We start from the raw sequence: 51691 nt of genomic DNA, 5'->3' as shown, positions 1-51691 counted from the left end.
AATACATAAATAAAAATATTTTTTAAAACCCCCAAAACCCCCACATGACCTGTCTAGTGGGAGGCAACCCATTCACAAAGAACCCAGAGGTGGAGAACCCATGGTGCTTTGGGATTTTCAAGTGGTTCATTGTGGCTGATGCTGAAAGTGTGTGAAGCAGAGGCGTGATGGATAAGGCCAGAAGGTAGCCCGGGCCTTGGATGCTGTCCTAGGGAGTCAGGGCCTTGCTAGGCAGTGGGAAGCACTGATCTGTTTCAAGCAGGAGAGTGACACGATTTCGCAATTCAAGGCAGAAAGAAAATTTACAAATAATCTATTTCCACCTCCTCTTTTTACAAATGAAGAAGCTGAGGCCCAGGCTTGTCCAAAGCCGTGAAAGTTAAGTGAGCCAGAATTTTAAGAATTTATCAGGGGAGAGGAAAAGGGGAGGAGAAGTGTGTCTACTCCAAGCCTGAGAAGCGGGCCAGACATCTGCGAGGTGGGTCGGCCGGGTCGACGGGATGGGCCCCTCCACAGACTCTGGTGGGAAATCCAGGCTCCAGACAGGGCAGTGACAGGACAGAGCCTTGGTGGGGAAAGATGGCCGTCTGTCAGCACCAGAGCCCGGCAGCTGTTTTCCCAGAGAAGGCTGACCCTTCCCGTCCCTGAGGGAAGCCTGGAGCGCTCCCCCTCCCCCGACGTTGGCTGCGACTGAGGCAGTGAGGGCTGGCCCCGCTAGGCTAGCCGTCCTAGCCGTCTTCGGGCCCCACCTCAGAGGCCGTGGGGCTCCAGGCCAAAAAGATGGCGTGTTTGTAGTTCCTGAGGTAACTTTGTTAGCACAGAGACCACCAGGCAGGCGGGTGGGGGCCGGGCGGGGAGGGGGTCGAGGGCTTCCCCACAGAGTGGGGCCTCCTCCCGTCCTGGTCCTCCCGCAGAGAGGGTGTTACGGGGGCTGGGGACAGGGGGGACAGGGGCCTGCCCCCCCCCCCCCGCCGGCCTCTCACGGGGGCACTCTGGAGAGTCAGCCCCATGGCGGCGGGACTGCCCAGCCCGCGGGTTGCAAGTCTTCCCCTTCTGGGTCTCCTCTGCGCCCCCGCCCCACCCGCCCGCCTGGGCCAGGCAGCCGGCGGGGCCACCCATGCGGGCAGCACCGGGACGAGCCTCCTGGCTCCTCGCTCACACGGCGCTGCTTGTTTACAGACATGTGACCGCGGGCCGCCCAGCCGGGCCCTGAGGCTGAGACTGTAATGGTGATCGCCTCTCCTCCCTGAGCTCCTTATCCCTCTCAGAGCCGGCTCTGCCACAGTCCTCTCCTGAAGCCTGTGGAGTCTTCTCACTCGCCGGACGAGCTGGAAGGAAGTCCTGAGAGGGTGAGAAAGCTGCCCAGGAATCCCAGGGCCGGGAGGGGGGCTGACAGCTGGCCACGGCTGCCCCGCGGCGCGGGAAAGGCAGAAGCTGAGGCCTCCGGGCTCTGGGCCGCTGGAGGAGCCAGGGCGAGGCCCGGCCGGCCTGCTGGGGCCTCGGGAGCGTCACCCAGGAGGAAGGGCCCAGGCTGAAGCAGGGGCGCATCCTGGAGCTGGCTCCCAGGTCTGCTCAGCAGCCGGGGGCCGTCGGGCCGTGGGGCCGGGGGACTCTCCTCTCACAGCCAGGTCCCAAGCCCAGATCCAGGGGACTCTGGGTGCCTTTGGGATCCTCCAGAAACCAGTCCTAGCCCATCAAGATGAGCCCCAGCAACGAAGGCTCTACTCGACCGTTTCGTGGAGACCCTGTATCTTTCCGTGTGTGTAGACGCCCCCCCACCCCTCCACCCGTCCCTGTCCTGTCCCCTGACAATAAAACGTTCCCCTCCTCTCAGGAAAAGACTAATTGTTCTGTGGCTGTAACAAGCAACTCTTAGAACCAGTTATAAACCCGGTTTATTCGACCACTTGTTTCAGTAACCGTGTTCCTAAAGCCGCGTGCTTAGCCCCTAAGGGCACATGGTGAAAATAAGCAGTCGGCAACACCTCACTCCATCGGTCCATGCTTCTAGGGCCAAAGGTCAACCAATGCCTGTACACTCTGAAAGCTGACCCACCCCTGAACTCCATGCTTCTGGAAACCTGCTTGAAGTTAACCCTCTGCCTCCCTCGGACACTGTGCCTTGCAAGTACAGCTCTCCCTTGCTTCCTGCGTGCAGCAGCTCAGCCTCCTGTTTCAGATACTGAGTGGTTACATCTCCCTTCCACCATGACCCCCCACCCAACCCCGCCAAAGTCTTTCTTGTGATCTCTCACAGATGGAAATGAAAAAGTTCAATGAAATGAAATTCTTCCAAAAAAAAAAAAAAAAAAAAAAGAAATGAAATTCTTCCAATATCCAGAGAATGAGCAATACATGTTTCTTTCAGCATTGATATAAAGTTAGTCTAAACTGGGGCCAGAAGCCCCTTCCTTCTTATCCCTCTGCCCTCCCCGCCAATATCCCAGCTCCATTCTGGGCCCACATGGAGCAGCCACAAGACAAAGAAAACCTCTCTTTTGATGAAGGGGATCACTTCCCTCGGCATAATTTGCATTATGTTGCATGATGTCAGAAGACCCGTTTTTTCTACTAATCAGACATGAAGGCAGAGAGAAAGGAAGTGATAAAGGAATGATCCTGCTACATATACTTACTTTGTGATATATCAAAATGAGATCGTGGGGAGTGTGAGGGGCTCAGTCAGTTAAGCGCCCTCCTTTGCCTCAGGCCATGATCCCAGGGTCCTGGGATAGAGCCTCTTATTGGGCTCCCTGCTCAGTGGGAAGCCTACTTCTCCCTCACCCTCTCCTCCTGCTCCTTCTTTCTCTCTCTCATTCGCTTTCTCTTTCACTCACTCTTTCAAATAAATACATTTTTAAAATGAGATTGTAACATACTCATTATTTTATAACTTTCTTTTTAAACTTAATATATCATAGACATTTCCCCTATAACGTTAGATATTCTTCAAAATATGCTTTTTATTAAGACTTTATTTATTCGTGAGAGACATAGAGAGAGAGGCAGAGACACAGGCAGAGAGAGAAGCAGACTCCTTGTGAGGAGCCTGATGTGGGACTCAATCCCAGGACCCCAGGATCAAGCCCTGAGTCAAAGGCAGATGCTCAACAACTAAGCCACCCAGGTGTCCCAACAATATGATTTTTTAAGGGCTGCATTGTATTGCATCATTTGGATATCCCATAGTTTGATTGATCTATTGCTGAATATTTAGGTCCTCTTTTGAGTTGCTGTCATAATAAACAGTGCTATGGTGAACGTGCTTGGGGGCTTGTCTTTGTGTGTAGAAGTCATTCTCATCATAAAAATAAAAACACAGCAAATAAATCAACCCCATCTTGCAATTGCACATTTTCTCCCAGGTGCCTCCCTGTGCTGGTCTCATGCTTCCGATCCCCATGTTTTGATAGTGGTCTACACTTTCCGTCTCTATCTTGGCATGTCCGCTCACTCTCACAGCTCAGCCTGAGAAAGTGACTCCAGGGATTTCCAAGGTGCCAGTCAGCATTTCCGGTTTGTATCTTACTCAACAGCACACCCTGTTCTTAAACTCCCAGTCCCTTCCCTCAGCCTGGAATCCTCCATGAGATCGGAGCTCTGCCCACCGCTACCTTCGTCCCATTTGAGACCTGTCTCTAAGATCCAATATACTTGTCTTTTTTTAGTTCCTGGAATTTGCGATCCCCCCCTCAGGGCCTTTGCTCATGCTGTTTCCTCTGCCAGGAAATCCCTTCCTCTCCTTCCCACACCCAGCTTGCTGACTAATAAACATGCATCAGCCAGAGCTCAGCTCAAAGGCACTTCCTCAGGAAAGTCTCCCAAACACACCTACCCATCAAACCAGGTCTATACCACCATCAGAGGTTTGTGGAGCATGATCTACTTCCTTGGAGAACTAATCACTATATTCTGAAAAGAAATTCTATAATTTCATGTCCATATTTAATATATCATTTTAGAATATTAATCTTCACCTCACAAATAATATACCAAATGCCTTTGTTTCTTAAAAACCGAACATCACAGGTATGCTAACGCCCACCTGCTCCCTGCCTGCATCAGTCCCTTGCTTCCATGCCCTGGGTAACATAACAGCACTGGTGGGAGCTCAGTGTGATCAGCACAGGGGACCAGGGCTCAGGCTCTGGAGCCAAACTGCCAAGATTCGCTTTCTAGTGCTCCTACTTCCGAACTGTGTGAGCATAAGCAAATTACTTAACTGCTTATTGAATTACTTAACTAAAACTGCCTCAGTTTTATCATCTGTAAAGTAAGGATTAATAATAGTAACTAATAGGGTTTTGGGGTTTTTTTTTTTGTTGTTTTTTAAAGATTTTATTTATTTGTTTGTTTATTTATTTATGACAGAGAGATGGAATGGCAGAGACATAGGCAGAGGGAGAAGCAGGCTCCACACAAAGAGCCCGATGTGGGACTTGATCCTGGGACTCTGGGATCACACCCTGAGCCGAAGGCAGACGCTAGACCACTGAGCCACCCAGGCATCCCTGGGTTTTGGTTTTGTTTCAGTTTTTTAATAGTGTTGTTTTAAGATTCATGTAAGATGTGCTATGTTAGGTTAAGATTAGGATGAGCTCATAGTAAGCACCGAATAGAGGTCAGCTATTACTATTTGGGATCGTTAATTGTATCTGTCGACTTCAATGTGTCATGGGGGTGCCCAGATATTTGGTTAAACATTATTTCTGGAGAAATAACATCGGGGCATCTGGGTGACACAGTTGGTTGGGCATCCAACTCTTGGTTTCTGTGCAGGTCGTGATCCCAGGATTGTGGGATTGAGCCCCACATGGGGCTCTGCTCTCAGTGAGGAGCCTGCTTGAGACTCTCTCTCCCTCTCCCCCTGCCCCTCCTTTCTGCTGTCTCTCTGAAGTAAATAAATAGATAAATATTTTTAAAAGGAAGGAAGAACGTCAGTGAAAGTCTTTGTAGATGAGATTAGCATTTGAATAAAGCAGATGACCTTCCCCCCAGGTGGGTGAGCAAATGGATGGAGGAAAGGAGAATTCATTCTCTGCCTTGACTGAGCTGAGACCTTGACCTTCTGCCCTTGGCCTTGGACTTATACCGTCAGTTCTCAAGCTTTAGACTTGGAGTGGAACTTATACTATCAGATCTCTTGGTTCTCTGGCCTTTAGTTCAGACTTTTCTAGGTTGCTAGTTTGCAGATGGCAGATTGTGGGTCTTCTCAGCCTCCATAATTGCATAAATCAATTTCTTATAGTAATAAATCTACCTACCTACCTACCTACCTACCTACCTACCTACGTGTCTATCCTACTGGTTCTGTTTCTCTGAAGAATCCTAATACAGTATAATATGTCAATAATATATAGTATTGTTTTGTGTGTGTATTTAATGAATAAAAATATAAAAGCTATCACACTGTAGGTAACATTTGGGAACTGTTTTTACTCAACAATATGTTTTGAGAACTTGCATGTTCATACACACAGATTTAGTTCTGATTCATTCTTCTAAAATGCTGAATAATAGGAATATCTTGGGTGGCTCAATCAGTTAAGCATCCAACTCTTGATTTCAGTTCAGGTCATAGTATCAGGGTTGTGAGATTGAGCCCGGTATTGGACTCCATATTCAGTGAGGAGTCTGCTTGAGATTCTCTTCCTCTCCCTCTACTCCTGCCCCCACTCATACACACTCCCTCTCTCTAAAATGAATAAATAAATCTTTAGGAAATGCTGAATAATAATAATTTGGTACATGAAATGCCACATTTTATTAATTTATTTTTATATTGATATTCTATAATATACTGAATTTGAAATGTTTTCCCAATTTTTTGATATGGCTGGCAATGCTGCCATGAAAATCCATATACATCCTTATGTATGTGGGCAAGTGTTTTCCTGGATTAAATATCTAGAAGTGGAACTGATAGGTCATAGATTACGTGTATTTCTACTTCAAATGGTTCTGAGAAACCAACATTCAAAATGTATAATTACATATCCCTCCCACTAGGAATATTTAAAAGGCACTTTCTACCCAAAGATTGTACTGACATTCTTTGATATTTTCTTTTAATAATTTGAGATTGTTCTGGTTCTTTTTCATCTAGAATTTTAACTTGGATTTATTTTTATTTATGATTAGGGATTAATTTTTTTTCCACAAGTTGATTTAATTGTGCCAATACTTCTTATGAAGAATTCATCCTGTCTCACTGGTTTGAAATCGCTTTTTTATCCTAAGTCAAATCTTTCAAGATGCATGAGTTTGATTTTGGGCTCTATTCTATTCTTATCCTCTATTAATGTATACCCATCACCTGTTTTTAAAATTGCAGCTTTAAACAAAACAAAACAAAACAAACAAACAAACAAATAAATAAATAAAATTGCAGCTTTATGATACATCTTTTGATCTGGTAAGGCGAGCTCCTAACCCATTTGTTCTTTTTCAAGGGGCTATTGTTGCACATTTATGTATACTGTCTATAATCACCATGAGATCTATGTGTTTATGATTTTTTAAAAAGATTTTTTAATTTATTTATGAGAGACACAGAGAAAGAGGTAGAGACATAGGCAGAGGGAGAAGCAGGTTCCTCGGAGGGAGCTCGATATAAGACTCGATCCCCAGGCCCTGGAATCAGGCCCTGAGTCAAAGGGAGATGCTCAACCACTGAGCCACCCCAGGGTCCCTATTATTGGTTTTCTCCGTTAAGAATGAGAGCTCCAAGAAGGGTTTTTTTATTTGTTTCATTCACTACTATATCTTCAGTACCTAGAACAGAGTCACACCCATAGCAGGCCCTCCGTAAGTTTTTGTGAAGTGAATGAATAGACATAGGAATTTTAGAAGCATCCTCTCAAGTTCTATGAAGAGTCCTTTTGAAATTTTGAGTGGAATTGCATTGGATTTTTTTTTTTTTTGCATTGGATTTTTAAATTAATGGTGGGGGGAGAATCAACATCTTTACAATGGTAGTCATCCTATTACAAAACACAGCACTTTTATTTGGGTCCTTTTGTGTCTTTCAATACAATTTTATTGTTTTCTCCATGAAGGTCTTATATTTCTAATTAGTTTATTTGTAAGTATTTCACAGTTTTTGTTTCGATGATGAAAAGGATTTAAAAATTATTATATTCTCAAATTGTTATTGCTGACAAATGGGAAAGATCTTGATTTGTAAATATTCATCTGGCATCCAGCCACTTTGCTGAACTCATCAATTGTTGCTCTAGGTTTTCCAGGTAGATAATCACATTATCAAAAGTAATGGAGATTTGGCCTCTTCCCTCCCAATCTTTAAGCTTCTTGTTTGTTTTTTTATTTCTTATCCCATAAGTTGTAACATCCAATATATTTTTTTAAGAGTAGAGGCATTGGTTCATTTCTGACTGCATTGGGTGTATCATTCCAGATGGGTCAGGGTATGCTGCAATAACAAACAGTTCCAGATCTTGTGGCTCTACACAATAATTTGGTTTCTCGTTCAAATTCATTTCTCACACCTCTTGTCCAATGCAAGTCACGGGGCAGGAGGAGTTCCTTGTTGTTTCTCAGAGAGGGAGAGGCTGAGGGAGGCCATGTGCCTCCATGAACGCACTTTTATGTTCCCCGCGCTTTTATGTTCCCCGTGGTAGGAGGGAAGGGGCGGAGTGAATTATACACTGGCTTTTGAAGCTTCCACCCTGAAGTAACTCTTGTTCTGTCCATTAACATTTCAAAGCAAGTCTCATGGCCAAGCCCCTTCCAAAGGGGCAGAGAAGTGTGATCCTGCCATATGCCTGAAGGACAGCTGGACCCTGGGAAAGCTTCTAATGCCCTACCATTACACATGGTGTTTGCTCTAAGTTTCTGGTAGATAAGCCTTTATCAAGTTAAGGAGGTTCATAAGTTTGTTTAGAGTTTGTTAAGTAAAGAGTTTGTTCTTATCATGAATGAGAATTAAATTTTTTCAAATGATTTTATGCCATGCCATCTGTTTGATGTACAAATGTTATTTTTCTCTGTGAATTTGTTAAGACATTTATGCATGCCGTTTCTCTGCCCAGAAATTCTCCTCCATTGACCTCTTCAAACGCTTTTCCTGGTTAATTCTTTCTCATCCTTTGGGGCTCATTCATTCATTCAGCAAATATTTACTGAGCAATACTGGGTACCAGATGCAGTTGTAGCCACTTGGGATAAGTCAGTGAACAAAGCAGATAAAGGCCCTTGCCCATGTGGATCTTGCCTGGAGGCAAGGAAAGAAAAGAAACATATAAAAATAAGTAAGTAAGTGATATTGCATGCTAATGGGTTGAGAATAATGGAAAAGAAGTAGAGTAGGGTAAGGGAGAGGGGGTGTTGGGAGGGTGTAGTCAGTAGGTCTCTCAAGAAAGTGACAGCAGGGCAATGAGTTGAAGCAAGGCTAGGGTTTACCAGGCAGAAGTCCAAAGGCAGACTATTCCAGGCAGAGGGTAACTGCAAGGCAAAAGCTCTGGCATGGGAGCGCTGGGTGCATTCCAGAAGCAATGAGGAAGCTAGAGTGACTGGTGTTGAGTGAGTGAGGCTAGGAGATGAAGCTGGAGAAATAATGGAGAAGGGTGACCATGGGAGCCTTGGGGGTCATAGGAGAGACTGAGTTTTTCTCAGAAGGATGGAAGCTCTTGCCGACTTTGGAGTAGAAGAGGGACGGGATCTGACGTGGGCTTTGAAAGGATCCACTGACAGTGTTGAGAAGTGCCTGGAGGGTGGCAAAGGTAGAAACAGAAAGCCAGGAGGAATCCTCAACAGTAAATCAGGTATGAGAGTATGAGATGAAGATGGCCCTATAAAAATTATACCACTGGAGGTGGAGGTGAGAAGTGGCGGGGGTGAGAAGTGCTCAGAGTCTGGATATATTTTGCAGGAAAAACCAGTATGATATTCTCATGGATTGGATGTAGAGTGTGAGAAAATAGAAGCCAAGGTGGCTCCAAAAATTTTGGCCTGAGCAATTGGAAGGATGGAGCTGGAAGAGGGTTTAGATAGACGTCTCAGGTTGGGGAGGATAAGGAGGTCCAGTTTTTTTTTCTTTTTCATTATGATCATTTTTAAATTGAGATGTAATTCACATACTGTTCACCTCTTCAAAATGTGAATTTGGTGGTTCTTAATATATTTACAAGTGGTACGACCATCACACTAATTCCAGAACATTTGTTGATCCCCAAAAGAAATCTATTCTTTAGCCACTCCCCATTACCCCCTCCCTGAAATCTATTTTCCATCCCTATGGATTTGCCTGGTCTGGAAATTTTATATAAATGGACTCATACAATCTGTGGTCTTTTGTGTCTGCTTTTTTTTACTTAGGATAATGTTTTCAAGGTTCAACCACAAGTCAGTACTTCATTACTTTTTTTAAAAGATTTTATTTATTTATTCATAGAGAGAGAGAGAGGCAGAGACACAGGCAGAGGAAGAAGCAGGCATCATACAGAGAGCCCGACGTGGAACTCGATCCAGGATCTCCAGGATCATGCCCTGGGCTGCATTTGGCACTAAACCGCTGCACCACGGGGGCCGCCCCTACTTTATTATTTTTTATGGCTGAATAATATTCCATTCCGTGGATATGCCATATTTTATTTATCTATTCATCAGTTGATGGATGTTTGGATTATTTCCACTTTTTGAGTATTATGAATAAGCCACTATAAATATTCATGTGTAAGTTTTTGTGTGGACACGTGTTTAATTTTCTTGAGTATAGATAGACCTATGAGTGGATTGTCCCATCATACACTAAGTCTTTTGGAAGAACTTTCAAATTGCTTTCCAAAGCAGCAGCACCATTTTACACTCTGACCAGTGATGTATGATAGTTCCAACTTCCCCAGATTCTTGTCGACACTTGTTATCATCCATCTTTTTTTTTTTTAATCAGAGCCATCCTAGTGGGTGTGAAATGATATCTCATTGTGTTTTCAAGTCGTATTCCCCTAATGACTAATGATATTGAATATCTTTTCAAGCGCTTATTGGCCATTTGTATATATTCTCTGAAGAAGTATTTACTCAAATTCTTTGCCCATTTTATATTGGATTATTTGTCATTTTATTGTTGCATAGTAAGAGGTCTTGATATATCCTAGAGCTAGACACTTATCAGATAAATGATTTGCAAATGTTTTCTCCAACTCTGTAGGCTATATTTTTTTTAAAGATTCCATTTATTTATTCATGAGAGACATACACACACACACACACAGAGGCAGAGACACAGGCAGAGGGAGAAGCAGGCTCCATGCAGGGAGCCTGACATGGGACTCAATCCTTGTCTCCAGGATTGTGCTCTGGGCTGAAGGCGGCGATAAACAGCTGAGCCACCGGGCTGCCCTGTAGGCTGTATTTTAAGACTGCAGTTCTGGATTTGTTGAATTTGAGATGTTTTATTAGACTATTAAACTTGAATGGTATGTGAATTATATTCAATTTAAGAAGAGCAATTTCATTTTTATTTTTTTTAAGATTTTATTTATTTATTCATGAGAGGCACAGAGAGAGAGGCAGAGGGAGAAGCAGGCTCCATGCAGGGAGCCCGATGTGGGACTTGATCCTGTGTCTCCAGGATCACGCCCTGGGCTGAAGGCTGCGCTAAACCACTGGGACACCGGGGCTGCCTGCTATTTCATTTTTAAAAAGATTTTATTTGAGAGAGAGACAATGAGCAGCATGTGAGTGGGGAGGGGCAGAAGGAGAGAGACAATCTCAAGCAGACTCCCTGCTGAGAGTAGAGCCAAATGTGGGACTGGATCCCACCACCCTGAGATCATGACCTGAGCTGAAACCAAGTTGGATGCACTGACTGAGCCACCCAGTCACCGCTCCTCCACTTTTTTGAGAGAGAGCAAGTAAGTGGCCAGGGTTTGGCAGGGGAAGGGCAGAGGGAGAGACTTAAGCAGACTCCATACCCAGTGCAGAGCTACATTCAGAGACCCACACCAAGCTCCATTTCACCACCCTGAGATCATGGCCTGAGCCGAAATCAAGAGTTGACCACTTAACCAACTGAGCCACCCCACCACCCCAGCCAAGAGCAATTTCAGAGCAATGTTGAAGTGTCATCACAGCAGGTTCAAGAAAGAGTAGGAGAAGAGAAGCTGGAAACCGTGAGTATAGACCTCTCTTTCAAGGAGCTTTGCTGCAAACCTAGATAGAGGGAGGAGTGAGGAGTGAGGCCAAGAGTGGTTTTATTTTGTTTAGTTTTCTTGTTTTGCTTTTAAAATGGGAGAATCAGTGTTATGCTTGTATCAGATGAGAATGATCCAGTGGAAGCCAAAAATTAATGATGCTTTCTCCTTAATGATTAATTAAGGAGAGAGAGGGGAAGCTTGCTGGTGCCGTGTCCTGGAGTAGGTGATGGGTAGGGCTGATCCCAAGTGGAAGCTGGCCTTCAATGGGGCACAGACAAGTCATCTGTGGGAAGAGGTGGGGAGGCAGTATGTGGGTGCAGATCTGGCTGGTGGGCAGATAGCAAATAGAAGAGAGCTCCAGTGTTTTTTTTTTTTAACTTAAAAAAATTTTTTTTATTTATTTATGATAGTCACACACAGAGAGAGAGAGGGGCAGAGACACAGGCAGAGGGAGAAGCAGGCTCCATGCACCGGAAGCCCGACGTGGGACTCGATCCCAGGTCCCCAGGATCGGGCCCTGGCCCAAAGGCAGGCGCTAAACCGCGCCACCCAGGGATCCCCAGCTCCAGTGTTTTCAAGGAAAAGAGGAAGCACCTGTCTGACTGGGAGTGAGGACAGAGGAGGAGACATTGGGATTCAGGAAAGGGGAACCGTGTGATAAGGTATCTTAGGGGAGAGCAAGTGCGCTAAAGTCAGTATGAGTGCAGCACTGGGGTGCAGGTGAGGTCTGCATGTCCAGTTCAGATATCACTTCCTCCAGAAAACCTTCTGACCCCCGGCCCAGGTCATTCCCCTCCTTATAAGTCTCATAGGCCCTGTGGTGCTCCTTTCACACAGCTCTGACCACACCTGGAACGAAATATCAACTGTGTTCTTTAGTTCTTTAATCCCTATAGCCCTCCCTAGACGGTAAACCCCCTGAAAGACGTGAGCAGAGACTGTTCCGGCGCTGGGCCTTAGCATGTCACTCCTGCGTAGCACCGTCTCAATACAGAAGTATTACATAGTTGAATGAATGAATGAATGAATGAATGAAATAACAAATGAGAAAAGTCCCAACGGTAGCATGCACGTTTTCTAGTCAGCCTAGGTTTCCTTTTTTAAAAATAATTAATTTATTTATTTGGAGAGAGAGCCCCAGGGCGGGCAGGGGGAGGGGCAGGGGGCGGGGGAGAGAGAGTCCCAAGGAAACTCCTCGCTGAGCGCGGGGGCCCTCCCAGAACTCGATCTCAGGACCCCGAGATCATGACCTGAGCTGAAACCAAGAGGCCCAGCTCGACGGACTGAGCATCCCTGCGACCGCGGCTGGCTTATTTCCGGGGCGGGCTCTCGCGCACCCCTGGGTGATGCTGGGCACCCCCACCCCTTCCCGGGGAGCTGGGGCTTTAAGGGCCGGCAGAAACGGAGCCGGGAGCTGATTGGCGGTTTATTCTAACGCTAGAGGATGAGCTCATCCGCAGCCAATGGCCGGGGCGCGGCGGCGGAGCCCTGCACCTGGCTGGAGGCGCGGCCGCGCGGCGGGGCGCGGGGTCCGGCGGCGCCGAGGGCTGCGGCAGGTGTGGCCGCGCGGACCGGGCTCCCGGCTCGGGCAGGTACGCGCTGGGCCCGGCTCCTCCTCCGCGCCTCGGTCCTGCAGGCGCGGGCGGCCCCTCCTCCCCCCCAGCACGCTCCTCCCCGCCCCGCCCCACCGCGCGGGTGGCGCACCTCGTGCCGGGGCTCGGGGGCTGGGCGCCCCGCTTCCCTGCCCCGCGGGACCCAGCACGGGGGGTGGCCCGGGGCCCCGACTCGAGCGGCCCAGCCCCGGGCCTCGGCACCCTCCCCCCCATCACAGGCCTCCGAGCTGCTTGTCCCGGGTGGGGGGAGCAGGGAGGGTGCGGCTTCCCTCCACCCAGCATCCCGGCGGGGTTGAGCTCCCCGCCGGCTGGGGGACGTGGGTTTCCCTCCCCGCCCCACTCCCCATCCTGTCCTATCCGGTCTGTCTCTCCGCAGAGGCAGAGGTGGCCTCCTCTTGGAAGTTCAGGCCCTGCCCTTCTCCCTGGGGCCTGAGAGCACAGGTGCCACTGAGGCTGCGGCTTGGGGGGGGACGGGGGGGGGGGGCAGAGGCGGCTCTTCTTATCTTATCCTTCTTATCCTTTTGGCCACTTGTGTCACCCACTGCTCAGGGAGGAGCTGCTGTCAGGTCCTTGGACCATGTGGCCTCCTTGGGGCCCTGGCCCTGCCCTCCTTCCTCAGCCTCCATCCAGAATCTGTCACTTGGACATTTCATTTGCCCACAGGTTTAAGGCCAGGCCTTGTGCCTAATTCTCTGCTAGGCTTCTGTTGGGGCTGGGGGGCTGGGGGGGAGGGTCCTCACTTGACCTCGGCACCAATGAAGATAAAGCCGGGACAATCTCTCCTGTTCAGGGAGGTGCCATTGAGCTGAACCCTGAAGGATAAAGGAGATTTCTGTGTGAGGATTATGACCAGGAACACAGGCAGGATGGAGGGAACAGTGTGAGGAACAGCCTCGGCGTGTGGCCAACAGATGTTTACCATGTGCTAGGTACCAGTTTGTCTGTGAGATGCTGTGAAGGCAGTTCTGGGTCACAGATATCCTCCACTGTCTCCAGTGCTCAAGAAATACCTGTTGATCTGAATTTGAAATGAAAGAGCCCCAAGTATGTTGTTATTCTATTATCACCCTTTAGAAAAGGTCTGGCCCGATAGAGGGATGTTACCCACATTAGCTCTGATCCCTCCAGGCCTTGGAGGAGAGTGTTAGTCTCCCACTTTTCAGGAAATCAGGGTGTGGACGGGGTGTTGTTCCCAGCCGGGACCTCCCTAAGGTGTCTGTTTGTTTCAGGTCCCCACTGCAGCGCAGCAGCCATGAGCCTGGTGGCCTGCGAGTGCCCTCCTGGCCCTGGCCTGGAGCCTGAGCCTTGCTCCCGAGCCCGGTCCCAGGCCCGTGTGTACCTGGAGCAGATTCGCAATCTGGTGGCTCCCGGGGCCTCTGACATGACCAAGCGTGACTACCTGGTGGATGCAGCCACACAGATCCGGCTGGCCCTGGAGCGTGATGTCAGTGAGGACTACGAGGCAGCCTTCAACCACTACCAGAACGGCGTGGACGTCCTGCTGCGAGGCGTGCACGGTGAGGGTCTGGCTGGGCAGAGAGGGGAGCCGGTGGGGAAGGGGGACTTGGGGCTCCCCCCACCACATTCTCTGTCCATCTGCGCTGAGTGAACAGGGCTCTGGGCTGGCCCCGCAGTGCCTCTGTGAAGGGCGGTGATAATTGCTGGCGTTTATTGAGCAGCTCCTATATGCCAGACACTGGTCTAAGGGCTTTACCTGTATTAACTCATGGGAGCCTCACAGTAATGGGAATTACTATATATGTTGATGATGTAACATGTAGGAACTATTTTTATTCCTATTTGCCAGATGCAAAAACTGAGGTACCAGGCAGCTAAATCACTTGCTTAAGGGTCCATAGCTATCAGGGCAGATGTGAGGTTTCAACGGTTAGGGCTCTAGAGGCTGGCCCCTGACTCAGCACACTTGCCTGTCCCTAGACACTGGGCTCCTGCCCACTTGGGGCCTGCCTTACAGTGGGGGAGACTGATGAGTTGACTGATGGGTAATTACCTTAATTACCGTCTCGGGTGGGAAGAGCACTGAGGAGGAAATGAGGGGAGAAAAGAGAGAAGTTGAGGCCAGGTTGGGCCAGTATAGGGTATTTTCTAGAAGTTAGAACTTTAATCTGAGCCCTGAAGAACAATAGTAGGCGTGTTGTCCAGCCGAAGGGCTCTCTGGTGTTCCAGAGCTTGCCAGCAGCGTGTTCAGGGCAAAGGGAGGCATTTCCTCTCCAGGGGAAGGATCCCTGAGGGTGGTCAGGCTGGGGGTCGGAATTGGGCCCTGCCTCAAGCTTCCCACCCCCCTGCCAAAGAGACCCCCGACACCTGGACTTCTGACCACTTGGTGAATCCGTTCCTCTTCCAGTCTGGGTCCCCACTCTGGTCTTTTCACACAGGGTATCAGAGATGGTTAGGGGGGTGTTCTCTGGGAGCTTCTGTCTCCTTCTCTGAAAACAGACATGGAAATCTCTACACTGCTCCTTCTCAGGGTGCGATGGCAGCCAGTGGGGTGGCGGGTGCCAACCATGAAGTGCAGGAGGCTGAGGGCTGACTGCGGTTCCCAGCCTCTCCCTCCATCTCCTTTCTCCGCCCCCACCTGCCAGTCTCCCACCCAGAGGAGGGCCGGGGAACGGGTGTGGGGGCACAGCCTGCAGACCAGCCTGAGAAGTAGGCACTGCTCTCCTGTGCGGGGCAGAGGGAGCCAGAACCCCAGCCCTCCGGGGCCAGGGTGGGTCCTGGTGACGCCCTCGCCCCACAGTTGACCCCAACAAGGAGCGATGTGAGGCCGTGAAGCTGAAAATCACCAAGTACCTGCGGCGGGCGGAGGAGATCTTCACTTGCCACCTGCAGAGGACCCTGGGCGATGGAGCCAGCCCTGGCACGGTGAGGAGGCCCTGTCTGAAGGCCTGAGGGCTCTGGGGGAGATAGCTGGGGGCCCCCTCCTGCGGGCCAGAGGACTGTCACCTCCTGTCCCAGGCTGCAGGGCAGGCACTGGTACACGGTGCATGCCAGGGGCAGGGCTACCCCCCTGCCGTTCCCCTGCTGGCGTCCTCTGTCTCCCACACCATCCTCGTCCTTTCATCTTCAAACACTTAGTGAATCATCTCCAGGCCTGTCTCACACCGCTGCACAGGGTAAACACACACACACACACACACACACACACACACACACACCACCTCCAGACTCCCATGCGCAGCTCATGCACAGGCCTGATGTGCACACACTCAAAGTTTCCCACATCTGTGGAAGTTTGAATGGGTCCCAGTGAGCACAGCTGACCCGTGAAGAAGTCGGGTTTGAACTGTGTGGATCCACTTCTCGGATTTTCTTCGATAAACGCACAGCAGTGTTGTCAATGTATTTACTCTTCTGCATCTTATTAGGCTGCCTTTCCCCAAAGCAGGTGCCTGGGCCACGTGCCTCGGTCTTTGAGGTGTGTTCCCTGAAACCCACAAGTTCCTGGGTTATCTCCCCAGCCCCAGGAGCGCCTGCCTCCCATGGGTGGGGCTTTCAAGACAGGGCTTCTGAGGCTTGAGGACTCCCTGGGCCTTGGAGGAGGGTTGGCTCGGGGGGGGGGGGGGGGGGGCGCAGAGGTGGAGAGGGCTGTGTGGGCCCCTGCCAGTCAGGGCCAACTTCTATATTCCCTGGGGGCAGGAGGGAGCTCTGTGTACCCCAGTTCTGCCCATTGTGCCCCTGCTGTCCTGGCAGCTGGAGGAGGGCTGCATCCTGAGTCTGCGTGACCTGTCTCCCACCTCTGCAGGGTTTCAGCAGCCTGAGGCTCCGGCCCATTCGCACACTGAGCTCTGCTCTGGAGCAGCTGAGGGGCTGCAGGGTGGTTGGGGTCATCGAGAAGGTGAGTGATGTTTTGGTGCCGAAGGACATGGTGCATGCAAATGGTGGTGGTGGGTGGGGAGAGAGAGCAGCTCCCCCGGCTTCTGCAGAAGGGGCTGGAAAGGGGTCAGTGGGTCCAAGGCAGGGAGACCAGCTGTGTCCAGTGGTTCCCCACTCCCCCCCTCCCCCTTCCCCCCGCCAGCACACATCGGTCAGGTCCTAGAGAGGAAAGAGGGGAACTGAAGAGGCAGATGGTCCCTTGTCCACAGCCTGCAGCCCAGACAGAAAGGCCCTTCCTCAGAGATTCAAGACAGAAGCCATAGGAGAAGCAGTGCCCGGGGCACTCTGCCAGGCACACAGCACCCTGCACTCCCCCCTTTTGCCCACACACTCCCTGTGCACCCCAGGGCTGCGGCCACCCTCTCCCCACCAAGCATTGCTGAGGAGTTCCTGTGGTGGAAATGTACACCCCTCTCCAGAAGCCTGTCCTGCTCTCACAGGGGCCTCAGCAGCTCTGCCCCTTTCCTCCTGCCCCCCTCCACATCCTGACCCCATCTGAGGCCCTTTCCCTTAATTTGGGGCAGGCAGGAAGATGGGAGCCGACATCGCAGCCTGTACGTGGCACACTCATTAGGGGGAGTCAGATGGATAGACACTTGGGTCAAATGAGACCTGAACCTGTAGCCTTCGATCACCCTCTGCCCCAACCCAGGCAGCACCTGGGTAATTGCTAAAGTGGTTCTTTCTCAGGCCTGCTGTTCATCAGAATCACCTGGGGGGCTTCCTAAAAAGAGACGCCTGGGCCCCACCCCAGGCCTGTTGAGTCAGAATTTCCAGGGTCAAGCCCAGGCATCTGTAATTTAAACACTCATCGGGGGATTTTGCAGAGCCTGGGAGCCCACAGAGGATGGCTGCTCGGTGCACGGTGCGGCCACAGCAACCCCATCACCTCCCCGTTGGTTTTCCTCGGCTGTAAGTGGGATAAGAATCCACCCTCCCGCCCCTGAAGGGGGCATGTGGGAACTAAAGTGAAATAATTTTTGGGAAAGGCCTGGCACACGCTGAAACATTTGATACGTGTTTGATGGCTCTAAATGCTAGTGACAAGAGCGAGCCGGAGGGAGGCGTGCGGGCTTCCCGTCCCCCAGCCGCGCTCCAGCTGCTTCCCCGGGTCCCTGGAACAGGCCCCAGTCTGTCAGCCAAGGCCCGGCCAGCTTCCATCTGCCTTCCCTCCAACTACACTAGTCTGCGTGGCCGCAGCCCAGCACAACGGCTCCGACTGCCAGGCCGGGAGGTGACCGCCACCGCCTTCTCGTCACCGGGGACCCCCGCTGCACTGTAGGTGTTGTGGAGAGAAGGGCTCCAGGTCAAACAAGCGTGGGTTAAAGTGACACGACGCTGCCTTTTTAATTATTCCAGTTTGCAGAGCTCTCAGGATGCAAACGTATACCATGAGTTTCCGAGAAGGAGGTCTCTAGTACAATTTCCCGAATTTGTTTGACCCCAGGACACGCATATGCAAAGGATTTTCAGAATCTAGTATTCTGAGGCCTGTGCACGTGGAAATGCCTTAATGCCTTAATGTATAAGGCCAAGCCCAACCGTTCTGTCTTGAAATTGTCTTTCTTTGCATTTTTACCCTTTCTTGGGCACTGAGCTTACCTCCCCCATCGCCCGCCCCCCCCCCTGAGATCTAGCTTCCTTTTCTTGTGTCATTTCCAAGTCGGGACACCATCTTCCACAAATAAGGAGAGGTGGTAGGGCCACTGGGCCAGGTCCCCGCAGCCAGGCCTGGATGTGCTGTGGGTGTGGTCAGTCCTACAGCCGTGGCCGGGCACATCCTGGCAGGAGGGCCAGCTGCCCAGGGCCCATGGAGGGGCAGAGGGCCTGCTCAGGAAGCCAGGAGCGCCCTCCAGAGATGCCCAGTTGTCAGGTTAGCTGGTCTGGGACGGGGATTCCTAGGGGCTAAAGAGGTACTGGCAAGGGATAGGGGGCTGCGGGGAACTGTGGGTCGGGTCAGGGACTAGATAGGCCTCTGGCTACAATACCCAGGGGTTTGTTCTCGGGGAGCATGGGAGGGCCTGAGAGATAACACCACGTGTTTGCTGAGCCTCATGTAGGAGCCAGGGATGGGGAAGAAAATGAAGGCCATCCAAGTTACTTCTTGTTTTTTGGCTCACCCCAGGGGTGTTTTTTAAAATGATCATTACTTACCAACATTTAAAAATTGGCAGGTTTCGTATAGAAATCCAGATTTCCTGCTTCTCCTGTAAGATTGGAAGATCTGGAAATGCTGGCTCACATTCTCCAGTAGCAGCCAGGAGTAGGGGAGTGGGGGTGCTGTCCGTTTCCATGGGACACCAGTCCTCTGGTTTGCTCCTGCCCCTGCCCTGCCCCCTTGGTTCACATCCCAGGCCCCTGTGGGGCGTGGGGTTTGGGAATCTGTTTGGAACTTTTGGATTTGTTTGCTCCATGAGAGTCCTCCTGGGATTTTGATACTTTGGGCATTACTTAAAGGAAGGGTTAATGTGTCTCACCAAAGCTTTCATTGTTCCATGTCTCAAGAACTCAGTGGGTATCTTAAAAAAAAAAAAAAAAAAAAAAGTTCCCTTTATAAAAAGATGCAAAGGGGGCGCCCAGAACTACCTTCCACCCTCCAAATGGCAACACTCACCTGACATTAGTAAGGCACATTCTCATTTGCAAAACTGTTGCATTAAACCCTCTAGGTGGCCCTGGGGGAAAAAGCACTATCCTGCACAGCCCCATCCAGGAAGGTGCCACAGAAGACTATATAGAAGTTCAAATTAGTTAAAATGAAATATTCTGCTTCTCATTCATACCAACCACATTTCAAAGGCTTGATAACTTTTCATATGGTTAATGGCTTCTGTATTGGAGAGTGTAGCTATCTTTTTTTCATATTCTATTGGACAGTACTGCATTTTATTTTTTAAAATATTTATTTGAGAGAGAGCTTGCTTGCAGGGGTGGGGGCAAGGGACAAAGGGAGAGAGGAGAGAGAAAGAGAGAGAAACCCAAGTGGACTCCGCACTGAGCACAAAGCCCAATTCTGGGGGCTCTGTCTCATGACCCCGAGATTGTGACTTGAGCCAAAACCAAGAGTCGGACACTCAACTGACTGTGCCCCCCAGGGGCCCTGGACAGTGCTGCGTATTAATAATTATCTTAGGGATCCATGGGTGGCTCAGCGGTTTAGCGTGTGCCTTCAGCCCAGGGCGTGATCCTGGAGACCTGAGATCGAGTCCCACGTTGGGCTCTCTGCATGGAGCCTGCTTCTCCCTCTGCCTGTGTCTCTGCTTCTCTCTATCTCTCAGGAATAAATAAAATCTTAAAAAAAAATTGTCTTACAGAGAATGGAACGGAGGTTCATAAGGTCAAGTGACTAGCTAGTGCTCTGTCCCCAGTTAAACTGAGCAAAAGAGGAAGGGGATTTTTTTTTATTTGCTTGCTTTAAGGGGAAAAATGCTCCCTCTGCTTTTGAAATCGGAAAGAGAAAGGAGTTGAAACAACATCTATATATTCCCCACCATCCTACCTAGCTCCAAGATAATGGCTATTAATGTACTGGTTTAATTCTTTCTAGTTAGGGATGTGTGTGCATGCGTGTATTAAATATACGTATATATTTAAACACACTCATTCCAGAATACTGATCAAGTTTTATATCTGGCTCTCCCCAGCCATCACTGCTGGCTTTTTGGACTCTGTATGAGCGGACCTTTGCCAGGACAAGGTGGTAGGGAATCCCACTTGGCAAGCGACAGTCGGGACTTATCCAGGGTGTCAGTACTTGTGGGAAACTTGATTCTCTTAAATGACCCCAGAGTTTTCTTCCTTGGTTTTTCAGACATTGCACAAATTTGGTCAAGGAGCTGGGGCCAGGCTGGGATCCATCTCTGGCTGTTGGAGGAGAGACCTCTGGCGGTCGGAAGGCATGCATCTCTGCTGCCTCAGGAAGGGCACTGGTGATGGGGGCACTGAGGTCCACGGTGGAGGGCAGCGCCCCCGGTCACCGGGCTGTGCCCCCCTTGCAGTTAGGTCTCCAGGGCTTGGGGATCAGCCCTGCCTGGATTCCAATCCTGGTCCCACCACCATTTAGCAGCGGGACTATTGGTAACATCACATCTCTGAATCTCAACTTCCTCATCACTAAAATGGGTCACTAATAATGCTCACGTGGTAGGGCTGTGGGGGCTACAGTGAGACAATCCCTCTAAAGCACCTAGCACAGAAGAAGAGCTCTGTAGCCAGCATGGGGTCCCCCGATGACAGTGTCAGGGACAGTCAGAACAGGTTACTGAGGGTGTCTTATGTGGCTGCTGTGATGGGGTCCTCCTCCTGACCCACAGGAGCTATGATGTGACCCCATTTTGCAGTTGAACAAGAGAGGCGGTGTGATGTGGCAGGTGGGAAAACTAGCATTCTCCTGGCCTTTATAGAAGCAAAGAGCTTTTCTGGTTTTTATTTTGTTTTGTTTTAAAGAGTTTATTCATGAGAGACACAGAGAGAGGCAGAGTCATAGGCAGAGGGAGAAGCAGGCTCCCTGTGCAGAGCCCGATATGGAACTTGATCCCGGGACCCCTGGATCACACCCTGAGCCAAAGGCAGACACTCAACTGCCGAGCCACCCAGGTCTCCCTAGGGCCTTTCTATTTATGGCCTCAACAAATCAGTAATGTAATTTGTAATTCCTGTTTCATAGATGAGAACATTCACTTGCCCAGGATTTAAACTCATTGCCCCTTTGCCACCCCAATCCTCGGATGCAGCCTTTGTGATGGCCTGGTGGCCTGACCTCACCTCAGGGTGAGGCAGTGTCTGCAGGGCAGGCGGGCAGCCGAGGAGTCACAACAGCAGGGTGGTGGGCTTGCCCCCATCTGCCCCTCACCTGGCCAAACCTCCTGCGTTCCTGCCCCAGCTGCCCCTGCACTCTCCTGTGGCTGGGGCCCACCCCTGCCCGTCACAGAGATGAGTCAGGGACTCAACTTCAAACAAGGCCCTGACCCAGGGGTTGGCAGGGTGCTGCCTCAAACCAGAAGCCACAGGAGAAGAGGGCTGCTCTCCCAAGACAGCCTCCAGAGAGGGGGGTGGGCAGGCAGGGGAAGGGACCCGAAGGAGCATGCCAAGCCCGTGTGTTCCCGGGTACGGCTCGGCCTGTGGGTGACCTTGGGCCGCACTCTCAGAGCCTCAGCTGCTTCATCTGTAAAATATGTGATCAGAAGAGGTGACTGGCTCCAAGGTCCCGCCCAGCCGTGACACCCGCAAGCCTGCAAGATGGGCCACTCGCCGTGCATGTATGAGGCACCTACAACATCCCTCACTGTGTGGGACTCTGGGAACACGGGGCTCCCTGCCCTCATGTTGCTTATAGCCAAGTGGGCAGACAGGAAACGGGACGCTGTGCCAGCGCTCCCTAAGGGAGAGCCCAGAGAGCACTGGGGACAGATTCAGGCTCCCAGGCTGACCTGAGGGTTGGCACCTGCGCTAATCCTGCCGGTCTGACAAAGGTGGATGAGCAGGACAGGATCGATGCCGGCTTGGTGGGGGCCAGGGGCGCGGTCTGTACCACTACAGCCTGCCCTGGAGTGAGTTGGCCTCAGTGGGGGGGCCTGGGGGGCTGGGGCTTGGGTCATGGGGCCCCAGAAACTAGCACCTGCCTTGACCGGTGCCTCCTGGATCTTGGCAGGTGCAGCTGGTCCAGGACCCAGCAACCGGAGGGACCTTCGTGGTGAAGGCAGGTGCCACCTAGTCCCCTGCCACTCTGCATTCCCCCTGGGAAACCTCCCCTGTGGGGAACCTCCTACCCCACGCTCCCTCCAAATCTAGAAGCTGCTTGGTCTGCCCCTGAGCATGTCCCCTGCCTCCCAGACAAACGCCTGTCCTGTCTCACCCTTATTTTGGAGGGTGGGGGGCCTAGATTCCATGGTGGAATTGAGGGTGGGGGCCAGGTCGGGAATTGGGGGAGGCGGTTGCTACTCAGGGGTGGCATCTACCCCTTGTCATCTCTTTGTGCTGAGAGCCAGGCTAGGACACCCCCTGGCAGGGCACCCTCTCTCTGGTCTGGCCCCAGCTGACCTGCCTGCCCTGCCCCCAGAGCCTTTCCAGGTGTCATGTGGCGAACCGGGAGCGGCTGACCATCATCCCGCATGGCGTCCCCTACATGACCAAGCTGCTTCGGTACTTCGTGAGTGAGGATTCTATCTTCCTGCAGCTGGAGCACGTGCAAGGTGAGGGGACTTCGGGGCCCTGAGCTCCTCAGGCCTTTGGCGTGTCCTCTTTCATCTCCTTAAAATGCCAAGCACGAGGAGGGGGTAACTTGCATCAGATGTGCAGCCCCGGCCAGGGGACCCAGGCGCGCTGGGAGCGGATGGCAGGATCAGGCTGTGGCCTCTGTGAGGTGCTGGCAGGGGGCAGGGAACACCTTGAGTGGGAGGCTCACGGCCTGGGCAGTGAGGGAGTTGGTGCAGATGTACCCTTTGTCACCATTTCCTCCAGTCTCGGTCTTCACTTTTCTAGTCTGTGCCCATTCTTTGGAGTGGCCAAGTGGGATAGTGGTGCCTGAAGCCATGAGGACAGCAATGGGGTCATGGCACAGATATTTATCGATCACCCTATTATAACGATTTTTTTTTTTTAAAATGAAGGACACATGGATCATGACATATGGTCATTGCAGGTCCCTGCCTGGCCTTCTTTTATTTTTTTTACTTAAGTTTTATTATACTGTTCTCCCTAAAAAAAAAAAAGAAAAGAAAAGAAAGTAGAAAGTGTAATATATTGAGCACTGGGGAACCTACCACCCAAACCAAGGACAGGAGTGATAATTTACAACTACCTTGGGGTTAAGCCCCTATTTTGTGCCAGCTTGTGAGGCAGGGTCCCCTCTGGGTGAGTCAGAGGGACAGCAGAGGGCATTCCAGGCTGAGGAGGGAGGGGGCACAGGTGAGGACATGAGGGGAGGCAGGAGTTGGGGACCTGGTGTCCACACTCTTCCTCTCCCCTGCCCCCCCTGCATGGCCCAGGAGGCACTCTCTGGTCCCACCTGCTCTCCCAGAAGCACCCCCAACAACCTGGGCTCAGGTCTGGCTCCACCCCAGAAAGGACGAAGTCTTCACTCAACTCACCCCTCGGCCTCCAGACCCCAGCGCTGCTCCCCCTGGGCCCCACCCACCTGCAGGACAGGATCCTTCTGGAGCCTCCACGGACTTCTCGGAGTCTTTCCCCAGCCAGGGAGGCCCCATCCATCACTCCATGGAGAGAGACCGAAGGTGACCCCTCGGCCAGGACCCATACCTCCTGCCCCTCGGACCTTCTGAAGGCCCCAGGTGGCCGCCTGCACCTCCAAACTGGGCGAGGACCTGGCCAGAGCTCGGACATGAGGCCCTCTTGGGGGCTCCCTTGGGTTCATCAGGGGGCTGTCCGGGTGCTGGGGGCCTGTGGCCGAGGCCGAAGCCAGAGCCGCCCCTTAGCAGATCGGGCCAGCCCGGGGTGCGGCAGGGGTGCCTGGTGTGTGAAGGAAGAGCAGGTGAAGCGGTGGGCTGCCGAGATGCTGGTGGCCCTGGAAGCACTGCACGAGCAGGGGGTGCTGTGCCGAGACCTCAATCCCCGGAACCTGCTTTTGGACCAGGCAGGTAGGTGCCTAGGCCGGGGCGCAGGGATTAGGCCGCCCTCACCCCACCTCTCACACGGGGCCCCCAAAGCCTCCAACCCAGCATGAGAGGGCCCCAAGGTCAAGGGGACCTCGGAAGCTATCTGCCCCCTCTGCCTCCCCCCGGCCTTTTCATGCAGGACTCCACACAGTCTGGTTGGCCAAGGTCGAGCCTGGAAAACCAGCCCTCCCCTCCTCACCCCGAGTCCAGGGCGGCAGCTCCCAGGAATACCTGGTTGTCTCTGAGCCTCAGGGGACCAGGCCTGAGGGTGGCTGTGCCCAGTGTGGCCGCTGGCTCCTGCTCTGTGACTTGTGGGGGGAGGCTCTGGTCCGTCATCACCTGCTCAGTGATGACGGACCACGATTTTTGTTCACCTTTATTCCTCCCTGCGTGCACTGGATGAGAAGGTCACATCCGGCTCACGTATTTTGGCCAGTGGTCAGAGGTGGAGCCTCACTGCTGCAGGGAGGCTTTGGACAATCTCTACAGCGCCCCAGGCAAGAAGGGAGCGGGGATGGCGGGGGGGCGGTGTCTAGATCTTGGGTGCCTCTGTGGGTTGAGCTGGGGGGCACTGAGGGTGACAGAGGGAAGGGGCCACGTCTGGGTAGGACGAGTAGAGTGGAGACCAGCCCTCCTGGGTGAGGCTGGGACGTGTGTGTTCTTATTCCCACAGAGGTGGGGGGGATCTCTGAGCTGACGGAGGCCTGTGACTGGTGGAGCTTTGGGTCTCTGCTGTATGAAATGCTGACTGGAACTGTGAGTAGCTGGGCCGGGTGTGGAGCTCCGTGGGTGTCACTGAGCGCAGGATGGGCTCGGCTTAGTCCAACCAGCCAGTGTAGGGGCTGAGGCCACCTGGTTCTCTAAGACCTGGCTGTCCCCACCCCCCAACTGCCCCCACAGGCCATGAGAGACCTGGGAGGCCACTCACCCAGGTCACGGATACACGGAGCACCCCTGCCACACTAGTGGCTGTAACAAGTGACTCTGTCGGCTTGGGTAAATGAGAGTTGAGTTGGGATAGTCAGGGAAGGTTTCTGGAAGAGAACACATGGGTGCAGGGCTGGAGGGAGGATGGAATTTGACACAACTCTTCTTCCCAGGAAGGCTCCTGAATCATCATCCCCCAAGCTCTTCCCACTGCTCGTTCCCCCACCCACACACATCTGGGCTGTAACCTCCAGATTTTGGCTGAAGGACGGGAGAGGGCCTCCATCCTGGCCGGCAGCTGCCCTGTCCAGCCGGGCTCAGCCGAGGGCTCAGAGCTGCCCCTGCAGGCAGTCCTGCTGGGGGCGGCGGCCTCCGCCCTCTGTGTCCTCCATGAGCTCAGCACCACACCTGGGGCAGGGAGGGAAAGGCCAGACCACAGTTGGGCAGGAAGTGACTGAAGTGTGGCCTGCCATCTGTCCAGGCGCCCTCTTGTCATTGTCCCATAGCTGGGGCCTCTGATGCTCCTGGCTGTAAACAGCCCCCAAGAGTGGGGTTCTCACTGCCTCCCACCGCTTCTCTAGCCCAGGGCTCCTGGCCTTCCTCCTGGTTGCCTCTTGGGGCTCTGACCCCCAAAAGGCCTCTCTGCGCCCCAGGGCTGCACCGTCCTGGGGCGCAGGGAGGTCTTGCCGTGGCCCTGATGGTGGCATACTGTGGCCTGCTGTGCACATCTTCTTTCTGTAAGGAGACAAGGGCCAGTGCTGTTCCTGGTAGAGTGCCTGCCCCGAATGCAACCCAAGATCGATGCTTCTGGCAAGCTGGGAGCCAGGGGGACCTGGGTTCAAACCCTGAACTCCACATAAATCTCTCTACCTCCCCGAGCCTGCTTCTTACCTTTAAATTAAGGATACTAGGACTTACTCTGATGGCTGTTGTGGAAATTATGGATCAGAGATGTCGGGCATCTCCCACTGCCTGGTGTGCAGTAGCTCCAAAGCAAACGGCAACCATCATCCCCATCGGAGGGGACGTGGGGGGGTAAGCAAATCTTGGCTGCCACTGGAGCGTACACATTCCCGGAGTTGCCCCCTCCATGTCTTCCCAGGCACTGTCGCAGAGCCACCCCTCGGGAATCCAGCCCCATACCCAGCTCCAGCTGCCTGAATGGCTCAGTCACCCAGCGGCCTCTCTGCTGACTGAGGTGAGCTACAGCTGGCCTTGGGGAGGTGGCTTCTTGGCCCAAGGGTGGGTGCTGGGAGGGCACAGCCCTGGTGTGAACGGCAGCCCCACATGCTGGATGTCTGATGCCAGGTGCAGGAGGGTGATGGGGACAACAGATCTGTATATGCTGGTGGCCAAACAACACAAGTCCCCCAGGGTACCACTGGGAGTTCCGAGGGCCAGACGGCTGGGAGTGGTGACTAGGGACACCCCCCCCCCCCCCCCCCCCCCCCCGCCACCATCCCCTAGGCAGCCCATGCCTCTGCGAAGGGGCTGGGAAGGCCTGCTAAGCCCTCCGGGCTTTTTCCACAGCTGCTGCAGTTTGATCCTGCCCGGCGCCTGGGTGTCAACAAGCTCAAGGCCCACCCCTTTTTCAGCACTACCCAGTGGAGCAAACTGGTGGGGTAAGAGAGGGCAGAGTGGGTCGTGGAAGCTGCTGGACTGGTCTGGATCTCTTTCCCCTCTGCCTGCCACCCAGAGCTGGCCCTCTAATCAGTGACCCTCAGACAAAGAAGCCAGGGCAGCTGCCCTTCCTGCTCAGCGCCATTCCTGGGCACCATCGTCCCCCTCGCCACCGCCCAGAAGGGCCTGGGCGTCCCCCAGCCGGCTCTGCAGACCCTCTCTGGTCATTGCTGAGGGGGAGGGACCGGGAGCTCACCCGCCGGGCAGCTCGAACCCTCGGCCCATCCATCCTCCACCCGCCAGTCAGCAGCTCCCTCTACCTTGGCTGCAGACCCGCCGTGCTGCAGGGTGCCTTCCGCAGCACTGGCTCCGAGCTCCTGACCGCCTGCTCAGTGGGCTGCAAGGTTTCCTGACTCACTAGCTGCCACGCGCCCGCTTGGGACAGCTCTCTGGAGACTCATCTCAGGATACTGGTCCACTGGCTCAGTGGGCCCCAACCAGGGCTGCCCCGCCTGCTCATCCTAGCTGGCAACGAGCGGGCCTCTCTGGCTCCCAGGCTACTCCTGTGGGGGGTGGGGAGGCTGGGGAAGCAGGAATGTCACGGGCATGAGGTGAGCTGGGGGACAGGATGAGCCACTCCCCTCCCTCCATGCCCCCTTGTGAGTTCAGACTTTGAAGAACCAAAGGCAGGCAGGAGAGGAAAAGGGGGTGGGGGGGGAAGCATGGCTCTGCCACGGAGTCCTTTTGAAAACTGAATAAAGAGCTCCCTTCCCCAGCTAGCCCACCAGTGTGGAGAGGGGGCCCTGCCCGTGGGCCTGAGTGGGGACCACAGTGCTGCAGCCTCCAGGCTGAAGCCACTACCACACTTCGTGCCCATTAGGACTCCCTTCTCTCTTCTTGGGCGTTTGTCCTGTTTACCATTTTGCATTTTCGTCGTGAGGGTCCACCTCAGCTCACCGTCCACTGTGACTTCACAAAACACATGGAATGATTGCCTAAGCTTTTAGCCAGAAGCAAAATATTTCTGGTCCCTGAAGAGCTGGGGTAAGTAGTTACCCCAAAGACAGTCCCCTCCCCAGGTTGGGGGCCATCTTATTCCTCTCGGTGCTCACCCTGTCACTGGGGTGTGGCCCCTAGGACACATTTCCACCAGACCTCTGCCCCCAACTCCCTGGTTCCAGTGTGTCCCCACCAACACCAGGTGGCGCCTCTGACAGCTCCAGTCGGGCTGCAAAGGCCCAAGGCTAAGTCTAGGGGTAGGGAGCGCTCCTGCAGAGGGCACCTGGGAAGCACAGCCTGTGTGCATTTTCCCTGGGGCTTGTCCATACCGCCCCCCCCACCCCCTTACCCCCCAATAAAGTCTGCTGCTGCCTATGGTGTCCTGGCCTCCTGAATGCAACGAGCAGCCCTGCCAAAAGGGAGAGCGGAGGGCTCCCCCAGAGAAGCTCCAGGACAGTAGAGAGCTTGGAGTCCACCAGAAGGTAGGAGGTGGGGCTGGTGAAGGGCCTGCCAGCCTGTGCCCTGCAGAGAAGCTTTGAACTGAGGAAGCGATGGCATGTAGGGGGCACTGGGATCTGTGGGAAATACAAGTAGCAAAAGAAGTCTTAAAAGACGGTCAGGTACCTGGGAGAAGGGGGTGGGGGAGACAGGACACTAGTCTTAATCCTCAGTGACCCCAGAGATGGGTGGTGGCTCCCATTAAAGACACTACCGATAGGACCTGGTCAGAGCCTAGTGGAACCTGTCTGCAAGTCTGGTCCTTTGGCTACACAGTCACCCTGGACTGCTTCCAACCACTGCCACATGAAGTGTGACTTGCTTCTGGAACTTCTGGGCCTCATCCGTGCAAGATTTGCACACTTGCGGCTTTGCTGGGCTCTGAGTTCTGAAAACTGTTGTCCCCACCCTTATGGGGCTAATACCTCCTTTGTAGGTTTACTAGAGCTTCTAGCACCAAGCCCAGGACAGGTTAATTCTATAATTTGGCCTTCATTGAACCCATTTCCCCCACCTATGAACTCTAGTTCTACCCTCTGGAGCCATCTGTTCCTGTGAGAGACTTTCACCTAGAGGTGACATCACCACAGGACCAGCAGGTGGGGAACTGTGTGCAAACAGGCTGTTTTCAAGCTCAGACACCCTAGGCCAGGGACCTGTGGTCTAGGTTAGCTCCCCACCCGGCCACTTGCTCCCTGGTGGTGTTCCACCCCAGTCTGTGCTTACCGAGCCCCAGCACCCTGGTATACATGTGGCAACCCAGTCCAAAATGGGACACTAGGAGTTGCACCCACCTCCTTAATCCATCCCAGAGATGCTGCAAGCCCCCACAAAAATGCCAGATGGTAACCTTTGTGAAGTCATCGCCAAGTCTCTTCAAGGGTGTGGCCTGTCAGGCTGGAGGGGCCCAGCCGAAGGAAGCCAGGCACATTCCTGGCAGCGCACAGCTAGGGTTCCACCTGCTATCAAGTTAACACAGGGGGAGCCTCAGAAGTCTGGGATCTCACAGGATAGCCACCAGGACACACTGTGGCTTCCAAGGCTTGGGATGGACACAGCAGCAAGGATGGGTACAGTGGGAACTAAAAGGAGCGTGGAAGCAGAAACCTTTTGAGAACATTTGCCCTTTAATTTGCATTTAAAATCAGTTTCTTTAAATATTTTAGTTACAAGTTCTGAATAGTGAAGACAGAGTAGATGCTGCAGGCACTCAGTATCAGCTCCCAACCCCCTCCTCCCCCAAGCCTTGCTTCTCTGCTCAAGATCCAAAGGGGCACTAAGTGGCTCCTGGTGTCAAGTGGCCACCGCCTCAGGCCTGGATGCAGCTGGATACAAAGTGATGAAGCTCAGAAGCTTCCGTGACAAGTATTTAAACTTGCTCCAGGCAATTCCAATGATTGTACCCAGACCCAAGGGACAGTATCACCTCAGAGGTGTGTTAGCATCTTGGGGCTGGTTTCAACCACGGTCCACCCTCCCCGAGACCCTGCGTTCTGCAGATGAAGCACTTAGGCCCCACTTAGGGCCATGATGCAGAGAAACAGCTGCCGCTTCAGTCCAAGTGCTTCCACCCAGGGCCTTTAAAAGCTCAAATCAATCCAAGCCAGTCCACAGGAAGCCTCCTCACCCCAACTTCACCAGGCTCTCCATCTTGGCACCACACCCTGTCCCACTGCCATGTGCTAGAATGGTTCCAAGCAGCCCAGAAAGGTCAGCACGATCACAGCTGTTATTGTGCCAAAATAGAGCTCTGATGGAGGATGGGCTCTCTTCCTGTCCTGTCTACACCATACTACCTCTGGGGGGGGACTCTGTACCACCCCCTTTAACAGGGACCTACTCCCCCCTTCCCTGAGCCCCTGGCCTGTGCTTCCTGGACGAGGTAGAAGAGACATCCTAAAGTCCATGGCAGCAGAAAATGAACGTGTCCTTTAAGCAGCAAGCAGCACCTCTGGGCCTGTGGTCAATACCTCTACCTAGGTGGAACCAAGTGAGAATGTGCACAGCCAGGCCAGAGGCTGCCGTGAGCTTGGGAGACACCACATCCTCCGAGGCGGCTCTGGAGAACAGACTTTCAAAAGATACAAACTTGATCACATGGTCCCCAGTGGTTTCCCTATATATAGTACACTGGCACAGGGGAGAAGCAACATCACTTTTGCAAAAGACTACTGGGAGAAGGGGAGGAATAGTGATGAGCATCCACTATGGCTCTCTTTCCCTCAAGCCTCAAGATATTTGAGTGTAAGAGAAGGATGGAGAGAGGGGGAGGGCAGCAGAATACCACGAAAAGACCTGTGGGTGCTGGTTACACAGTGCCCTGGTTTCCTTGCTTGAGGCCAACAACATGTGCCTGGCACCAGGGTAGCCTGGGACCCATGAGGGGACAGGGAGAAGACTGGTTTTCAGTTCCTGCATGGTTGGTGTGTAGGGGGTGTGGCTTCCTCCTAGATGTCCAGTAGTAGGACTCTGGGATCCTCTACCGCCGCCTTGATTTTGCGGAGAAAAGTTACTGCCTCTCTCCCGTCGATCAGCCGATGATCATAGGTCAATGCCACGTACATCATGGGCCGCACCTCCACCTACAGACAGGACAGGTTGACAGATTTATCTGCAGCAGAGGAAGCCCCATTGGAAATGGGGAGATGAGAAAGCATAGCCTACAGAGAAGTTCCAGAGCTTTTCCTATTGATGTTGCTTCTGGATACTTATATTTTCAAAGACCAAGGCTTACCCTTAGTGCAAAGTTTTCCCATTCAAGAAAGCTTAACCAAGAAAATAGTTTCCTCTTGTGCCTTTTAAAAACATTCTTGGGCCGGCTGGTTGGCTCAGTTGGGTTGAGCACCCAACTCTTGATTTTGGCTCAGATCATGACCTCAGGGTCTATGCTCAGCGGGGAACCTGAGAAGCTCCCCTCCCACCACACACATGTCCTCCTCTCTCAAACTTTGAGGGGGGAAAAAAAAAAAAAAAAGTCTCTGCTCTTTCATTTATCTGTTGTCTAAAGGAAAACTTTTCCCTTCAATTCTGGCAACTGGAAGTTTCTTCTTTAGGGTCAGAATTTTAAAAAGTAACTAAAGATCCTCAAAGTTCTCTGAAATTGTATGTGAAGTTGGGTATGTGAGCATTTTCAAGGGAGAAGACCTAGGATTTTTGGATTCACCAAAGAGTAACACAAAAAGGTTCTAAACAGGAGTCCCGGAAATATTTTCTACCAGCTTATCTTCTAAAGCCAGCTCAGGACCCTTTAAAACTTCATTCCCTCAATTCCCAGGAAACCACTAAACCTTCATACAACCTGGAACTTCGTAAAGTTCTTCATTGCTGTCCTCTGTTTCCCAGGGGCAAGGACGTTTCCAACTGTGTCCCCACTACCAACAGCACCTAGAGAATGGAGCTCGAGGACCACTCCAGATGAAGGAGCAAGCCACCTCAATTCCATGGTCTTCACACTTTACTTTGTATCAATCATCTGCAGTTTCTGCTTCATTAGGTCTGAGAAGGGGTCAAAGAATTCTGCATTTCTAACAAGTTCCCAAATGATGCGGACAAACACCATTTGAGGATCAATGCCTTAGCTATTAAGGAACTAAGAGATGGGACACCTGGATGGCTCAGCAGTTGAACTTTACTTTCACCTCAGGGCGTGATCCTGGGGTTCAGGGATCATGTCCCGCATCAGGCTCCGTGAGGGAAGCCTGCTTTCCTCTGCCTGTGTCTCTGCCTCTGTGTGTGTCTCTCATGAATAAATAAATAAAATCTTAAAAAAAAAAAAAAAAAAAAAAAAAAAGATACTAAGAGATGGAACTCAGGACAGATTCGCTATAAATTCAGGCATGATTAATAGCTTTCTCTTATCTAGCTGCTAGGACATTAGCAGGGATAGTTCCTACCTTGCCTCCCACAGCCACTGGCCTATCAAAGATGCCGTGCATGCCCAGGATGGCCGACTGAGGGGGGTTGATGATGGGTGTTCCAAAGAGTGAGCCAAAAACACCTCCGTTGCTAATGGTGAAAGTACCACCATCCATATCTTCAATAGCAAGTTCATTCTTTCGGGCCTAAGAATGGAGATTTAATAACTGAAACGTAAGTGCAACCCAGCTTTCTCCACCTAAAGAGAGCCCAGAAGACTTCTGAGACTGACAGTTCAACTTCTAGCTACTGTTCAGTTGAGATGCTTGTAGCCAGGGCTCCACAGAGGATAGGCACGATGCCTTAAGGACCTTTGCTTTCCCCAACAGGCCTCCCAATGTCTTCCATGACAGAAACACGCTAAGCTCTGCCAGAGAGCTAGCCTCTGGCTCCTGGGTGTGACTGCCAGTCTCGGGCTCTGCACACCTTAGCCAGCAGAGTGCAGCTCCCATTCCCTGACAACTGCCCACTGGGGAGCCTGGCCTTCCCTGACTCCTCCTCTCTGACCCAGCAGCTGACACACATGCTGCTTTTCCACTTTACCTTCTCTCCCAGTTCACTGATGGTTCGCTCGATATCTGCGTAATTCATAGCTTCCACATTCCTGATGACGGGAACCACCAGACCCTGATTGACGGTGAAAAGCAGTTTTCAGTTCCAAATTAATAGTATCCTTTTTAACTATAACTCCCTTGTTTCAAGTAGAGGTTCTCCCCTCCCCATCGAGTATCTTAATTATTCAATATGATTCAGAGTCTAAAATACTTAGGCTTGACATTAAAAGAATGTGGTAGGGGGATCCCTGGGTGGCTCAGTGGTTTAGCACCTGCCTTTGGGACCAGGGCAAGATCCTGGAGACCCGGGATCGAGTCCCGTATCAGGCTGCCGGCATGGAGCCTGCTTCTCCCTCTGCCGTGTCTCTGCCTCTCTTTCATAAATAAATAAAAATCTTAAAAAAATAAAAAATAAAAGAATGTGGTATGGTCAAGAGGTTACTCTTTTACTGACTCCCTTCTGAAAAGATAGAATTACAGAAATGTTCTCTCCCCCAAGGGTCTGCTTTTTCATACAAAGTCAGTTTAAGATCAGAGCTCCCCACCTCTTTCCCTAACATACCCGTGGGGTGGCCACCGCGACACTGATGTCAATATAATCCCTATACACCACCTCTTTGGTTGCGTCATCAATCACTGTAAGAGAAAATATAGGTTACATACAACTCCCTAAGCCTAGGCTAATGTGGAAATACTTGCATTAACGAGTGAAAATCCACATGCTTGGTACAGTGTGGGCTGACCAACCAGTTGTAACATCTCCTAAGTGCCCTGAGCCCAAGCATAGGAGCACCCATTTTTAAGCAGCCATCAGAAGGGCACAGTACACTGGTTCACACAGAACAGGTATGCAAGAAGTTCTCTTTAACTAACTCTGCCCAAACCCTCCCTTAACAGAGAATGGCTAGGTTTAAAAAGTGCTCCCAAGGGTCCTCTGGGTGGCTCAGTCAGTTGAGTATCCGCCTTCAGCTCAGGTCTCAATCCTAGTGTCCTGGGATTGAGCCCCATCATTGTGCTTCCTGCTTGGCTGGGAGTCTGCCTCTCCCTCTGCCTTTCTCCCAGCTCATGCTCTCTCTCAAATAGATAAATAAAATCTTAAAACAAACAAACAAAAAAAAAAATAGTGCTCTCCAAAAGACAAATTAGCAAAGGGAGGGGTGGGAGTCCCATCCACTCCACTGCCTACTGTCAAGAGGTGAAGGAAGCCCCTTCTAGGAGACTCCAGAGGAAGCAGGGTAGTGTAAGACAGCAAACCAGCAGCTGAAAATGTAGGTCTAGTGCTCATGAGAAAATACAGGCTTGAGAATCTTTTCCACAGAAAGTCTATGTTGTGTTGTTAGGTCAGCCACCAAGGAAAAGCACATAAAGTGAGAAAGAGGCCAAAAGAACTCGGAAATGCCTACATGTACAGGCGGGCAGAAGAAAGGTATAGAGAGCCAATCAGGAAGTATGAAAAGAACAGAAAAACAAGGAGGTACATACTTGAGCAAAACAAAGACAGCCCTCTACCTACCTAGAGCACAACACACATGAAAAGGACTAGGGCTTCTGTTCCTAGATCTTTAGGGACGCTGGCACTGCTGAGGATTGCAAAAGTGTACTGTCCTCTAACCTTCCAGAGAACAGAGAAGTGTCTCAATAGGAAAGAGAACTGCTTGTTAGGTCAACATTTCAATGACGTAGATGAGCAGAAAGGAAGGAAAATGAGCACCAAGTCCATGAAAAAGGGGCCAAGCCCAAGGCCTTCCACTGAGGTCCATCGACCAGAAACCAAAGGTCACCCTGGAGCATATGCCAAGTGGGGGAATCAGGCCCCAAGATCCTGGGGCCCATAGGAAGGCAGGAGCAAGATAGAACATGAGCTTCCACCCTGACATGAGAAGCCCTGAGAGCTGGGCTCAGAAATGTTTGCTGGCAGAGCAGCTGTCAAGCTATGAATTGGGAAGAAAAACCATTCTGTCCAGCTAGTGGGTAGAAAATCATCATGATATCATTTCAGGAAGGTGAATCAATAAATATCTGGGCAAAGACACTCATGTTTTCACAGGTATGAAAGAAAAGTTTCGGTGTGTTGACCCCAGCTTTCTGTGTGTGGGAGCAAGTCTGTGTTTCTGCACACACCTCCCAGGACTGCTTCAAGTCCAGCCACCACAAACTCACCTGCATTTACAACAGGCTGCTCCTGCAAGGCAAAGGCTGAGGCTTTCACGAATGCTGACATGAAACCTAGTTTGAGGTTATGTTTCTTCAGAAAAGCATCTTTGTGCCGAGCCCTCATCTCCTGGATGTTACTGTAAAAACATATTACAAAACAAAGTGACCACAAAGCCTTTATTCTGACTTTCATACCTGTTTCTAACTCCGTGTACACACTGGGTAAGCATATCTGAGGCCCAAACGCTCCCTTACTCTGGACCATCTACCTAAGTTCAAGTTTTGAAATAGTCCAGCAGAGGTCAATACAATAACCTCGCTTCTCTACAAAACCTGGAATCAAAAAGAATTGGGTCCAATTAGTCTTTAAGGTAGGCTGAGCCTCTTACAAGACTCCTTATTTCACAAGTCACAGAATTCAGTGACAAATAATATGAATAAGAGATCACAAAGCACACCAGTATCCTTGCCTGGATGAGAAAGTGATTTCTAGCTACCCTAAAATCATGAGCTCTCTCTTCTAAAAAAAAATGCTTTAAGCATAAACAAAGTCTACAAGATAAACAATGTTCTTATTATTTGTTAGAATTAGGTCCAAAAAGCCTACCATACCTGATTATGACTTCCTTGTGACATTCTTCCTATCTCCTACTTACTGAAAACAAAAAAACCTTAAAAAAAAAAAACAAACAAAAACCCACAGGTGTTTGGGCTCCATGTGAGCAAAAGCATCCATGACTATATATGGTCAGGCATATAGACCAGTGTTCTGTTAGGCTCATGGGAAAGTCAACAGATTCCTTTCTAATCTCCCCAAAGTTAGTTCCATATACTTGTTCCTTCAAACAGGTGCTAACACTCACCACATGTAAGGGCCAAGGCTGGGCATCAAGATAATAAAAACACCGCTCTTGCCCTTTCTATCAGTTTAATGGATGTGGTTTCCTTGGTATTTAGGAAGGTAGACATGTGTGGACCTAAGCTTTTAAAGTACAAGCAGCTGGAGCTTCTGGGAAGCCTTTGCAATATACACAGCCCTTGGTCATTTAGGATTAGTTTTCCACAGATGTGCCACATACATACTGCAGTTAGTGGGAAATGGCTTCCCCATTATTTTGCCACAGAAACCTCAGTATTTATCGGAATACAGTTCTGTGATGGAAATTGAATTTATCTCAGACCCAAATGCTCAGTTTCCCTTTCTCCCCATAATGGCCTAATTCGTCATTAGCATGAAAGAGAAGATGGTCTAACTTTAACTCCCCCTTCAGACTGTTTGCCTTTGAAAAAGGAAGTTTCCCTAAGGGGGGGGTGGTGCTGATGAGGTTTAAATGTTTGTTTTCCTGAGTCTAACCTTATTTAATGCTAGGATTACCACCCTAAAGACATTACTGGTTCCCAAGACACAAGAGCTGCAGAAGAGGGAAAGAGATGTGATAAACATCTCTGCTCTCAAACCTGCCCAAATGCTATTGTCTGGTCATTAAGTAGTTTCTATTTCAGAGCTCTGCCCTTGGAGGCAGGGCCTGGGACAACAGGGCAGAGGAGAAGGTCTCAGAAAGGCCCCTGATGGGTAGCTGATCAGCACAAGACCCAAGGGCACTCAATCTAAACCACATTACCGACTACAGTGAGACCCCAGGCCATCATTAAGTGACACCTCGATTAGCTGCTGAAACGAGAGACAGCTGCTGCATTTACCTTCCAATCAAACCTGCTGGGCCAACTGCATCTCCCAAGGCCACAAATATTTACATGTTTTGTCTTAAGGAATGAGGTAGAATTTCAAAGTTCAATTCAATTTGTGTACAATTTGGCCCTAATGCACTGAAACATAAGCTGCAGCCTTTGTGATTCATTAGTCAAGGTCTTTCCCTATGTCCTACAAATAGGAAAGAGAAATCTTTGGCTTGAATGACATCCAGTCTTTTAAAGAAGCTTCACAAGAGCGTGGATGACATCTAGTGAAACCGGCCACAGAGCCCAACTCTGTGAACAATACCACAGCATACTGTCCATAAACCACTCGCTTCTCTATGCTTTTCAGATCCCTTCCAAAAGAAAACAAATATCCCTAATGAAAAGTAGGTTAGCAGACTAAACAAGAAAAAGCAGCAAAGGGATGACCTGAAGACTTCATGATTTACCTCCTGAATTAAATATAAACTCTTATGTCTGGCATTCAAAAGATTCTGAAGTATGGATCCAACTTTCTTCCTATTCTTTCCCACATAATCCTCACAGCAGATAATTCTCAAATGTGTCCTGTACTTTCCTGTGTCAGGTTCCTATTATTTATTTTGTCTGGAATGACCCTTCCCCACAACGCTACCTGTGTCAAAATGCTAGTGGACCTTAAGGCCTATTAAAAATATTTCCTCCAGGAAGCACTGTGAGACCTTCCCCTCCCCACCTCTACCCTCCATCTCAAAAAACAAATGATCTCATTCTCTCCAATTCATACTCTGTACCCTTCTGATATTTTTTCTAGATTTAACTTTGGGTATGTGTGGTTTAAGATTTATTTTGGAGAGAAAGAGAGCTCGGGGGTAGGGAGAGGCACAAGGGGCAGGAGAGGGAGAGAAAGAATCCCAAACTGATTCCCCAGTGAGCCTGAGATCCTGACCTGAGCCGAAATCAAGTGTCATTCAACCAAATGAACCACCCAAGTGCCTCTTGCTTTGTGTTTATCCAAATCAAATGGTGAGCTCTAGAAGGGTAGTGCTCTTTTCTTTGAGCACTTTGTATCTTTGTATGCCCCTCAAATACAATATAGCATCTTATACACAGTAAGTGCTCAAACACTGCAAAATTTAACTATATTCTGCTGTTCCCTGCAGTGCTGACACTTGTACACATCAAAACCTTGAAAAAGGGGCAGCTGGGTGGCTCAGTGGTTGAGCATTTGCCTTTGGCTCAGGGCATGATCCTGGGGTCCTGGGATCGAGTCCCACATCGGGCTTCCCACAAGGAGTCTGTTTCTCCCTATGCCCTGTCTGACTCTCTAGGTCTCTCATGAATAAATAAAATCTTAAAAAACGAAAAAACCTTGAAGAAAATGGGTAAGTCAACAGCTCACCAAAGAAATGGGTATACTAAATTTGCCCCTTTGGTTATACATTTTGAGGTTTTTACTGAAAAACACAACTTGCTTTCCATTTCATTATCACAGCTGGGAAAGGTGAAAGCTATGACAAGCCTGCACCTTTCCACCACTCAAATCTGAGAAACTTAGGAACGTGAATCAGGAGCAGTTGCTGTGAGAAAGCAGCAGGGTACTGGTTTCTGACTGAGCGTGCAATCAACTGGTTCTCCAACCCAAGGGCAGGCCCAGCTGCCCTCTCTCTACTTGGCAACTGGACACTAGTCATCAGAGTTTAACACTGTTACCAGCCTCATTTATTAGACATCACAAGATTCAGGTATAAAAGGCTAAGTTTTTTTTAACTTACAGAGGTAGGCAATTAGAGAACGAGACCAGCGGGTCACTCTTTCAGTCAACGAGCAGTGCAAAGTACCTCTTCTTGCTGTTTTGGAATCAACATTAGGTAGTGCTGGGGAAAGTTGAAGTGTTCTCCAAGAAAAAGGGCACAGGGAGTAAGAGTTCTCACCTCATGTCGATCTCATTGAAAGTAGTCAGCATTGCACACGTGTTCTGGGCCTCCTTCAGACGCTGGGCAATGCGCTGCCGCATCCTGTTCATTTTCTCCTGAAAACAGGACAAGGATTGATAGTCTGGGTTCTCTGGACCAAGCCCCCACCACTCATTCTAAGGGGGCACTCAGCTTACAAGGACCAGATGGCCAGACTATGATACCTAAGTACAGGAGCTCCAGGCTCTCTTTTTCCCGTGTGGTGGCCTTGCTCCTCTGAGCAAGGAGGTAGCCAGACAAAAACTACCCACTTAGATGCGACTGAGTTTGACCAAGAGTGGAAGTTCAGGAAATGGTGTGACTTTAAAAATCAGAATCAATTTATGAAAAGGAAGAGTGTGGTGTACGGCTAGTCAGCCCAAGAATCACTACAGATTTCTAGTGATAAAGACTTACATGAGAACAGCTACTTGTGGAATGGAAACAACAAACTTTTGAGGCTATAGTATTTTCAGGAGGTACTCTCAGGCAGAGGAACCCACACTCTTGACCATACTTCCTTGAGGTTTTACATCGGCTCCTGCCAGCTGTTGCTACCATGTAGCCCTCAGCTAAGTGTCCCGGAAGAACAGGAACAGGGCTCACTAAACCACCTCTCTGCAGTGTGTTACTGTGGGAGGGAGGGAGCATATAACTAAGCTCCCATTCCCTGCAAATATTTTACCCACCCAAAGGCAGTTCAGTGGTAGCACAACACGGGGGGGGGGGGGGGGGGGGGGGGGGGGTGGTGCACACACTGGACAAGTGCTCAGAAGACTTGATGTTCTAGTCCTATCATATGTCAAGTATGTAACTATGAACAAGGCACTTCCTAAACTCAGTTTCCATGAACTGCCAACAAGTCAAAGGTAGGCACCACAATGCCCACACTCCACCAATCTCAACACTGTTCCCTCGGTCTCTTCCTGGAAGTGGTCCCTAGAGGCTTACCCGATGTTCTGAACGCAGACCCTTGCCAGCTCCTGGCTCAGCTACTGGAGGGGCAGCAGCGGGTTTCACCGCAGACACTGAAAACGAAGAGAAGGTACAGCTGCATCAGAAAATCAGAGAGGCAGCAGCTCTTTCGGTCCATGGGTCTTGTCCCCATGCTTTAATAAAACCACACTTTTGCACCAAAAAAAAAAAAAGAAAAAAAATCAGAGAAACATTTACTAAGTGCCAGTGCTTTCATACTGTACTGTCACTTAATTCTTAAGACATTCTGAGGCATACTAGTACCATTCCCACTTTACAAACACATGCTCTGCTCAAAGAAGTTAAGAGCTAGCCTAAAGTCACATAGCTGTAAACAGAAAGCTGGGCTCCAAAACCCAGGTTTTCTCATACAAAGTCCCTCCCTTCCACAAAGCAGCCAATGAAGTCTGTTCGGAGCCACGATTAGTCTCAGATTCTGCCCTGTGAAGGAATGTGGCATTGATGAAATGTTCTTCTCCCACACAGAGACACATGGGAGGTGGAGGCTCACCTGGTTTGCTAGTAAGAGGTTGTGAGGGCGAGGGCATTGGTGGCATCTGAGTGGGTATGGATGCTGCAGGGGGAGGAGGAACTGCCGATGTTGCAGGCTCTGCTTTTGGGACTGCAGCAGCAGGAGCTTCAGCGGGCTTGGCCTTAGCAGGAGCAGCTGCAAAAAAAAAAAACAAAGGCCATTGGCACTGTCTGGAATGAAAAGCAACCAAATCAGATGCTAAGCAAGGTTTAGCAGAAAAGCTCCATCTCCAATCCCTTGACAAATGCTAACCGGGTATATACAAGGCACTATGATATGCACACATTGATATAAGGCACCATCCTTCCGTTCCCCAGGGCTCCTATATGTCCTACATTACATAACTGACTTAATTCAGTTGCCTTCCTGATTTCTCAAATACAGACTGATCAAATTTAGAAAGTACTTTCAAAGCACCTACTAAGCCCATGGCAATGTAAACTACCAAGTAAAAGAAACCCAACGGAGGATGTTGATACACATACATAGAAGTAACACATTTCTAGTAATAGGAGTACTGACAGCCTCATCTTCTATTTTAAGATCACATATGGAAGAATTCTCTTAACTATTAAAAAAATAAAAGTTTAAATAATCAAAATCTCATAGTTCAAAGCATTTCATCTATGCTCATAAAGCATTTCATCTATGCTCATAAACCACAACTTTAAATTAGATATTCATTTTGATTTTATCCATCTGTACATATCTGGTTTCATATTTAAATCAGAAAAATATTCTTTTTGGGGGCGCCTGCCTTCAGCTCAGGCAAGAAGCCTGCTTCTCCTTCTGCCTGTGCCTCTCTCAGTCTGTGTCTCTCATGAATAAATAAATAAATCTTAAAATAAAAATAAAAATAAAAATACTCTTTTTAAGGAATGATCAGAAGATGGAAGAATTGATCTTATTCCCTTCTACTGCACATTATTTTCATTCTGGGCTTCTGGTCTTACTCTGATCAATCTCAATGATGCAATCTACTATCTCTCTCCTTAACTATTTTAGGATAATGAAAAAGAAACAGACTTTAGTAGTTACTGAATTTAACTAAGAATCAGAAAAATATTTTCTTATCTAATCTCTCATATTAACTGTAAAATGCCATACAAATTCATTTCCTATTTCTCACTTCTTCCCTAGAGAAAGAGCAACATTCCCTAAAAATGTTAGGAGAGAATAGATGTGAAAAAACCATGCTGACTTCTCCAGAATAGACACCATGAAATATTGCTTCTTACTTTAGAATAGTAGTTCTAAGCCCTTGCTGTGTATCAAAATCAGTTGGAGAGCATTAAAACAAAACAAACTAGGATAATAACCAGGATCTGAAAACCTCAGATTTAATATATCCCTGGACCATGGGGTCTAGGCATTTGTGTTCTACATATATTTTAAGATTTATTTATTTATTTGACAGGGAGCGCACACACAGCAGGGGGAGCAGCAGGCAAAGGGAAGAGAGAGAGAAGCAGGCTCCCCACTCAACAGGGAGCCTGACAAGGGGCTAATTCAGGACCCTATGATTATGACCTGAGCCAAAGGCAGACCCTCAGCTGAGCCAAGGTGCCCCATAAATTTTTTTGTTTTTTAAGATTTATTTGTTCATGAGAGACACAGAGAGAGAGGCAGAGATGCAGGCAGAGGGAGGAGCAGGCTCCATGCACGAAGCCCGATGTGGGACTCATCCTGGGTCTCCAGGATCATGCCCTGGACTGAAGGCGACGCTAAACCGCTGAGCCAAAATAAAAAATAAAATTAAAATTAAAATTAAATTAAAATAATTAAAATTAAAATTAAAATTAAATAAAAGACCACCGCTGAGCCACCCAGGCTGCCCTTTTTTTTTTTTTTCCTTTTGAGACACACACACACAGACACACTATCTTAAGGAGGCTCCAGACCCAGGGTAAAGCTCAATCTCAGGACCCTGAGATCATGACCTAAGTGGAAATCAAGAGTTGGTCACTTAACTAACTGAGCCACCCAGGTGCCCTGCATTTGTCTGTTTTTAAACCCCGATGGGATTCTGATGCCAGGGATGGGGAGGGGGAAAAAAAAAATCACTACCTTAGACTCTTCTTCATTCTATTATATCTTTAAAAAAGGGCTAGCATGGGATACCTGGGTGGCTCAGAGACTGATCAGCTGCCTTCGGCTCAGGGCATGATCCCAGGTCCAGGGATCAAGTCATGCACTGGGCACTCTGCGAGAAGCCTGCTTCCCCCTCTGTCTAGGTCTCTGCCTCTCTGTCTCTTTCTTGAATAAATAAAATCTTTAAAAAAATAAAAAACAAAGGTCTAGCATAAGAAACATACATGGAAAGAAAATTATACGTTTTTTTTTTCTTTTTAAATACTTTTCTTCTAGAACTTGGCATTTAAACTACCCTCTATGTAAATATCACCTGTCTTAGTCTCTCAACTAACAGGAGCTGGAATGCCAAATAACCTCTGAGGTATCAAGGTATTAGTACATTATGCTCAGCCCCAATTCCAAGGGGGAACACTGGAGACCTTGACAACCAGGAGAACTTCTTTACCGCCAGTTTTCCTGAGTGTGAAAAGAGGAGTGCCTCCTTCTACTTTTCCCCCATCAGGTACCAAAAGAGCTTCAATCACGCCATTTGCTGGTGATGGAACCTGCACAGATGTCTAGAAAACAAGGACAGATTGTAAAAGAGTCCAAATCTTTACTCAGTATTAGAAAATTGTCTAGAATCTCAAATATGAGTCACAACACAGATATTAGACTCTGCTTATAGAAACACCAAAGCCACACTTTCAGAGTAATGAAAAGTTAATGCTATTGTGAAGATTCACCCTTTGTCTTTTTTCAGAAACAATGTTCAGTTAATGTGTTTCCAAGTGATACACAAAACAAACCAAAACAGTTCATGCACGTGCACATACACATGCTACAAAACTAATTCTGCTAAAGTACATAATACATATATTGAGAATAATCCAAAATTAAAACTTTTAAGTTTTTCTTTTTTAATAAGCTATTCCAACACTTTTACAATTGAGGTTAGAGCAAGTTAAAAATTATCTTTAAACAGTTCACAAGTCCATTTGAAAAAAAAATTAGGTTAAACCAAGAGGAAACCATGAAAAATTACACTAACATAGGACAAGCCTACCTTGTCAGTTTCAATCTCACAAACCACTTCATCTTCTGCAACAGTATCTCCAACAGCTGAAAAGATAGTCAAAGACTACCTGTTAAGGGGGGACGTCTCCAGTAGCCACAAAATCCCTTTTGATAGGTGTGTTACAAGCCCCCTTTCCTATAGTGTCAGGAAAAATTACATTGCATGTAAAGAAAAGGGAGGAACCCAATTACTGGGGTGGGGGTTGGGGGGAGTCGGCAATGACAATTTTATTAAATATTTAAACTTAAGGAGTAGAGCCTAAAAACTTACCTTTCTCCCACCTGACATCTCCCTCTGTGACAGATTCTGCAAATGCTGGGGTTTTGACTGTAATCACATCATCCTCTAGGAAAAGAGAAAAAAAATTCAAATGTAGTCCGTATTTCTCCTTTTTAATTAAACTCTGTTCATTGTTGCTCTTCCCATTAAAATGCCATTCCCAAGAAGGCAGGGAACTGAAGGCAGGTACTTACTGCACACAGCTGTAGTTCTGAAGAAGCGAACACTGAAGACACTACTGTTGTTAATACTACAGAAAAAACATAAAAAAGTAAACTCCTTTAGCAGGTGAACCACTCACATTGTAGTCTAGACAAGGGACCATGGACCACTTGCCCTTAAAAATCAGTGATTCTCAGCCAGGGGTGCCTGTGAGTGTCATCTAGGGAACCTTTTTCAAAGCCTTCATGTCCAGGCCCCAACCCCAAGGATTCTGACTCAGCAGGTCTACAGCAGATCCTGGATGACTTGGGTACCCAAGGTAGTAAACTCCTTGGGTGAGTCCATAACCCTCTGTTGCAGTGAAATGCCAGCTCGCACAAAATAGAGATTTTTCACTGGGTTCAGTGAAGAAAAAGATAAGCATCTTGGTCCTTTGCACACCCACCAAAAGGAATTAGCCTCCCCATTAGGTTTTTTTTCTTGACCAAATCTAAGTACAATAAATTGTGTGCCCGCAGAGTACCTGCCATTGTGCCACAAACAATGAAATTTCTGTCTGCGGGATTACAGACTGAGATAAGGCAGCAAGATGAGACAATTAACTCGGAATTAAAACAAGGTGTTATAGGCCAGGGGTGGGGAGGGAGCAGAACCACCAAAACACTCCTATGATCTCTCCTAGTCAGTTCTCTTGCCAGCAGGCAGCACATTGGTTCATTCTGGACTCATTCAAGAGACCAAGGGATTTTCTGATACGATACTAACTTCAAATAATGTAAACTAGAGAAGGATACTACGTTGTATGCGCAAACCATTAACGCTGGTTAACTCTGGAGAGTGGGAGATGCAGATATATACAGTACCTATGGTTATCTATTATATACATACACATTTTGGGAGAGTGATCTGGACCGATGGGGACTTTCACTTTCTACACTTCAGCATTCTCAATATTCTACAACAAGCACCTTTATAATACAGAAGTAAAACAGATTTAAGTTGCCATTTGATATTTTCACTTTTGTAATGTCAAAATAACTATAAGATTTATTTAAAATCAAGGGGGAAATGTACATTAAAAAAAAGAGAACAAAGTGACTGCATAAAGTTTATAACCACGTGTTAAGTGTTCATGGACAAGAACTCATGGTAGTTTGTAATCCCCAGAGACTGCCTTGTGGGACACTCAAGAACCTGGAGTGGAACTTGGGGGCACTGTAGGACAAGGGTAAAGTCTTTTTACTGTTGAATCACAAAAAACTGAAATGTTTCAATGATAAAAGGTTTTTTAAAATAAAGTGAGTACTTTATTCACAGAAAACAGACAAAAGACAACACAAAAATAGTTATTAGATTAGGGTGATCTCACTCCTTAAAGTGTTTTTTAAAAAATAATTTACTGGGGCTCCTGGGTGGGTCAGTCAGTTAAGCGTCTGACTTTGACTCAGGTCATGATCTCAGGGTCCTGGGATTAGGCCCTGAGTCAGCCCCATGTCAGGCTCTGTGCTCAGCAGGGAATCTGCCTGTCCCTCTCACTCTCCCTTTTTGCCTCCCCACCCCCCTTGCTTGCTCTCTGATCAAATTTTTAACAATTAACTTTTAAATACTTTTTGTATTTATTGCCTCAAAATTTGTGGTTGTTCCACTTTCCATTTAAATTGCAGGTGGGGTGGGGGTGGGCACTCCAGGGTGGTTGAGTCGGTTACACAGTTAAGAATCTGCCTTCAGCTCAGGTCATGATCTCTGGGTCCTGGGATCAAGCCAGCCGCAGGGCCTCCCTGCTCAGCAGGAGTCTGCTTCTGCTTCTCCCTCTGCCTCTGCCCCTCTGCCTGCTCGCACAAACACCCACACTCCCTCTCATAAATAAAATCTTTAGGGATCCCTGGGTGGCTCAGCGGTTTAGCGCCTGCCTTTGGCCCAGGGTGTGATCCTGGAGTCCCGGGATCAAGTCCCACGTCGGGCATGGAGCCTGCTTCTCCCTCTGCCTGTGTCTCTGCCTCTCTATTATGAATAAATAAATAAAATCTTAAAAAATAAAAATAAAAATAAAATAAATAAAATAAAATCTTTAAAAAAAATTTGCAGGTGAGTAGCACGTTTTGAATCAGTCTAACTTCTAATTTACAAAAGTATTAGATGTCCACTGTATAATATTTGGAAACAGCAAAAAAATGTTCTGTACAGTAAAAAACAGAATCCTTTTATAACCTGTGTTTTCCCAACTTATCATAGCATGAACATGTTAATAGGACACATCTTAACCAATTCCCTGTTGTTTGGCCATTTTGAGAGAAATGTGGGTATACCAGGAATTCTTCAGCATAGATTATTAGAAATGGAATTGTTTCATCAAAAAACATACACAGTTCAGGGATGCCGGAGTGGCTCAGCGGTTGAAAGTCTGCCTTCGGCCCCGGGTGTGATCCCAGTCCTGGGAATGAGTTCCGTATCAGCCCCCTGTGAGGAGCCTACTTCTCTCATTCCCTGTGTCTCTGCCTCTCTCTGTCTCTCATGAATAAATAAAATCACAGTTCAAAGACTTCATGAATGCTAACTTCCCTCCAAATATAACACAGAAATTCATACTTAGTACTAAGTACATCATTTTCTCAATTGAAAAAATCCCATTGTGATGCACAATGAAGGAACTAATCGGTGACCCTTCATTTTGAAGAGGCTCCCTAGCCAAAACATAGCTGGACAGTGGTTTAACAGATAACTAGAGAGCATCCTCTTACCACTACTCTGAAAATACTTGGAATGCAAAGCAGCATTAAGCAATACTCATAAGCAGAAATTAATCTGGAACACACGAGTGGCCTTTCTCCAAACTGTCTTATGCAATAGTAGCATTCTGAAGTAGTCGAAGTCCCAGGACTCAACTGACTCATCTTTTGCTTTTACTATTTCTGAAATAACTATGCTACCAAGAGAATGCTCTAAATCTCCACAATAGGGCAGCCTGGGTGGCTCAGTGGTTTAGCACCGCCTTTGGCCGAGGGCCTGATCCTGGAGACCCGGTCCTATGTCAGGCTCCCTTCATGGAGCCTGCTTCTCCCTCTGCCTGTGTCTCTGTCTCTGCCTCTCTCTCGCTCTCTCTCTCGTTCTGTGTCTCTCATGAATAAATAAAATCTTTAAAAAAAAATAAATCTCCACAAATGTTAATTTCTTTTGGCTGCACTTGTATCCAACCAGAATACTTAATTTTTTTTTAAGATTTTAATTATTTATTTATTCTTGGGGGGGGGGGGGCAGAGACACAGGCAGAGGGAGAAGCAGGCTCCATGCAGGGAGCCCGACATGGGACTCAATTCCGGGTCCCCAGGATCACACCCTGGGCTGAAGACGGTGCTAAACTGCTGAGCCACTAGGGCTGCCCATCAACCAGAATACTTATGAGTAACCTTCTATCTTTTCCCATAAAGAGAGGGTTCCAACCTCACTTTCATTACAGTCTAAACATCTGAGGACAAGCACACTCCAGGACCAGCACCTGACATGGGGCTGAAGCTTAAGGTACATCACACATCATAAACCAACATCAAGGTCAGATCTAAAGACTCAAATAAGCACCTTGATTATCTAGGCCTGGAAGCCAGTGAAGAAAGCAGATGGTCAAATTTAGAACCGGTGTCTTAAATACCCCATGGCCACACATCTGTGCTCCCCAGAAATACTTACACAATCTTCCTGCTGTCAGGGTAACCTGGTCCCTGACATAAGGAGACCCCTGTAAGAAACAAAACAACTCTTAACCAATAACTCTTATACAGGATACCTGCTGGGATTGGAAAAGAAGTCTGTTCACCCCCTAACTCTGACAAAGAGCAAGATCAAACGTAGGCAACAATATAATCTTTATCATGCAGAGTCCTGCTTCTCAATGGCCCAGAGCAACAGGTATGTGGGGCGGGGAGAGTGGGTTTGTGTTTGAAGAAAGGGGAGAATGCTAAGGGCAAGGCCTGAAGTACTTTTATAATCTTATTTACCTTAAAATTCATAAACTGTCATTATCCCTATATGTTTTCATAATAAAACCTCCCTACTCCCTCAAGTGTTCAAATATAATTGAAGCTTCAGAAAGACCCACGATGGCTTATCCTGTGACTACACAGAGCCTAATGTGAGAAGCAGTGGGCATGTTTGGTCTGGGTTTGTTTCCCTGGTTACCTAAAATGCACTGAGCTGGAAGTCTTACTACATAAACCTTAGTAGCAAAGACTGGGCTACCAAGAGCAAATCTTTCAGTTTACCTCCTTCCCATGATCTTCCCAGGAGTCTTCCCCTCTGGTCAAACTCAGCAAGGTGGGACACTCTTTCAGCCTACCAAATGTCCTAATCACAGAAAACTGCATTTCCCCAACTGACAACTAATTACAGCTAGTAACAGCTGTCGCCTCCCATGGACATATTTTTCCAGAGGTCTTATTTTTTTCAGATCTATTAACAACTCTTTTTAAACCCTGGGTTCAGGAAGCACCAGAGGAGAAAGAGCTCTCCCTTGTGCTCCCTCCTCCCCAAAATCTCCAGTGTTTCGGAGTCAAGTAAATCACGTCCGTGTCCAGCCGTCAACGCCTCTGCAGTAGAAATCCCAAGTATAATGTATCTTTGAGCTAGAACTGCCAGCAGCCCATACTGAGTTGTGGAACCCTGAGTCCAAACTAGAGTTCATCCTGCAGCAAGTCTCATTTACATAGTGCTTTTGGGTTTATAAAAAACTTTCACATAATGACCTCATTTTGATTTTCATGTCTCACAACTCCCTAAAGTAGAACGACCATCTGCTATTATTCCCACTTTATATATAAGCAGGGCTTCTGGAGGTTTCAGGGACTAGCCCAAGGTGAAGTCCTGAGCCCCAATGCAAACCCCAAGTACAAGGTTCTTTCCTTTGTCCTGCCAGTCTATAAGTGGAGAAATCGTTTACTTTTAGGATTCCTAGTTTAAAAGAATATTTATTATTGAGAGTCCACTACGAGCCTACACCCTGCTAGGTGCCTATGATCTCATGACTCTCAGAATAAAGTCCAAAAACTTTACCCATTCCTGTCCTGTCCAGCCCTCCCTATCTTTCTAGCCAGACAGGCTTCCTTTCCATTTCTATGACCAGTCAAGTCCCTTCCTGCCTGACAACCTTTGTACAAGCAATTCCCTTTGCTTGGTATATTGTTCTCTTCGCCGACTGTGACATATTCTTTAGAGACTTGACTTAAATGTCACTTTTTCAGAGAAGTCTTTCACTGATATCCTCACCACACTCTCCACCCTTCCCAAGCTGGGCTATATCCCACCCTTTCATTACACCCTGCACTTCTCGCTTATAATCCTCACAAGGTAAATGTGTCCTTCTGTGTGCATAAATGTGTATTTGCTGTCTCTCCAGCTAGCCCATAAGATCTGTGAGGGTAGAGACCATCTGTACCCCTGTCACCCAGCACAGAGCCTGGCACATACTAAGAACTCAAACGATCTGCTGAGCACGAGTAAACGACATCACGGTGGGTTAAGAGTTTAGGCTGAGGAGTCAGGTAGACATGGCTTGACCAATAGGTGGCTGAATGACCTTGGCCAAGGCACTTACCCTTGGATCATGTGTTCGTAAAACAGAGAGAATACCCCCTTTATTGTCTCTTGACGATTAATTGCAAAATGCACAAAAAGCACCCAGAACCATGCTTGGCACACAGAAAACTCAACTCATCCAACAAATATTTATGCCGGATGTCTAAAAAAATTATTGGGATGAAATCTAAATTCCTTCCACTTGCCTCTACACCATCTTCAGCCGCGCGCCATTTCTTCCTCTAACCAAAATTCTCTGGTTAGGTCACTTTTTTTTTTCCAGTTCCAAAACATTGCCAAGCTCTTCCCTTCTGCAGGGACTCTGTCCGCGCTATTCCCCTTTCCTGCTCTACACTGAACTCGCCCTATGTCACATCCCCCGGGGGCTGCAGCTCTAACTGCTCCTACTAAAGAGGGCCCTTTCCTCCACCTTCATCTGTTTCCACCTCAGCACTTAACCAAAATTCATGATCCCTCACTTGCTTAGCCATTTATACTTTGTGTTTTTTTCCCCCAGACCGTAAAGCTCCAGGAGGGGAAGAACTGGTAACTAACTGCTGCATCCCCGGGGAGTGCCTAGCACAGTGCCTGACAGGCAGTGGAAATTCAGTGGACTCCGTGGCCAAACGAATAAACAAACGGCCAGCTGTTATTAAACAGCACTTTGTTTCAGTCCCCGGCGTGTGGAGACACCTCGGCACCGCGGCTTCCTCACGCACCGCTCTGCCCAGGGGAGCATGGTAGCTGACGGCAGGCAAGGGCACAACTTACCAGGCAGGGAACGTCTCCCTAGAGGGCAGTTCCCCTGTTGAGAAAGAAGACATTATCGACGTCACCCGTGATGAAAGGAGGGAAGAAACCGCTTTCTAAGTACAGCCTCGAAGCTGTCCAGGTGCCAGTGACAGGTGAATCCCGGGCCTCCAGAGGGCAAGCGCGACAGCCGGGGGGCGCTCCTTCCCAGCCGGCACCCCGAACCCGCCGAGCTCTCCCAACTTCCCACAGCGCTGGCGCCCGCTGACTACCGGAGGGAGAGGGCGGGCCCTGGATGCAGCCCCGGGACTCCGCCGCGCCTCCTCCCAACTCGGAGTCCCGCGTCCGGACGGGCGCGGCTCTGGGCTGCTCCTCCGCCCCGGCGCGGACGGGGGGGGGGCGCCGCAGGGGTCGGGGCCCGGCTGCCTCGGGAAGGCCCCCCCGGGCCGCCCAGCGCGCGGCCTCCGCGTCCCGGTGCCCTTGGTGCCGGCTCGACCGGCGCGCCGCGCCCCTGCTCCCCAGGCCGCCCCGCTGCCCGCCGGCGGGTTTCTCACCCGCCGGTGCCCCGGCCCGGCCGGGCCGTACCTTCTGGAAGGCAGAGAGCGAACGGCTGAACGCCCGGGACACGCAGCGGGTCCGGGACAGCATCGCGGCGGCGGCGGCGGAGCCGAGGGCGGGCGGACACCGGATATAAGGCCCGGCAGCGACCGGAAGCGGGGCGGGCCGCGGTACCCGCCGCGCGGGGAGGGGTGTTCGGAGCGAACCACTGGCGGGCGGGCGTGGGGGGGCCGAGGGGCAGCACCACGCGGCCCCAGCCTCGGCTCGCGGGTCTACGGCCGGCAGCCCCGCGCCGCGGCGCGCTCTCGGAGTCCGCTGCGCTGCCTGGCGGCCTGGGCCGCTCCTCCCGGGGGTGCCAGCGACCCCCCGGAGACCAGGCCGCCCTCCCGGGCCTCTCCGCGGGGTCGGCTCTGAGCTTGGCGCCAGCCTCTCCGAGGACCCCGGGACCCCGCGCCTTTCTACCTCTGCATGGCCGGAAAAGCGCGGGAAGCGGGCAGGGGTTTTGAACCCCGGGCCTTGCCAGACACGCCTGCCCGATCTTGTACTTGGGTGGCCTTGGGCTAGTGACATTGCTTCCCTGAGCCTCAGGTTCCTTAAATATAATTAAAAAGCAAGAGTCACTTCCCTGCCTCCCTAACCCCAGAACAAAGAAACAGCCCAAAGGAACCTCTGAAGGGTTCCCATTGCCCTTGTACCAGAGGATCACCAAGCAGCCTTACTTCTGGTCTTCTCTAGTCCTACTCACACTCGGTCCAGCCAAGCTGAATGTTCCCCATACATCCTGTGCATTTTGGAGGTGGTTTATTAGTCACCCTATATCCCTAGAATATAAACCACTAAATTAGGGACCTTGTCTGTCTTGTTCACTGCTATATTCACAGCATTTGGAACAGAAACTGGCATAGGCAGGTAGGTGTGTAACAACCATTCTGCCTTCCAAGTGCAAACACATAGCTTCCGCTCCCCGCTTTTAGTTTTCCCTCCCCTTAAATGGCCAGGACCCTGAACATTCACCTTTATAGCTCACCTTCCTTTTCTTTAAGATTTTATTATTATTTTTTAAAGATTTTATTTATTCATGAGACACACGCACACACATAGGCAGAGGGAGAAGCAGGCTCCACGCAGGGAGCCTGATGTGGGA

At 49.6% G+C, this 51691-nt stretch overlaps 2 protein-coding genes and 2 long non-coding RNA genes across 5 annotated transcripts; 2 read left to right on the top strand and 2 right to left on the bottom strand.

Annotated features, from left to right (window-relative positions):
• Nucleotides 1-313: 313 nt before the first annotated feature.
• LOC140640264 (uncharacterized) lies at nt 314-3263 on the top strand. Its single transcript, XR_012036916.1, has 3 exons — nt 314-803; nt 1180-1349; nt 2012-3263. It is a non-coding gene; the product is annotated as an uncharacterized lncRNA (long non-coding RNA).
• Nucleotides 3264-12654: 9391 nt separating this feature from the next.
• Nucleotides 12655-28198, top strand: RPS6KL1 (ribosomal protein S6 kinase like 1). The gene is made up of 11 exons (XM_072839355.1): nt 12655-12751; nt 14002-14289; nt 15531-15655; nt 16536-16628; nt 22317-22364; nt 22725-22857; nt 23653-24261; nt 24687-24776; nt 24953-25035; nt 26309-26404; nt 26737-28198. Exons 2-11 carry the CDS (start codon nt 14025-14027, stop codon nt 26830-26832), a joined length of 1638 nt encoding a protein of 545 aa, XP_072695456.1. The 5' UTR covers nt 12655-12751; nt 14002-14024; the 3' UTR covers nt 26833-28198.
• LOC140640263 (uncharacterized) lies at nt 23369-26627 on the bottom strand. 2 transcript variants are annotated; one of them, XR_012036914.1, is made up of 3 exons: nt 25767-26627; nt 25455-25614; nt 23369-25313 (listed from the first exon to the last, which is right to left on the bottom strand). It is a non-coding gene; the product is annotated as an uncharacterized lncRNA (long non-coding RNA). The 2 variants fall into 2 exon arrangements; XR_012036915.1 differs by having other exon boundaries at nt 26125-26627.
• A 1233-nt stretch (nt 28199-29431) lies between the features above and the next one.
• On the bottom strand, nt 29432-50711 carry DLST (dihydrolipoamide S-succinyltransferase). The gene is made up of 15 exons (XM_072839356.1): nt 50575-50711; nt 50011-50044; nt 47359-47407; nt 43710-43765; nt 43507-43581; nt 43225-43280; nt 42625-42736; nt 40065-40220; nt 39530-39606; nt 38558-38655; nt 34953-35083; nt 33355-33428; nt 32782-32865; nt 32217-32384; nt 29432-30905 (listed from the first exon to the last, which is right to left on the bottom strand). Exons 1-15 carry the CDS (start codon nt 50635-50637, stop codon nt 30771-30773), a joined length of 1368 nt encoding a protein of 455 aa, XP_072695457.1. The 5' UTR covers nt 50638-50711; the 3' UTR covers nt 29432-30770.
• Nucleotides 50712-51691: the final 980 nt, after the last annotated feature.

Source organism: Canis lupus, chromosome 9 (genome assembly GCF_048164855.1).
Source record: "Canis lupus baileyi chromosome 9, mCanLup2.hap1, whole genome shotgun sequence".
Lineage (NCBI taxonomy): Eukaryota > Metazoa > Chordata > Mammalia > Carnivora > Canidae > Canis > Canis lupus.
Note: the sequence above shows the minus strand (reverse complement) of the source record. Positions and strands in the feature narration are given on the sequence as shown.

Bases quoted from the DNA above. Each gene is read 5' to 3' on its own strand.
- DLST (XM_072839356.1), bottom strand. From the start codon at position 50,637: ATGCTGTCCCGGACCCGCTGCGTGTCCCGGGCGTTCAGCCGTTCGCTC. The intron at 43,281-43,506 runs GTAAGTTTTTAG...CTATCTTTTCAG, and splicing joins AGATGTCAGGTGGGAGAAAG to CTGTTGGAGATACTGTTGCA. The intron at 40,221-42,624 runs GTAAAGAAGTTC...TTTTTTTTGCAG, and splicing joins CACACTCAGGAAAACTGGCG to CTGCTCCTGCTAAGGCCAAG.
- RPS6KL1 (XM_072839355.1), top strand. From the start codon at position 14,025: ATGAGCCTGGTGGCCTGCGAGTGCCCTCCTGGCCCTGGCCTGGAGCCT. The intron at 15,656-16,535 runs GTGAGGAGGCCC...CCACCTCTGCAG, and splicing joins ATGGAGCCAGCCCTGGCACG to GGTTTCAGCAGCCTGAGGCT. The intron at 26,405-26,736 runs GTGAGCTACAGC...CTTTTTCCACAG, and splicing joins CGGCCTCTCTGCTGACTGAG to CTGCTGCAGTTTGATCCTGC.